General features: G+C 40.4%; 2 protein-coding genes and 2 long non-coding RNA genes across 5 annotated transcripts; 1 reads left to right on the forward strand and 3 right to left on the reverse strand.

Annotated features, from left to right (window-relative positions):
* Positions 1-14,843: 14,843 nt before the first annotated feature.
* On the reverse strand, positions 14,844-36,692 carry nlrc3 (NLR family, CARD domain containing 3). The gene is made up of 19 exons (XM_085415274.1): positions 36,443-36,692; positions 34,089-34,244; positions 26,702-26,965; positions 24,320-26,066; positions 24,162-24,248; positions 23,837-23,920; positions 22,901-22,984; positions 22,718-22,801; positions 22,562-22,645; positions 22,205-22,288; positions 21,971-22,054; positions 20,973-21,056; positions 20,503-20,586; positions 19,874-19,957; positions 19,557-19,640; positions 19,388-19,471; positions 15,985-16,068; positions 15,551-15,634; positions 14,844-15,475 (listed from the first exon to the last, which is right to left on the reverse strand). Exons 2-19 carry the CDS (start codon positions 34,198-34,200, stop codon positions 15,385-15,387), a joined length of 3,393 nt encoding a protein of 1,130 aa, XP_085271400.1. The 5' UTR covers positions 34,201-34,244; positions 36,443-36,692; the 3' UTR covers positions 14,844-15,384.
* LOC146663390 (uncharacterized) lies at positions 28,515-30,298 on the forward strand. Its single transcript, XR_014913023.1, has 2 exons — positions 28,515-28,899; positions 29,696-30,298. It is a non-coding gene; the product is annotated as an uncharacterized LOC146663390 (long non-coding RNA).
* Positions 29,986-32,794, reverse strand: LOC146663391 (uncharacterized). Of its 2 annotated transcripts, none has more exons than XR_014913021.1 (4): positions 31,997-32,794; positions 31,433-31,611; positions 31,130-31,211; positions 29,986-30,604 (listed from the first exon to the last, which is right to left on the reverse strand). It is a non-coding gene; the product is annotated as an uncharacterized LOC146663391 (long non-coding RNA). The 2 variants fall into 2 exon arrangements; XR_014913022.1 differs by having other exon boundaries at positions 31,130-31,256.
* A 1,539-nt stretch (positions 36,693-38,231) lies between the features above and the next one.
* Positions 38,232-57,243, reverse strand: LOC146663392 (uncharacterized). Its single transcript, XM_085416140.1, has 12 exons — positions 56,793-57,243; positions 55,244-56,100; positions 54,928-55,108; positions 54,159-54,298; positions 46,412-46,977; positions 46,014-46,287; positions 45,707-45,902; positions 44,300-44,484; positions 43,806-43,901; positions 43,313-43,477; positions 41,183-41,276; positions 38,232-39,527 (listed from the first exon to the last, which is right to left on the reverse strand). The coding sequence occupies exons 2-12, from the start codon at positions 56,064-56,066 to the stop codon at positions 39,464-39,466; spliced, it is 2,784 nt and encodes a 927-aa protein (XP_085272266.1). The 5' UTR covers positions 56,067-56,100; positions 56,793-57,243; the 3' UTR covers positions 38,232-39,463.
* Positions 57,244-72,089: the final 14,846 nt, after the last annotated feature.

Genomic DNA, 72,089 nt, shown 5'->3' on the forward strand with positions numbered 1-72,089 from the left:
TGTCAGGTTGAGTGTCAGCGCTTATTAATCTTGAAATCTGCATGACACACTGGCAGACAGAAAAGACCATTCGGTGAAAATATCAATTCTGGGGATCTGGAACATGGAAAGTAGAATATCTAAACAACATTATTGGTGTGTTTTGCCTCAGTGTTATTGATATTTATATGCTTATATTTTCACAATTGCAAAATCTCACTGTGGATGTAAGAGCCAAATTGTGGATATTTTGCATCCACTTTATTGTGTAATATTTTAATTGATTGTATTTGATGGCTTAGGCCCCAGGAAGACTAGCAACCACTGTTGTGGAAGCTAATGGAGTTCCTTATAAATAAGCAGACAAATAAACACTATTCTAATCTTATATTACATTCTTAGCAAATTTACAGCAAATGAAACAAAGCACAAAGTCACAGTTGTTTTTTTTAATTTAATTTTTTTATTTTAATTTGTGGTTTGACGCTGTTTCTTAACTCAAAATGTCCTGTTGTAATTGGACATTTTGAGATAAGAAACAGCGCCAAGCCCCAACAACACTTCCCTCATGGTGCTTTATATTGTCAGGTGAAGACCCTACAATAATGCACAAAAACTAACCCCCTAGAGCAAGCACATTGGCGACAGTGGGAAGGAAAAACTCACTTTTAAAAGAGAGAAACCTCCGGCAGAACCAGGCTCTGAGATGGGGGTGGCCATCTGCCTCGGCCAGTTAGTGATGAGGGAAGGAAGTTGGGGTTTTAAAATGTAATTTAGGTTGCTGAATTAAAAGAACATTTGATGCCAGTTTAAGAGTTTTGTAACAGAATCACGTGCACGTTTCAGTTCGATTTTAGCGTGCACATGAGAAAACCCTCAAGATGACATTTTGGCTCCTCAGCTTGGCATGTTTTTTGAATATGCTGACGACCGCTTCGTCAACCACTGGGTTGCTTGACCTCATTAACAGTATTGGAGAAGGCCACTTTTCACGGAGATCATTGGCTACTTTCAGGCCGAGTTGTTCAATGTTTTCCATGGACATTTTGTAGCTTTTGGACAAAATTTTGTTCCAGATCTTGTGGGAAAGCCTCTGTACAATAAACTCTGATGTTCCTGCATTCCATGTAGCTGCCTCATTTTCTCCCTTCATAGCGTGCATTACCAGATCTTTGGTGACATTTTTCACAGCCTCCTGGTACTCTTCCCTGTGTTTAGAGACACTAAGTACTCTTGTTGGTAATGCCAACAGGTGTTTGGTGAAGGTTGGGACAGTAATACTATCAAGCTGTTCCCTCAGATTGAAAATCAGATATTTTCCCTTGCAGTTGTGTCTTTTGCAAAGATCCTTGAGAATGGCCTTGTCTATGTTTTTCAGCCATTTGGGGGATAGATCCAAATGTTTCAGCTCAATTTCAGGCCAAATTTTTTCAATCAGGCGATCGCTAATGCAGTCAGCAGTGAGGCGCTCTGTGAAGAGCTTGTATTTAGTGGAGACTTGTTCTATGGCCTGTGAAACCACCAACTCAATCACTTTGTTGACACACAACTTTTCCCCACTCAGACAATCAGATGAGGACGACTCTGGGGTTGCCGTCTCCTGTGTTTCAGTCTGAGACTCTACTAATTCTTTTCTCTGCGTGTCCAGTTCTGTCTGCATTTCTGGTATGTTTGTCTCTGCCTGACTTTCTTTAATCTCGCTGGAGTCCTCACTCTGTGGCTGCAGAGCTTTCTTGTCCTCCTCCAGTTCTTTCTCTTCTTTCTCTGCATCCTGACATTTTGTGATGGCCTCTTTGACTTCTTCTTTTGTGTCCTTCACCACTTTCTGTTCTTCCAGGAGTTTCTTATTTTGTTCCTCCAGGACTTTTTTCTCCTGCTCCAGATTCTCTCTCAGTGTTTGTTCTTTCCACAGAGCATTCCACATAGTTTCTTTCAGATCTCTTTCATGTTTCTGGAGCTGCGTGAACTTGGCAGACAGAGTGTCCTTCTCCTGTTTCAGCATCAGGATTTCGTTGTCCCTCTGCTGAAGCTGCTCTTTCAGACAGTTCATCTCAAGGTCAAGGTTGCTGACCTTTTCCTGATCTGAACACGTCTGTTGCTCTTTTTCTTTGGTGGCGCTGCTCACCTGCGGTTTGCGCGACACTGATTCGTCAGTGACTCCTGCAGCTTGGTTCTCATACAGCTCCAGCTTGGTGCGCATGTTTGAAATTTGAGTCATCATCTGTTTGATTTGCTGTCTGGCTCTACTTTCACCCTCTTTTAAAAGTTTGTTTTCAGTCAGAGAGTTTTGCAAGGCTTTCCTAACCAGCATGAGGTTGTCGAGTGCACTCTTTGGCAGAGTGAAGACAAATTCTGGTTTTCCTTCCTGATTGCTCATTTTTGATATTTAACTTTGAAACAAATTTAGCGTGTTACACTAAATAAGATATTCAGATGTGAATTCGATAATCAAATGTGAATCAGGGTTTGAAGTTGGCTGTAGCAGAACAAAAGTTCGTCTAGTGAATCGCTCGTGACTGTAAGTAAGAAACGTGCTTGACCAGTGTGCTGTTTCACCCCTATTTATAGAATTTTGGTGACTGTGATGTCATGGCCTCATTCTCTTTGCTTTGATGTTTGAAAATAGGTCCCGCCCATTGAAAATAGGTCCCGCCCACAGGCTCTCAGAATTTGTCAGTTAAATTCATACATTAATTTGAAATATGTTTTTGTTTTTTTTTTAATTTTAATTCATCCCTCTTCTAAATTTAACCTAAGCCCATTTTCAGAGCGCTGCGTGTTCATCACAGCCATAAATATGTTAGAAATGAAGAGATTTCACTGTGTTCAAGTACCAGATTTAGTGCTAATTTTATTCAGTCATCCAGTGTTTGTTTAGCTTGTTCAAATGTTTCAGGTGCTGTAGAACATCTGATTAGTATTGTTCATTAATGCTTGTTTCCTATTCCTGTTCAAAGTAATACTCTGCGCACGCAGCCAGTGAGAAAACGTCTAACGCTAGACCCGCCCCCGGGAGTCAAGCTGCTTGCATCTAATGTCTCTCAGTTACATAGTAAACAAAGCTTGCAAGGAATCAGGAATCCAGCATCATTACTAAACATCTAACAGGTGCCAAAAAAAAGAGCAACATTGAGCTGTTAACACTTCACAGCCTGCTCGTTAAACAGACAGTAGGGATCCAGTAGGACTGGACACAACATCAAGCCTCTTGGCTTCTGGTTTGATAACTTCACTCATTTAAAAAAGAAAAATGCTGTAACACATCAGTGTGACATGTTTGCTTTCATCCTGCATCAAATTAAAACACAGAGAATATGTGTACTAGGTTTTTTTAAGGTGATCTTTTTATTTTTCAACAGCTTATTACTAATTACGGATTTTGGGGAATACTAAAAATCATGACACATCAGGAAAAAAAAAATCTTATAAAGGATGTGAAGCGATGTCACTGATGTTGTCACTGCTGATGTGACGCTATACCTTGTTTATGGTAGTACCTGAACTGCCATAAAGTTATGTTAACGCTGTGCTTTAGATTACAGCCAGGAGTGTGGCAGAGGAGGAATTTTGCACTTTCATATAAAATCCACTTTTGGACTAAGTAGATCAGTTAATGGCTGGACTATGGAGGAGAAGTTTTTGCAGAAGTTCCTGTAATAACCTACCATTCCCAGGAATCTGCACAGTTCAAGTCCTTTATTTAGGTGTGGGATATTCATTAATCGCCACCACTTTGGCGCTAAGGGGCCGCACCTGACCACGTCCCACTTCCCTGCTCAAGTATGTTACAGTGGCCTTGGCAAATTCACACTTTGTCAGGTTGAGTGTCAGCGCTTATTAATCTTGAAATCTGCATGACACACTGGCAGACAGAAAAGACCATTCGGTGAAAATATCAATTCTGGGGATCTGGAACATGGAAAGTAGAATATCTAAACAACATTATTGGTGTGTTTTGCCTCAGTGTTATTGATATTTACAGTGGGGCAAAAAAGTATTTAGTCAGCCACCGATTGTGCAAGTTCCCCCACTTAAAATGATGACAGAGGTCAGTGATTTGCACCAGAGGTACACTTCAACTGTGAGAGACAGAATGTGAAAAAAAAAATCCATGAATCCACATGGTAGGATTTGTAAAGAATTTATTCGTAAATTAGGGTGGAAAATAAGTATTTGGTCACCTCAAACAAGGAAAATCTCTGGCTCTCACAGACCTGTAACGTCTTCTGTAAGAAGCTTTTCTGTCCCCCACTCGTTACCTGTATGAATGGCACCTGTTTGAACTCATCATCTGTATAAAAGACACCTGTCCACAGCCTCAAACAGTCAGACTCCAAACTCCGCCATGGCCAAGACCAAAGAGCTTTCGAAGGACACCAGGAAAAGTATTGTAGACCTGCACCAGACTGGGAAGAGTGAATCTACAATAGGCAAGCAGCTTGGTGTGAAAAAATCAACTGTGGGAGCAATCATCAGAAAATGGAAGACATACAAGACCACTGATAATCTCCCTCGATCTGGGGCTCCACGCAAGATCTCATCCCGTGGGGTCAAAATGATCATGAGAACGGTGAGCAAAGATCCCAGAACCACACGGGGGGACCTGGTGAATGACCTGCAGAGAGCTGGGACCAAAGTAACAAAGGTCACCATCAGTAACACACTACAACGGCAGGGAATCAAATCCCGCAGTGCCAGACGTGTTCCGCTGCTGAAGCCAGTGCATGTCCAGGCCCGTCTGAAGTTTGCCAGAGAGCACATGGATGATACAGCAGAGGATTGGGAGAATGTCATGTGGTCAGATGAAACCAAAGTAGAACTTTTTGGTATAAACTCAACTCGTCGTGTTTGGAGGAAGAAGAATACTGAGTTGCATCCCAAGAACACCATACCTACTGTGAAGCATGGGGGTGGAAACATCATGCTATGGGGCTGTTTTTCTGCCAAGGGGACAGGACGACTGATCCGTGTTAAGGACAGAATGAATGGGGCCATGTATCGTGAGATTTTGAGCCAAAACCTCCTTCCATCAGTGAGAACTTTGAAGATGAAACGAGGCTGGGTCTTCCAACATGACAATGATCCAAAACACACCGCCCGGGCAACAAAGGAGTGGCTCCGTAAGAAGCATTTGAAAGTCCTGGAGTGGCCTAGCCAGTCTCCAGACCTCAACCCCATAGAAAATCTGCGGCGGGAGTTGAAAGTCCGTGTTGCTCGGCGACAGCCCCAAAACATCACTGCTCTCGAGAAGATCTGCATGGAGGAATGGGCCAAAATACCAGCTACTGTGTGTGCAAACCTGGTAAAGACCTATAGTAAACGTTTGACCTCTGTTATTGCCAACAAAGGTTATGTTACAAAGTATTGAGTTGTATTTTTGTTATTGACCAAATACTTATTTTCCACCCTGATTTACGAATAAATTCTTTACAAATCCTACCATGTGGATTCATGGATTTTTTTTTCCACATTCTGTCTCTCACAGTTGAAGTGTACCTCTGGTGCAAATTACTGACCTCTGTCATCATTTTAAGTGGGGGAACTTGCACAATCGGTGGCTGACTAAATACTTTTTTGCCCCACTGTATATGCTTATATTTTCACAATTGCAAAATCTCACTGTGGATGTAAGAGCCAAATTGTGGATATTTTGCATCCACTTTATTGTGTAATATTTTAATTGATTGTATTTGATGGCTTAGGCCCCAGGAAGACTAGCAACCACTGTTGTGGAAGCTAATGGAGTTCCTTATAAATAAGCAGACAAATAAACACTATTCTAATCTTATATTACATTCTTAGCAAATTTACAGCAAATGAAACAAAGCACAAAGTCACAGTTGTTTTTTTTAATTTAATTTTTTTATTTTAATTTGTGGTTTGACGCTGTTTCTTAACTCAAAATGTCCTGTTGTAATTGGACATTTTGAGATAAGAAACAGCGCCAAGCCCCAACAACACTTCCCTCATGGTGCTTTATATTGTCAGGTGAAGACCCTACAATAATGCACAAAAACTAACCCCCTAGAGCAAGCACATTGGCGACAGTGGGAAGGAAAAACTCACTTTTAAAAGAGAGAAACCTCCGGCAGAACCAGGCTCTGAGATGGGGGTGGCCATCTGCCTCGGCCAGTTAGTGATGAGGGAAGGAAGTTGGGGTTTTAAAATGTAATTTAGGTTGCTGAATTAAAAGAACATTTGACGCCAGTTTAAGAGTTTTGTAACAGAATCACGTGCACGTTTCAGTTCGATTTTAGCGTGCACATGAGAAAACCCTCAAGATGACATTTTGGCTCCTCAGCTTGGCATGTTTTTTGAATATGCTGACGACCGCTTCGTCAACCACTGGGTTGCTTGACCTCATTAACAGTATTGGAGAAGGCCACTTTTCACGGAGATCATTGGCTACTTTCAGGCCGAGTTGTTCAATGTTTTCCATGGACATTTTGTAGCTTTTGGACAAAATTTTGTTCCAGATCTTGTGGGAAAGCCTCTGTACAATAAACTCTGATGTTCCTGCATTCCATGTAGCTGCCTCATTTTCTCCCTTCATAGCGTGCATTACCAGATCTTTGGTGACATTTTTCACAGCCTCCTGGTACTCTTCCCTGTGTTTAGAGACACTAAGTACTCTTGTTGGTAATGCCAACAGGTGTTTGGTGAAGGTTGGGACAGTAATACTATCAAGCTGTTCCCTCAGATTGAAAATCAGATATTTTCCCTTGCAGTTGTGTCTTTTGCAAAGATCCTTGAGAATGGCCTTGTCTATGTTTTTCAGCCATTTGGGGGATAGATCCAAATGTTTCAGCTCAATTTCAGGCCAAATTTTTTCCATCAGGCGATCGCTAATGCAGTCAGCAGTGAGGCGCTCTGTGAAGAGCTTGTATTTAGTGGAGACTTGTTCTATGGCCTGTGAAACCACCAACTCAATCACTTTGTTGACACACAACTTTTCCCCACTCAGACAATCAGATGAGGACGACTCTGGGGTTGCCGTCTCCTGTGTTTCAGTCTGAGACTCTACTAATTCTTTTCTCTGCGTGTCCAGTTCTGTCTGCATTTCTGGTATGTTTGTCTCTGCCTGACTTTCTTTAATCTCGCTGGAGTCCTCACTCTGTGGCTGCAGAGCTTTCTTGTCCTCCTCCAGTTCTTTCTCTTCTTTCTCTGCATCCTGACATTTTGTGATGGCCTCTTTGACTTCTTCTTTTGTGTCATTCACCACTTTCTGTTCTTCCAGGAGTTTCTTGTTTTGTTCCTCCAGGACTTTTTTCTCCTGCTCCAGATTCTCTCTCAGTGTTTGTTCTTTCCACAGAGCATTCCACATAGTTTCTTTCAGATCTCTTTCATGTTTCTGGAGCTGCGTGAACTTGGCAGACAGAGTGTCCTTCTCCTGTTTCAGCATCAGGATTTCGTTGTCCCTCTGCTGAAGCTGCTCTTTCAGACAGTTCATCTCAAGGTCAAGGTTGCTGACCTTTTCCTGATCTGAACACGTCTGTTGCTCTTTTTCTTTGGTGGCGCTGCTCACCTGCGGTTTGCGCGACACTGATTCGTCAGTGACTCCTGCAGCTTGGTTCTCATACAGCTCCAGCTTGGTGCGCATGTTTGAAATTTGAGTCATCATCTGTTTGATTTGCTGTCTGGCTCTACTTTCACCCTCTTTTAAAAGTTTGTTTTCAGTCAGAGTGTTTTGCAAGGCTTTCCTAACCAGCATGAGGTTGTCGAGTGCACTCTTTGGCAGAGTGAAGACAAATTCTGGTTTTCCTTCCTGATTGCTCATTTTTGATATTTAACTTTGAAACAAATTTAGCGTGTTACGCTAAATAAGATATTCAGATGTGAGTTCGATAATCAGATGTGAATCAGGGTTTGAAGTTGGCTGTAGCAGAACAAAAGTTCGTCTAGTGAATCGCTCGTGACTGTAAGTAAGAAACGTGCTTGACCAGTGTGCTGTTTCACCCCTATTTATAGAATTTTGGTGACTGTGATGTCATGGCCTCATTCTCTTTGCTTTGATGTTTGAAAATAGGTCCCGCCCATTGAAAATAGGTCCCGCCCACAGGCTCTCAGAATTTGTCAGTTAAATTCATACATTAATTTGAAATATGTTTTTTTTTTTTTTTTAATTTTAATTCATCCCTCTTCTAAATTTAACCTAAGCCCATTTTCAGAGCGCTGCGTGTTCATCACAGCCATAAATATGTTAGAAATGAAGAGATTTCACTGTGTTCAAGTACCAGATTTAGTGCTAATTTTATTCAGTCATCCAGTGTTTGTTTAGCTTGTTCAAATGTTTCAGGTGCTGTAGAACATCTGATTAGTATTGTTCATTAATGCTTGTTTCCTATTCCTGTTCAAAGTAATACTCTGCGCACGCAGCCAGTGAGAAAACGTCTAACGCTAGACCCGCCCCCGGGAGTCAAGCTGCTTGCATCTAATGTCTCTCAGTTACATAGTAAACAAAGCTTGCAAGGAATCAGGAATCCAGCATCATTACTAAACATCTAACAGGTGCCAAAAAAAAGAGCAACATTGAGCTGTTAACACTTCACAGCCTGCTCGTTAAACAGACAGTAGGGATCCAGTAGGACTGGACACAACATCAAGCCTCTTGGCTTCTGGTTTGATAACTTCACTCATTTAAAAAAGAAAAATGCTGTAACACATCAGTGTGACATGTTTGCTTTCATCCTGCATCAAATTAAAACACAGAGAATATGTGTACTAGGTTTTTTTAAGGTGATCTTTTTATTTTTCAACAGCTTATTACTAATTACGGATTTTGGGGAATACTAAAAATCATGACACATCAGGAAAAAAAAATCTTATAAAGGACGTGAAGCGATGTCACTGATGTTGTCACTGCTGATGTGACGCTATACCTTGTTTATGGTAGTACCTGAACTGCCATAAAGTTATGTTAACGCTGTGCTTTAGATTACAGCCAGGAGTGTGGCAGAGGAGGAATTTTGCACTTTCATATAAAATCCACTTTTGGACTAAGTAGATCAGTTAATGGCTGGACTATGGAGGAGAAGTTTTTGCAGAAGTTCCTGTAATAACCTACCATTCCCAGGAATCTGCACAGTTCAAGTCCTTTATTTAGGTGTGGGATATTCATTAATCGCCACCACTTTGGCGCTAAGGGGCCGCACCTGACCACGTCCCACTTCCCTGCTCAAGTATGTTACAGTGGCCTTGGCAAATTCACACTTTGTCAGGTTGAGTGTCAGCGCTTATTAATCTTGAAATCTGCATGACACACTGGCAGACAGAAAAGACCATTCGGTGAAAATATCAATTCTGGGGATCTGGAACATGGAAAGTAGAATATCTAAACAACATTATTGGTGTGTTTTGCCTCAGTGTTATTGATATTTATATGCTTATATTTTCACAATTGCAAAATCTCACTGTGGATGTAAGAGCCAAATTGTGGATATTTTGCATCCACTTTATTGTGTATTGTATTTGATGGCTTAGGCCCCAGGAAGACTAGCAACCACTGTTGTGGAAGCTAATGGAGTTCCTTATAAATAAGCAGACAAATAAACACTATTCTAATCTTATATTACATTCTTAGCAAATTTACAGCAAATGAAACAAAGCACAAAGTCACAGTTGTTTTTTTTAATTTAATTTTTTTATTTTAATTTGTGGTTTGACGCTGTTTCTTAACTCAAAATGTCCTGTTGTAATTGGACATTTTGAGATAAGAAACAGCGCCAAGCCCCAACAACACTTCCCTCATGGTGCTTTATATTGTCAGGTGAAGACCCTACAATAATGCACAAAAACGAACCCCCTAGAGCAAGCACATTGGCGACAGTGGGAAGGAAAAACTCACTTTTAAAAGAGAGAAACCTCCGGCAGAACCAGGCTCTGAGATGGGGGTGGCCATCTGCCTCGGCCAGTTAGTGATGAGGGAAGGAAGTTGGGGTTTTAAAATGTAATTTAGGTTGCTGAATTAAAAGAACATTTGACGCCAGTTTAAGAGTTTTGTAACAGAATCACGTGCACGTTTCAGTTCGATTTTAGCGTGCACATGAGAAAACCCTCAAGATGACATTTTGGCTCCTCAGCTTGGCATGTTTTTTGAATATGCTGACGACCGCTTCGTCAACCACTGGGTTGCTTGACCTCATTAACAGTATTGGAGAAGGCCACTTTTCACGGAGATCATTGGCTACTTTCAGGCCGAGTTGTTCAATGTTTTCCATGGACATTTTGTAGCTTTTGGACAAAATTTTGTTCCAGATCTTGTGGGAAAGCCTCTGTACAATAAACTCTGATGTTCCTGCATTCCATGTAGCTGCCTCATTTTCTCCCTTCATAGCGTGCATTACCAGATCTTTGGTGACATTTTTCACAGCCTCCTGGTACTCTTCCCTGTGTTTAGAGACACTAAGTACTCTTGTTGGTAATGCCAACAGGTGTTTGGTGAAGGTTGGGACAGTAATACTATCAAGCTGTTCCCTCAGATTGAAAATCAGATATTTTCCCTTGCAGTTGTGTCTTTTGCAAAGATCCTTGAGAATGGCCTTGTCTATGTTTTTCAGCCATTTGGGGGATAGATCCAAATGTTTCAGCTCAATTTCAGGCCAAATTTTTTCAATCAGGCGATCGCTAATGCAGTCAGCAGTGAGGCGCTCTGTGAAGAGCTTGTATTTAGTGGAGACTTGTTCTATGGCCTGTGAAACCACCAACTCAATCACTTTGTTGACACACAACTTTTCCCCACTCAGACAATCAGATGAGGACGACTCTGGGGTTGCCGTCTCCTGTGTTTCAGTCTGAGACTCTACTAATTCTTTTCTCTGCGTGTCCAGTTCTGTCTGCATTTCTGGTATGTTTGTCTCTGCCTGACTTTCTTTAATCTCGCTGGAGTCCTCACTCTGTGGCTGCAGAGCTTTCTTGTCCTCCTCCAGTTCTTTCTCTTCTTTCTCTGCATCCTGACATTTTGTGATGGCCTCTTTGACTTCTTCTTTTGTGTCCTTCACCACTTTCTGTTCTTCCAGGAGTTTCTTATTTTGTTCCTCCAGGACTTTTTTCTCCTGCTCCAGATTCTCTCTCAGTGTTTGTTCTTTCCACAGAGCATTCCACATAGTTTCTTCCAGATATCTTTCATGTTTCTGGAGCTGCGTGAACTTGGCAGACAGAGTGTCCTTCTCCTGTTTCAGCATCAGGATTTCGTTGTCCCTCTGCTGAAGCTGCTCTTTCAGACAGTTCATCTCAAGGTCAAGGTTGCTGACCTTTTCCTGATCTGAACACGTCTGTTGCTCTTTTTCTTTGGTGGCGCTGCTCACCTGCGGTTTGCGCGACACTGATTCGTCAGTGACTCCTGCAGCTTGGTTCTCATACAGCTCCAGCTTGGTGCGCATGTTTGAAATTTGAGTCATCATCTGTTTGATTTGCTGTCTGGCTCTACTTTCACCCTCTTTTAAAAGTTTGTTTTCAGTCAGAGAGTTTTGCAAGGCTTTCCTAACCAGCATGAGGTTGTCGAGTGCACTCTTTGGCAGAGTGAAGACAAATTCTGGTTTTCCTTCCTGATTGCTCATTTTTGATATTTAACTTTGAAACAAATTTAGCGTGTTACACTAAATAAGATATTCAGATGTGAATTCGATAATCAGATGTGAATTCGATAATCAAATGTGAATCAGGGTTTGAAGTTGGCTGTAGCAGAACAAAAGTTCGTCTAGTGAATCGCTCGTGACTGTAAGTAAGAAACGTGCTTGACCAGTGTGCTGTTTCACCCCTATTTATAGAATTTTGGTGACTGTGATGTCATGGCCTCATTCTCTTTGCTTTGATGTTTGAAAATAGGTCCCGCCCATTGAAAATAGGTCCCGCCCACAGGCTCTCAGAATTTGTCAGTTAAATTCATACATTAATTTGAAATATGTTTTTGTTTTGTTTTAAAATTTTAATTCATCCCTCTTCTAAATTTAACCTAAGCCCATTTTCAGAGCGCTGCGTGTTCATCACAGCCATAAATATGTTAGAAATGAAGAGATTTCACTGTGTTCAAGTACCAGATTTAGTGCTAATTTTATTCAGTCATCCAGTGTTTGTTTAGCTTGTTCAAATGTTTCAGGTGCTGTAGAACATCTGATTAGTATTGTTCATTAATGCTTGTTTCCTATTCCTGTTCAAAGTAATACTCTGCGCACGCAGCCAGTGAGAAAACGTCTAACGCTAGACCCGCCCCCGGGAGTCAAGCTGCTTGCATCTAATGTCTCTCAGTTACATAGTAAACAAAGCTTGCAAGGAATCAGGAATCCAGCATCATTACTAAACATCTAACAGGTGCCAAAAAAAAGAGCAACATTGAGCTGTTAACACTTCACAGCCTGCTCGTTAAACAGACAGTAGGGATCCAGTAGGACTGGACACAACATCAAGCCTCTTGGCTTCTGGTTTGATAACTTCACTCATTTAAAAAAGAAAAATGCTGTAACACATCAGTGTGACATGTTTGCTTTCATCCTGCATCAAATTAAAACACAGAGAATATGTGTACTAGGTTTTTTTAAGGTGATCTTTTTATTTTTCAACAGCTTATTACTAATTACGGATTTTGGGGAATACTAAAAATCATGACACATCAGGAAAAAAAAATCTTATAAAGGACGTGAAGCGATGTCACTGATGTTGTCACTGCTGATGTGACGCTATACCTTGTTTATGGTAGTACCTGAACTGCCATAAAGTTATGTTAACGCTGTGCTTTAGATTACAGCCAGGAGTGTGGCAGAGGAGGAATTTTGCACTTTCATATAAAATCCACTTTTGGACTAAGTAGATCAGTTAATGGCTGGACTATGGAGGAGAAGTTTTTGCAGAAGTTCCTGTAATAACCTACCATTCCCAGGAATCTGCACAGTTCAAGTCCTTTATTTAGGTGTGGGATATTCATTAATCGCCACCACTTTGGCGCTAAGGGGCCGCACCTGACCACGTCCCACTTCCCTGCTCAAGTATGTTACAGTGGCCTTGGCAAATTCACACTTTGTCAGGTTGAGTGTCAGCGCTTATTAATCTTGAAATCTGCATGACACACTGGCAGACAGAAAAGACCATTCGGTGAAAATATCAATTCTGGGGATCTGGAACATGGAAAGTAGAATATCTAAACAACATTATTGGTGTGTTTTGCCTCAGTGTTATTGATATTTATATGCTTATATTTTCACAATTGCAAAATCTCACTGTGGATGTAAGAGCCAAATTGTGGATATTTTGCATCCACTTTATTGTGTAATATTTTAATTGATTGTATTTGATGGCTTAGGCCCCAGGAAGACTAGCAACCACTGTTGTGGAAGCTAATGGAGTTCCTTATAAATAAGCAGACAAATAAACACTATTCTAATCTTATATTACATTCTTAGCAAATTTACAGCAAATGAAACAAAGCACAAAGTCACAGTTGTTTTTTTTAATTTAATTTTTTTATTTTAATTTGTGGTTTGACGCTGTTTCTTAACTCAAAATGTCCTGTTGTAATTGGACATTTTGAGATAAGAAACAGCGCCAAGCCCCAACAACACTTCCCTCATGGTGCTTTATATTGTCAGGTGAAGACCCTACAATAATGCACAAAAACGAACCCCCTAGAGCAAGCACATTGGCGACAGTGGGAAGGAAAAACTCACTTTTAAAAGAGAGAAACCTCCGGCAGAACCAGGCTCTGAGATGGGGGTGGCCATCTGCCTCGGCCAGTTAGTGATGAGGGAAGGAAGTTGGGGTTTTAAAATGTAATTTAGGTTGCTGAATTAAAAGAACATTTGACGCCAGTTTAATATAAAGACTTCGGACTTCACGTTTCCCAATTTTTGCTATAAGTTATTTTGTTATTTACATAATAATGTAAATAACCTAATAATGATCCTTATTGCTGTTTTAGAGAGGAGCGGTGCTTCAAAGGATAGTTGCAGATTTCTGTCAGAATCTGCAGATTACAGTACAAATAAAATGTTTACGTTGTCTTCCCAACATTTTCACTGACATCTACACTGGATGGCCAGGAAGCGTTCGCGATGTCTTCTCTGGCGCTGATAATTGGCTTCAGTCTTGTGTCGGTGACGTAAAAGGCGGATTTAATGCGACTTGACCGTTCACACAGCAGTCGCTTTCTAAAACATCGGATATGTATCGGATTCAGTACCACATACGAAAGTGACCCAGATCGGATTTGAAAATATCGGATTTGCGCCGTTCACACTGTCATACCATGATCGGATATGGGTCGCATAGGGTCAAAAAAATCGGATTTGATGCGCTTTCGCCTGCAGTGTGAACGTAGCCTAAGATTGTAGATGGGACCTGTTGTGGGGCACTCCTGTGATGTGGAAGGCACGTTCTCCATAACGTTAGCTGGATAACCAGGGGTTATCTGACCGGAGAGGTTCACTGCATTTGGTCTTCCACGATGAAAAAGTGAATACATTTCTTCATCAGTAGTACGATGCGGTACACTAGTACAAATATTAGGTTGGCCAGAACATGCATTTGCCAGGGTGTTAATTAGCTCCTCATTCCTTAGAATTTGAGCCACAAAATTCCGTGCGGACTGGCTCATAGTGCCATTCCTCGCAGGTGTGTATATATATATATATATATATATATATATATATATATGCTGTTATTGGCACACTGAGGTGCTAGCTAAACAAGCCAAGACAAATAATGAACTGGATGGTCCACAAAGCACTATTAAATATGGGTCAAAGGACACAGATCATTTTCTTCTTACAATTTTAAATACATGTTCTCCTTCTCAGTTCATTGTCTTCAGAGGCTCCAAACATCATAATAACTGCATCTATAACATGCAGGCTTAAAATAGCCAAAAGCCTCATTTCCAATAAGGTCGACTGCAACAAGAAACATTGGAATAAATAAAAGGTTTTACTCAGTTCTGCTCAGTTGGAGTGTATTTGTGTCATGTCAGTATTTCTGGTATTTAACACTTGTAAGACAGGCATAATAAACCAAATAGAACAACAAAGGTTATAAAACCAGTTTGGTCCTCCTGAAGTAACTTACTTTTTTTTTTTTGCCACATTTAATTGTGCAAACAGAGCAAATGTACAAAATGGCACCTTAATGGAGGAATTCTGCTCTACTTTAACTTCCTGAGCTTAATGTGTGTTTATTACATTACATATTGTGCTTCTCAAGTGTTTGTCTAAAGCTGAACTGCAGCTTCAAAACAGCTGTTTAGTCATCTAATAAATATTACAGAATCTATATAAAAATGCAATGCACCAAATAACTTGTCAGAACTATTATACAGAATGAGTTAAATTACATAGTTTACATCTGCTTTGTATAACAACAGCAGCTGTTATCCCCGTGCTGGTAGCATGACCCTCCTCAGTGACGGCTGCTCTCTCTGGTGGGCTAGATGTCCACCACGCAGCCAGAGGCACTGGCTCTTATAGCATCAGATATGACTTTAGCTCCAGATTCTCCAATGCCATTTCCCTGCAAACTGAAGGAACAGTTTTAATACGACAAATCGATAAACAGGTAAATAACAATAAATAAACGGTAAAAGAAAACTTACTTGATGTATGTCAGTTGGTGGTTTCCCTTCAAAGCTGTTGCAATGAATATGGCTCCGTCCATGCCCAGAGAGTTCTCCTGCAGACTGATGAATCACACACAGAAGATTTATTTTTTGATCAAATGTAGCGATATCTGTGAGTAACTCTCTAAATTTCAAATGTAAAGGTCTGGATATTGATGACTGTTGGATTCCAGAAGAAAACAAAAACAAAATCAGGGAGTTCAGCACACATGCATCTCTGTAGCTGGGGTTATTTGCAGCTAACCAAATAATGGATGAACAGCGGAGGAGAGTGTGGGAGAATAAACTTCAGCCCTGATTGAACAGATAAATCAGGCAGCATGAAATCAGCAGCTGCATTTACTTTTCTACCACAGGTTTAATATACGAATGTAGTTTATGTCATGAAATGAAGTTCCAGTTGTGCTTACTTCAGCGCCTTGAGGCTTCTGTTGGATTTCAAGGCGTTGGCCAGGGCCTTGGCTCCCTCCATTCCTACAGTGTTCCCACGCAGACTGAAAAACATAGTGGAAAATGAGCTGCCGAGCTCCACCCAGGTGAGCGTCTCATCAAACTAGAGCCTTCTATCATTTTTCTCACTTTTCTCTTGTGTCGTCCAATGACAGGTGAAATTGGTTGTTTACCAGGACTAAAAACGACAATTTGCAATGAGCTGCTGGAGGCAATTGTATTTTAATTGTCTCTTTTGTTGCTTCAAAAAAAAAAAAATTAATTATCCTTTTAGTGAAGTTCCTGAAAGGTTATGACAAACCCATCAAGAAAATCTTGAGATAAAAAGTCACTAATGAAGAAAGTTTGTATTGGTTACTTCAGCAAATAAGAAGCAGTCCAACTCATTCTAAAATCCGCTGACCAATCTTTGTTCACTGCTGCAAAAAAAGCCATTTGAATAAACAAAGAGATTTTACATTTTAAATTTACAATAAGATCAATAAAAATGCCAAATTACTGATGAAAAACGAACTACATTGCATGTTTCAGTAGCTTGTAGAGTCACCTCTAGCAGGAATAATCATTTCAGCATGTTTTTATCAGTGTCTCACATCACTGTGGAAGCATTTTGGTCCCCATATTTGATTCCAAAATTATTCCAGGTACAGAGGAGGTCATGGTTGACCTAAGGACTGCAAGGTGTCCAGATCCTGTGGCTGCAAAACAAGGCCAAATCACCATCCCTCCAACACAGTGATTGACAGTTGTTATGAAGTGTTTGTGCTGTGTTCAAATTTCCCCAAATGTTACTCTGTGCATTGTGGCCAAACATCTCCACTTTGGTCTTTTCTGTTTAAAGGACAATGGGCTTCATTTAATGTGCGTGGAGTTCTTACTCTATTCAAACAAACAAGTGGCTATGCAAAATTACTCTTAGATTTAAGAAACACGTGCACCAGCTTGTTTTTATTCTTACCACAGTTTATATGTTGATAAATCAGACTCTTTATGAACAAAGAGCCCTTTGTAATCGCCATAAAATCTGGATATTGTCACGTCTCCATGTCATTCAGGCGTACGTGCTTGACTTGTAGTCAAGACCGCCTAAACCAAGACAATACCAAGATCAGAGGGTATCGAGACCAAGACAAGACCAAGACCAAGTCAAGACCAAGACAAAGTTGAGACGAGACAAAGACCGAGACGAAAAAGTCTTTAAACTGCAGCCAGATGCTGATTCGTTTACGGGTGTCGGGCATATTTATGTGTTTTTGTGATGCACTCGCACAGCCCTCCTCACCACTGTCTACTGTCTCACTCACTTACTGGGAAGACAGACTCCACTTGACTGCCGCGTCTCTCACCCTCTCTGTTTTTCACATAATGATATTATCCTATATCCTCGCATGTGATTGGCCACAATATGGAGGGATTGGAGCATAGCTGAGCCACTGTGTGAGAGCTGAGCAGTGAAAGGAAATTAAGTGAGGAGCCGGCTCTCGCTTACTGGGAGTCGACTCTTGTGATTCACTACAAAGCACTCTCTAAGCACGGCTCTTAGAGCTGATGCTTTTGCGCATGACACATTAGACAGCAAGATCAAGACAGTGAGACCAAGACAAGACCAAAGTCCGTCGAGACCGAGACAAGATCAAGACCACGTAAAAGTGGTCTTGAGACCAGTCAAGACATCCAACTCTAGTACTTCCAGGTAAAGCAGAGAAAGCAGTTACTATCTTGCAAGAGAGAACCGTGCACCACTAAAAGAGGAAAACAGGAGAAAATCCAACTGAAGAAACTTAAACAATTGTCCAAAGAGGAAAAGGCACAGCTTTCCAGAGTGTTTTCAACAGTTTAAAAGAAAAATGAAAAGTGGGGCTCCTACTGACAAAATAGTAGCTCTGTATATCACATCCCCTGAGACTTGCTTGGAACTCAAAGTTGATATAAAAAAGTCTAACTGAATGAGAGAAAAAGAACAAAGAGGACCATATCTGTCAATCTGTGATAATAAACTCACTGAATTCTATTTTTCAGCATCCATTAGAGAGGGCCAAGAAATTAGACTGAAAGACATCCAGCACTAATATCAAGGCTTTTTTTTTAAATAAAAAATAACTGTAATTCTAAACATCCTGTAGAAATTTCCTACGACAGCCAGATTTTAATTTGTCTGTATTTTTGATTGCACATTGTTAGTAAATGAGGTCCAAAGTCCCAGAAATCTTGTGGTTTGTTCAAATACAACTTTACTATCCTAACCTGTGCAACTTCTTAAAGAGAAGAGGTGTCGTCCTGGCAACCCTTTCGAACAAGCCACACTGGTTCAATCTTGTTATCATTGCGCCATCATGAAATTTAATGCTTAGGCCTGTAGAGTCTGTGATGTAGCTCTTGGTTTGTTTTGCAGTTTCCTTGAGCACTGCATGGTCTGACCTCAGGGAAAACTGGTGGGCTGTTCACTCTTGGGAAGACTGTGACATTGTGTTAACACACCTGAATTCTCCAAACCAGCAAAATGCCAAAACCTTTGCTTTCACAGAGGTGCTCGCACTTGCTGATGATCAGTTAATCAAGTGTATTTGATTAGCAGCACCTGCCTTCTTAAGTCTTATAGAAGCAGTTTGGTGTTTTTCACATTACTGGGATTGTTGCATTTCTTTTTCACATGGCTGTATGTATTGTAATATTGTTATGGTATGTTTAAATTTAACTCTATAAAATCAGAGTGAATGTAAATCAACAATAATATAGACAAGTCATTACATGTGAAAAAAAATAAAGAAAAGTAAAGTTGCCATTAAAACACACTGAGTCATTTAATCATCAAGCAGCACGAGAGCTTAAATAGTCTCAATCTGGTTGAGGATTAGTTGGTGAATTTTCTCACATTATTCACAAAGAGAAGGTCTGGAGGTATTCTGATGAATCATCACTTTTATTGTTTAACATTTGGAAATAACGAACATTTCCAGGGAGGCGCACTCATTTGATCTAGTGATCGCAATCGTGACTTGTCAGTGATCTGTTAGAGACAACTAACTGCCTTCTTAAAATAATATCTACCTCAAGCAGACACAACATTGCCAGACTGCAATCAGTAAATTCAAATTGCATGCTGGGATTCTCAAATGAAGATAAACAAAGTTCATAACAGGAACCAATCAAAAGCTATTAATCTTTAGAAGCAGACAGATAAGAGACTAGCAGTTAGTTTAGATAGACAGTTAGTTTCAGATAGAAGTTAACGAGTGCTGCTTGGTTTCACTCTGCTGTTGATTAGGCCAACTTTAACTGACAAAGCTGAACTGCCGAAGAGCGTGTCAATGATATGCAGCTAAAACAAAGGAAAGGTTGACACAAGGTAAAATTTGTACTCACTCTAATGTTTGCAGGGTCTGGTTGGTCATCAGAGCTTCTGCCATTTTAATGGCGCCACTCATCCCTGCTGAGACTCCCTGAAGACTGAAGAGACGTCACACAAAAGGGTCACAACCACCACAACCACAAAAATGATTGATCTGTCGATGGACATGATCGTTATGCCAACCATAAAGTGCGCAGTGACGTGTTGGTTTTCAGAGCCTCAGCAAGATAAGTGACTCCTTCATTCCCGATAGCATTTTCTTGAAGACTGTAGAATGGAGATAGAAGCACACACAGAAACTGCTATGAATAACAATAAAGCCTTGCGAATAAAGTTTTACATAATTGCATGGTTGCTGATGAAATATGTTCACTCAAAGCCTGGAGCGAGTCATTTTCTCAAAGTAATATCAGCGCAGGCTTTGAGGAAAGAGTTTTGAAATTTTGGTTGAGATCGATATATTTACAAACAAAGGAGTGAAAAAGGTTTATTGGTCTTACTCCAGGAGTTGCATTGTGGAATTGGAGAGGAGTGCATGGGCCAGAGCTTTAGTGGCCGTGGACTTGATGAAATTCCACTGCAGACTGTGAAAAGAGAGGAAAAGAAGAGACCCAGTATGAAGCAAATACACTTGAATTCATTAAAGATCTATTAAACAGGTTGCTGGTTCAATCCCTGGATGCTCTACTCTGCATGCCGAAGTATACTTGAACCTTAAAGTTGCTCTCCATGTGTCCATCAACGTGTGAATCTTAGAAAGCATTTAGGTGTCGAAAAAATATGGTTGAATGAGGGGTGTTGAATGAGGCGCTTTAAAAGCTCAAGTAGAAAAGTGCTACATAAGAACCAAATCGTTTACTTTACTATTTTGATTTAGCTCAAATTTCTGCTCAACCACATTTCAGAATCAAAGACTCTAACCATTCATTCTCTTCCACTTGTCCTTATCAGGGTTATGGGTAGAGTGTGTGCTTAAAGATGTAGGTATAAATATCCTGCTTTGTTCACTAGAACTTTATTACATCACTGAGAATGCATCGGTTGCTGTGCAGTGCAGACTCCCACTTCTACTCTCAGACTTGTGTGTATCTGTTTGGATGTGTTTATTTCTGATTCAAGCTCCACTTACTGCAAGGAGGTCAGGCCTCGATTAAACTTGATTGCACCAGCGATAGCTTGAACTCCGTCATCATGCAAAAGGTTGGCTGTGAGACTGGAAAACACACAAATATGCAAACAAAAACACAAATATGAGCACTGTTGTATGTAATGCAAAGACTGTCAGAGCGTTTTCAACATGTCTGCTTTCACAGAAGCTTCAAGTTTTGAAAATAACACTGGAAAAAGGTGTTTACAGGAAGTATTATAACACTAGAATATGGCTGCTGCTCTCAGTGTTGCAGTAGGTTGGAAATGTCCCCACATTACCTCAAAGAGCTACACAATACAAACAGTTATCTCACAGTTTTTGTGCTTTTCATCATGCAGCAGTATTGTATGACAGGGCATGATCTGGGGGAATGACATTTACTGAACAGTTGGGTATTCCTGCAGTTCTGTGAGGGATGATACTGTACTACTATTAACGAGCTGACTCACTCGAGGTCCTGCAGAGTGTTGTTCTCGTGGAGGGCATGGGCCATGTTCTTTGCTCCCTCTACCCCAATGGAGTTCTCCCTCAGACTAAATAGACAGAAAAACACATGAAAAGTGACATAAGACACAAGCATGACAACTTTACAGCCACTAAAATGCCAAGATACTGCCAATTTGGCAAACCTTTTCCAAAGAGAGGCTTTTTTTACTCCCTTTTTTGAGACACAAAATATGAATACTGATCACATGTGTCTAACAGATAAGATATACTGCACATATGATACAATTAGTTTTATAGGTTTTTGAACAGCGAGACAATATTTGTCATTTTGCCTCCGCACACCACATCAGTGGATTTTATATCAAATAATCAAGTGTGAATGATGTGCAGACTTTCAGTTTTCTTTTAAGGTGTTTAACAAAAGTTGTGCCTTAAATAATCAGGAATTACAGCCATCTTTACGCAAAGCCCCCCTGCTCCACAACAAAAAAAACCAGAAAAACCACAGAAGACAACTAAAGTGGATGATGACAGAATTATTTCCATGGTTAAAGGAAAAAAAAACCAAACACCTTTAAAACATCTAACCAAGTCAAAACTGTTTTTCAAGGAGGTAGGCGTATAAATATCAGTCTGCAGTAAACACATGCCTTGATGAATGGAAATAGAGAGGGTTTAAAATGAAGGTGCAAATAACCACATTCAAGAATAACAACGCTAACGTAGCCTTCGCCAGGAAACTTCTAAAAGAAACTGGACTTCAAGATGCCTACTGAAGCTAAGTAAGACAAATAACTGACCCTGATCACTGATTGGTCTCCTAAAGCTCAAAATAACATCAGCGTTTTAAATAATTTCTTAGCTAAAGTAACTCTCTTCTGAGTTTAACTGACAGCTGCTTGTTGGAAAATCACGTTCTCCCAAAAAAGACAAAATATTCTTGGGTTAATGCACAAATACAAACAGGGAAACAGAGTGAAACTTTAAGCTTGGTCCTTACTTCAAGGAGACAAGGCCATGGTTCAGCCTCAGTGCTTTGGTTAAGGCTGTCATGCCCTTGTTGCTGATCGAGTTACTCTGAAGTCTATGAAAAGAGATGAAAAGTTAAATGCAGCTGTAATGAATAGCATTCAAAGCAAACACCATTTCCCCTTCTGTGGTGCATGAATTGAAATGTCACTTCCCACACTATTAAAATGCATTTGCATTGCACTCATGGGCAGAAGATACTAACTGGAGTGAGAGAAGAGTGTGGTTGACCGCCAAAGCCTCGGCCAGAGCTACCGTCCCTTTATCCCCAAGCTGATTACCACAAAGGCTGCAGACAAGAACACAAATACACCCGACACATTAGGAGAAAGAAAACCTGAGTTATCAGTATGTGAACCAGGTTCAGGTGTGGTGGTAAACAAGATCAAATGAAGCCTAGTAACAAACAAGTGTGTCAATGAGCTATCATAACTGTACACCTCATCATCAATCTGCAAAAATGTGAAGAAGTAATGATTAACTTTTAGTCTTTAAATGTTCTGGCCTAGAAGTTCAGTACATTATCTCCAAGATCACTGAATTAATATTAATTCTGCATTACATCAACTTTGTGAGAGTCCGGTTGGTCTTCAGTGCTTCTGCAATCCTTTTGGCTCCACCTGCTGCGATTGTATTCTTCCGTATACTAAAAAAAAAGATGCACATTAATCTACAGAACATTCATTAAAACAACATCTGTAAACAAGACCAAACTCACTTCAGAGACACCAGTTTGCGGTTGCACTGCAGCACTTCTGCAAGCGACTGAGCACCCTCCTCCTCGATGGCGTTGTTCTGAAAGCTGATGAGAAGTCGGGGAAATTGAGCAAATACACCAACTAGAGTAAATAAACTGGAATTCTGGGTGTGTCAGTTAAGCTGTAGAGCAATTATACTCAACTTGATTGATGTCAGGACTTGGTTCATTTTCAGAGCCTCTGCTAGGAACTTTGCACCTTTGGAGCCGATGTTGTTATTCCGAAGACTAAAACAACATAAACAGGTCATTAGATGATTTACTAAAACTCTACTTAGCAATAATAAGATGTAAATTATAAGATGCAGGTTTAGCATTATTATTATGTAGTATTATGATCAACTCTTGAATGACTATACTACATCAAAACTAAAAGCCTTTTCCCCATTTCAGATTACTCATTTTTATTACAAGGTTCTGTTTTTGGAAAACATTATATACTGTATATAAAAGATGGAAGTAGCCCCCATGTTGTCATGGTTACTCATCTTTTAAAGCTTTAGTGTGAGCAATTTATCCACTGCCATCTTAGTTTTTGAATCTAGACACAAGAGAAACTGAGACCCTGCACACTAACAGCTAGCCAAGCTCTAGAGCAGTGATTCCCAAGAAATTGAGTTTGAAATGACTCATAATAATGTACAGTTACTTATTTATATTAATTGATTTAAATAAAAAGTGAATTAAAACTGGTACTTGGAGGTGGTTATTAGTGATATTACTCTGACCTAAATTCACTGCTCTTTTATTGACGCTTGTGTCCCAGTGGCAGGTGGATCACCTATTGGCCTTAATACTCCCACTCCTGTATTTTGATTAGAGTGAAGATTTAAGATTGGGGGGGGGCTCCATGGGATTTCCTGTTTTATTAAATGGGTCACAGCACTCTTGACTGGGAATAGCTCCTCTAGAGCATACTTGGCTTTGAGTGTCTGTAATAAATGAATTAAAACTAGCTACTGACACCATAAAATATACTTTCCAGACCTGGGGGCAGCAGCTTTATATACAGATAATTGGAAATACTGAACTCAAAAGGTTTTATTTGTTCATTCAGACATCAAACACTGCAGATCTCACTTGAGAGAAGTCAGCGTGCGGTTCACCAAGAGGGCTCGACTCAGGGCTTTGGCTCCTTTGTTGCTGATGGCATTGTCCGCCAGACTGATGGAGGGATAAAAGAAATTGTATTTATGTTGTTCGAGTATTAATAATAATTACAACCACAATTATACTTTCACCAATCATACAATCACACAACCACTGAGAGTAATCAGCAAGGTCAATCATAACTTCATTTAAAAGCTCCGCTGTTTGTCTGAGTTTATAAAGCAGCTTGATGTGATACAGTTGTTCAGAACAACAATTGTTCCTCGTATGATGCTTTACCACAAAAAAGGCTCACCTTATTTTTTGGATATGGCAGTCTTTGGCACTCAGGAGACTTCCCAGCAACTCCATGACATCATCTTTAAAGTGATTATTCTCCAACCTGATGAGCAGATAAAACCACTGAATCTGGAGTTTTCCTTTTATTGGATGTATTTGGGTTGAGAAGCTCACCTTAGATGCCTACAGTACAGCAGCTGCGGGAGCAAACATTTCACTGTCGAGGCGTTCAGAGAGGCTGTCAGGTTGGTTTGTTCGTTGCACTCCGGAGACACGTGGAGCAGGTAACCCAGCACCACACAGTGAGGCCGCGTTAACTTTCCCGCTAGACTGCTGAGCCGTAAATCCTCCTCTACGCTCCGCAGCATCTCTGTGTGCTGCAGCTCCTGTAAACAGTAAGCTAGGTTGACTGCACGCAGGGAGACCACAGCACCCCCGCTGACCAACAGACCCTGCAAAAACCCTGCTGCCCATGCCTTGTTGTTGCCATCGTCTTTCCCGAGGGCCAGAAGTCCAGCAAGAGGTTTGATTGCAGCTGAGCACAGCAGGCCTGTTAGGAAGCGTACGAACACATCCAGGTGACCATCCTCAGCTTGTTGTGAGTGCTGAAAGGCACTTCTGAAGTGGTTCTGGAAACCAATCTTGGGCCAGGACATGGAGCTCTCAGAGAACAAGTCAAAGATTGCCCGCTTTGAGGAAACATGGTAGAAGGTAGCTGCAAGAAACTCCTGCAGAGTCAAATGTGTGAAGCGGAACGTCGTGTTGATGGTTGACTCCTCTCGAACAAGAACTCCAGAACCGAGACTGCTTTGAGTCAGCAGTAGCTCAATCCCATAGTTCTTGAGGTCTTGTTCACTGAAGACATACTTGTGTTTAAGAAGCCCATAGAAAGCCAGTCGTCCGAGATTCCCCAGCAGTTTCCGATTGCTCCCGTGAAGTTGCTCCGTTTTTACAGGCTCTCTGCCTCTTGGTTCGCCCAATTCTGCTTTCATTGAACAGAAATTGGCATACAGCTCAGTGCAAGTCCTCGGAAGACTCTCCTGTGCTTCATTCTGCATGATGTATAACAAAGTATCAGCTACTATCCAGCAAATGCAGGGTATGTAGCACATCACCATCAAGATCTTATTGGATTCCAAGTGTGACCATATTTTCCTGGCAAAATCCTTCTCAGAGAAATGGTGATTCAGAAAGATCTCTATATCCTTAGGACTAAATCCTGGGATCTCAGTCACCCTGTCAACCAGACCTCCGGGGATAAGGGAAGCTACTCTTGGCCTGGAAGTCACCCAGACTGCTATATCGGGAAGCAGATTCCCTCGAATGATGTTGGTAACTAAGTCGTCAATAGGCACTTCTTTTTTTGGGTCGCTGCAAGAAGCTGCGTCGGAAAAATTTAATTTGCAGCGGAATTCGTCCAAACCATCAAGTATGAGCAGAGTCCGACAGGAGCTGTTCAGGACCAGACTGGGATCAGATATATGAGGAAAAGCCATTTTCACCAGCCTCTCAGCAGAAAGCTTGTCCAGCAAGTTCAGCTCGGCAAATGTGAACGGTAGCACAAAGTTTATGTCTGTACAGATGATCCCTTGGCACCACTGCCGGACAAAGTGTCTCACCCAGGTTGTTTTGCCGATACCAGCTACCCCAACTGTGAGGGAGACCCTAGGGGGCATACTGACTCGGGTAAGGGGCTCAAACAATTTTGCTAACCCCAGCTGCCTAAGATGATTTCTTTTCTCTCCTCGAGTCACTCCCACCTGCATAAGGTCATGCTCCTTTTGTTGGAGGTCAGAAAGTCCATCGACAAGTAGTAAGGTTCTTGATGAGATGTTAAGTCTGGGGCAGCTGATTGAGTCTCTGTCTCTGTACTGTTCATATCGGCGTAAGAGGACCTCCTTGTGCTCTTTTACCATGGCATCTACAGACAAAAACAAAAGAAATTCACATCGGTTATTCTCTGGAAAAAGGACACTAATATGGAAGAGTAACTTTGTACTAAGCTTTGATCCCAGTGAGTGAAAAGTGCTTTGCATTTAAACTTACACAATCATACACTAAACACTATAGAAACACTTGTAAAAGCCGCACGTCTATGGAGGAACCAAACTGGCAGAAAAAGTATTAATATCTACATTTCATATACATATTTCCATATGCAAGCAAGTAAACAAATAAACATTTTAAAAATTATTAATTAGTAAACAAAAATGGGAAATAATTCAATTCCATTCAAATTTATTTATACAGCGCTAAATCACAACAGCAGTAACCTCTAGGCGCTTTATATTGTAAGGTAGACCCTACAATAAAACATACAGAGAAAAACCCAACAATCATATGGCGCCCTGTGAGCAAGCACTTTGGCGACAGTGGGAAGGAAAAACTCCCTTTTAACAGGAAGAAACATCCGGCAGAGCCAGACAGAACTTACAGAATATTATTTTATTGATTTATTTTCTTTGCAGTTTCGTTCCTCCAGACTCGTTGCCTGAGCTACTACCCCCCATGACCATTTTAAAGAATTACACAGGACAGAGAGTAGCAGCCTCTTACCATGGTTAATGATGAGCTGGGCAACCTGAGAATCTGAGCTCTCTATAAAACCCTGAAGGATGTCAGAGCCTTGACTGTCCTTGGCAGTGACAATAGTGGTGAGCATGTTAACCTGATCCTGCAGTCGGCCTGCTTCCTTGACCTTGGTCTCCTCAGCTGAACTGAGCACATCCAGGTTTCTCATGTGGTTTAAGATCTCCCCCAGGAAGGAGGGCGTAATAAAGCTCTGCAGCTGGTCTTGATGCTTTTGGATCCAACCGAGATCTAAAGAATAACAGAACACTTTTAGGACTTTTATGATTGATGAGATTATTGTGGTGTTAACTCATGAGCAAAGATACTTCCTTAAGCTGGGACAATGCAGGATTATTTGTGTTTTTGTCGGATATTTATTCTCATTAAAAAGTCTGATGATGGTAAATGACTTTGCACACAAGAGGACACCATATTTTTAAAGAAATAACATGCCTTTGCCTCATTTATTTTTCCCCCCCAATCTTTATATGTGTGTGTGTGTACACACACTCAAAATTACCGACACGTCAGCTTCTTCTTTGTTGTGTAATACACAAAGAGACAGATAAATATTTTCACATTCCTCTTGGAAAGTAGAAATCACCACATCACAATCGGAGCCTGTGGTGTCCTTAAAACCACTTCAATAATACATCAAAACCAACAAGCTGTCATTTAGAAACGGTGTAAATGTTTCCTAACAAAGAGGGGGAAAATAACAGGAAAGAATAAAGAGCATCAGCGAGTTTACAGGAGAGCTTGAAATACAAACCTGAAAACTGAGGATCTGCGATGATCGCACATTTTTTTTGATCTTGCTTAAAAATCCTAAGTCAGAAAATCTTCTGCTTAAAAATTGGCGAATGTCCAAGCAAGTGTTTACCTAATGAACTCCCAGGATTGACAGGTTTGTTTAATCTTTCAAAGTCAATCAAAGTCTCTGCTCAGACTGCTGCTCGGAGCCGACATACGGCTGGATGGTTGGATGGAGATCAAAGTGATTTTTTAAAAACCTGCAAACTTACTGAGAAGTATTAGGGTTTGCCCCTACAGGAAATTTTCGAGCGGACGTGGTGAGCACTGTTTCAAAGTTTTGTTAATGGTTACTAGGTGACAGGCTAAACACACTAACCATAAACAGCACCTGTGACTGCACACAGTATGAACATCGCCACACTTTAACGCTTTTTCAGGTATAAAGCTGCCAGACTGAGGTAAACCTAGAACATTTTTGCATATTTGTAAAAGAACAATTCTGTTTTCTGTAATGCAATTCTACTTATTCTCTTCTCCAACAGCAGAAGTCTATGGAACTCCAAAGTGTTCAAAATTAAATAAATAAATAGGTCAAGATGAAATAAATAACTATGTGAATAAATAAGACACAGATATGTAATGTGAGAATGATATTGTGAAATCATGGAACACATTTTGAAAACAATGCTCATTATTGTGAAATATATTGCATTCTGCTATATAAATTTACTTATTATTGTGAAATATTATTTCATGGCCATTATTTTTCACAATAACAGAGATTATTCCTGAGGCATTTTATTTATTTCCAGCCGTTTTTAGTCCAAAATGACCTTTTTTCAAAGTCAGTCTTTATTTCAAAATCCCGTTTTTCCCGATGGTCTATTTATTTCATAATGCGACTTTTCAGCAGAATGACTTTGTCTGTCAATCAATGTAAGTGGGCTGGACCTTTGCACCTATTGGCTTATCGTTTACCATCGACTAGTTTTCCTGGATACCGGCTCCGCGGACGGTTGCTACAGCTAGCAACAGCGTGCTAGGTCAAAAGTCACGGAGGATGGCGGACTGGTGTGAACTTCAGCCAGTTCTGCTCATTTAAGCAAATCAGAGAGGGATCATTTACCTGTAGATACTGTTTTGAGTCGTTTAGATGATGTTTCTGAAATGTCTGGATGATAATTGCTCTTCAAAATCTTAGCATCGATGACAGCATTGTCGAAGGTTTAAGAGCAATTCAGCACCGTGTTCGTTTGGAATACGCCGAGGAAGAACAGTCTTCAAATGTTGGCCGTCCACGTCTAGAAATCCCGGTGCAGCACTCAGGACATTTTAGTGCTGTCCGGGATAACCATCGGGGTAATTGCCGATACGTTTTCTGTGTCTCCGAGCACAATTAGGAGGAAAATGACGGAGGAAGGTCTAAGGTAAGTTTATGCTGTAATTGAGCACCTGTGTGATTCTGTACACAGCATTGTTTAGATGTTGACCTTAATTATGACGTTTGACAATGAATTATTATCGCTTACTTTTTTTTGTTACTGTCTAAACTAAGTGGGGCAGCTACGGCTAAAGCTATCGGCGCCATCTCGGCGTTGAGACACGTTTAGCAGTGTTAGCTGTTAGTGTGTTAACTCGGAGACTGGGGTCAGTGAAGCCTGTAGGAACCTTTTACACAGAGAGTAGACCTACCAGCTTTCCACAGTCTACTTACTTATCACATCTTGTTAGACAACAGGGTCATTAGTGCTTTAAATAGTACATAGTTGAATGTTTCATTGCTGTTTGCAGTTGATTGTTCTCTGATAACGCATAACAAGGTTGATGTTAAATAGCGAGTTTATTGAAATGGTTTTGTCTATTTCAGCAGCATTATAGATATCATACTTTCTCTGGTGTCTTCGGCAAAGCTAAAACAAGAATACATTTACATCCTTGGTTCTTTCAGCATTAATTGGAAAACTTTGAGATTTGCTGTGCGCCTCCCAAGCCATTCTCTTTTATCCCACCTGTCAGGTATAGATGGCAATACTTTAAACAAAGTTAAATTTGTTATACCTGAAGAGAACCAATCCTGACCTAGAATGGGTGAATGAATAATTAGTTGGTAGCCAATGCCTAAGCAACTCACATAGGCCCTGGCAGACTCAATAAGTCCATCTAGGAACAGCTGCAGGAAACACCTCTTCAGTTTAGATTTAAAACATGTGCATGCTCTTTCAGGTTGATGAGGATTATGGTGTGGACTGGACAGGACAACATAATCGCCGCCCATCAAATGAGATCACCATTCCTGAGATTCAGCTCCCAGATGCACTGAATGAACAAGACCCTGCTGTGCTACCAATACTTCAGAATCACTTGTAGAAAGACATTATTACATTTAATCAGTTTCTATGTCAGGAGGATTTTTTTTTTTTTTTTTAATTTTTACAACTTTGTAGCTAATACTGACTCAAAACAGCATAACCAATTTCATTTTCAACAAAACAGTGAGTGGCTATAAAACAGGATTTGTTTTATACAGCTGTCACTTTAATGATATTCATTTCTTGGTTGGATATACAGTACATGTCAACTCTGAGCAGATTTAATACAATGAACACAGTACAGTAGTGTAACATCTTAATTCAAATAATTTTTTCTAGAAATTTTTTTTGTATCAGTAGCGAGTATAAACAAAACATATTGTGTAATTTATAATGTACAGTGAACAACTGATTTTGATATCTGAACTCTTCATCAGTTTATATTAAAAAAGCCATAAATGCACACCTGTACTCTGTATTTTTCACTGTCAAGTGTATTAAAAAGAACTAGAACTCACTAGATTGTCCGTTTCTTTGAACACCGAGTACAGTAATGTGATGCAAGAAATAAGAAATGGTCTAATTTTACCATGTGGTTATGGAATCAATCGTAAACCAGACCAAAACCTGAGTCAGTAGAGTTGAGACACACCTGAATGTCCATTAGAAATGACTCATAGGTACAGTAGTGTGCAGGAAGACGTAGTACTTCAAAACCGGTGGAAGACTTTGGAAGATTGCTGTTGACCACTTCCACAGTCATTTCTCGGCAAGACTTCCCATCCTGTCCAAAACTTGAGGGCTTTTTGTTGTGCACAAGATGCTGCAACAGAAGATTGTTTTAAACTATAATGACATCCTATATTCATTATTTTGAATCTTTTATAGAGAAATACCATAAAAGATGACCACTTACATACAGGGCACCAGACATTTTTGCCCCACTCAAATTGCTGTTGTAGCTTTTATAGATATTTTTATGTTAACAAAGCTAAAAGTAGTCTACATACAATTCTAGTGCAACTGATAATGCCACCACTTATGTATTGCATGGAGCAAATAACAAAACAAAATTATACTATAGTGTAGAACTGGGCGATAGAACGATAACGATATGTATTGCGAAATAACTTTTTCTCAATAGAAAAATTAAACTATTGTGCTAGACCTCACCGCTCTTGTCCTTTTATAAAAAAATATATATATATCGTGATATGAAAAAATCTCATATCGCCCAGCTCTACTATAGTGTACTTTGTTAATGACCCAAGATCACTGGACTGTATGTAATTTACCAAAGTATAATCAGAGAAAACCAATGGCAAAATACCTATCGCAGCAGACTTACCATTTTCAATGAAGGACCGAAGGTAACCTGCCACTCTGCATTTATCCTCGAGAGCATTCCTCTTCTTCCTCATCTTCATCTTCTGTGGCAGGCCACAGTCATTTTATAGCTTTACTTATCTTGTAGTCTTAAGAGCATCAGCAACATTAGGTGTATTTTTATTAAATGTAACCCAACTGTTCAACTAACCCAAGCATACAAAACAGTATATTGGTGTTTTGTGTCAACAATTAATGTTCATCCTTCATAAATTAACCAAATACCTTTACTATTCAGATGTTAAAAGATGTGACCTGACCTTACCTCACAACAGGGAGCAGTCTCTGATTCCCTTGGTAAGAAAAGAGGAATGATGTCTGATCTTTCTGTCAGAAGCGGCCATACCATGGTTTCCTTAAGCCCTTTCCTCAGCTGCTTGACTTGACGACTTGTTTGTGTTATGACCTACAACGGTGAGACCAAACCAAAACTGAAGTTGGAGTCTGTAAAGTGACACACACTTTAAATGTTAAATATTTAAAGAACATCCACTATACTAGTAAAAGCATTTTCAAATTATACCCACTTACAAAATCACTACGTTGAACTAAAATTGCTTTCTTTTCTTTCACATAGATTACTTGTCTTCCATATTAGCACAGAAGATAAGCCACTTTAAAACAGTCATGAATAACTATTACCTACAACAATGTAAATAGTAATACAGACATTAACCCAGAAGACAATTATTTTCTCTTACCTAATTTATAGAATTCTTTGCTATGATAAAAAACAGTATTAAAAAAAATCTGTGACTAAACTGATTAAAAAGCTCATTTTTGGCAGACAGACAGACTAACCAAGCAATAATAACATATCGTTACTTACCCTGAACAGCGTTTCGTGGAGTGGAGCTAGCTGTGATAGCGTTAGCATTTGCTAACGTTAACACTGTGCGGTTGTGATGAGAACTTGGACCAGGGACCACTTCATCTCCAGTACACTGCTGCAATACTCAGACTGAGGTGAAGACGTTCAATCTAAGCGGTTAGCAAGTTCTTTGAGTAACTCAGAAACGGACTTGTTTCCTGCAGCCATGCCCTTCACAAGAATTGATACACCTGTAACGTTATTCGCGCCCAGTGTTTTGCATTTGTCGGTGCCTTAAGTTTATTTTGAGCTGCATACTGCCGCCAGCTGCATAGGAGACGCATTGCACCATTAAACCTAAATCGACAATTCATGTGCTATTACTTATGTCTGAGTAAAGGAGCAACCAATCACACAACTGGCTCCGCCCTGTCTCTCTTGATTGACAGACAAAGTCATTCTGCTGAAAAGTCGCATTATGAAATAAATAGACCATCGGGAAAAACGGGATTTTGAAATAAAGACTGACTTTGAAAAAAGGTCATTTTGGAATAAAAACGGCTGGAAATAAATAAAATGCCTCAGGAATAATCTCTGTTATTGTGAAAAATAATGACCATGAAATAATATTTCACAATAATAAGTAAATTTATATAGCAGAATGTAATATATTTCACAATAATGAGCATTGTTTTCAAAATGTGTTCCATGATTTCACAATATCATTCTCACATTACATATCTGTGTCTTATTTATTCACATAGTTATTTATTTCATCTTGACCTATTTATTTATTTAATTTTGAACACTTTGGAGTTCCATAGAAGTCGGCATCTTGAATCGTGATAACATTGTTGTCTTGTTTGCGAACCATATGGTGAAACAAAGACTTGAAAGCTAAACCACAGAGATCAGATTGTCCTACAGATGACACCTCTGCAGCTCAACACTGCTGATAATAGTAGAATACGATGTGCACCGCTAATGTTAAAATAACTACTTCATTTAAAGTCAATTTTATGATCCTGCCATTATCACTGACACACTACGTCCTTTTTGGTCAATTCATAAATTGTATTTTTAACAAAAGAACAGCAGCGCAGGACGAGGACAGACAACAAGAAAAACACGGCAAGCTGAAACAGATAGACAGGGAGAGATCGAGGGTACTGAGATATAAATGGAATCAAATAAAAATGAAGCAATATCAGTGCTGATAACCTTGATATATGTGTTCATACCACAAAGATGTATATGTGCACATATATCACATATATATATATATATATATATATATATATATATATATACACACATATATCACATATATCACATATATATATATATATATATATATATATATATATGTGATATATGTGCACATATATCACATATATATATATATATATATACACACATATATCACACATATATATATATATACACACATATATCACATATATATATATATATATATATATACACATATATATATATATATATATATATATATATATATATATACACACATATATCACATATATATATATATATATATATATATATATATACACACATATATCACATATATATATATATATATATATATATATATATATATCACATATATATATATATATATATATATATACACACACACATATATCACATATATATATATATATATATATATATATATATATATATATATATATATATATATATATCACATATATATATACATATACATATATATATATATATCACATATATATATACATATACATATATATATATATATCACATATATATATACATATACATAGAAGAACAGGGACAGGATTATAGAGGTCGCACAGAGATGAATGAAGAGCCACTGAGGACTGGAGACCTCAGTCTGACCCTGAAAGATCTCCATTATTCATATATATATATATATATAAATAAACCTGTATGTATGTAGATGCCAGTATTTGTACACTTTAGTTCCACTGATGATGACTTATTGAACTAAATGCTGCTGTCTGAATGATCACTATTAAATTTTTGCAAAAAAAATATTTTGAAAGGCTAAATAAACCGTTACAGACACAGTGGCTTCGACTCTTACCCTCCGTTTCTGCTTGCGATGAGGTCGTAGACTGAAGATCCACATAGCAGTCGTCCTGCCACGTAATGCGTTTGCTTCGGTCCAGGATAGAATCGTAATGTGTCTTCTCCATGAGAAACTCTGATATATGTCTACCGCTGATGCTCCTGCTTTTATCTATGTGACACACACACAAACACACACACACACACACACATTACTTACTGCATGCAACCGAACATTATGGGCTGTGATCAATGGGGGTTAAGCCAATCAAACAAGTTTCGCCTTCAGTCATCCTGCTGAAGCTCTGAAGAAGAGTTTGCTGTATAACACTGCTACTATTAACCCTAATACATATTTATAATAAAAGTGAGAAATTAAACTGCTAATTAGAGTTTAATAAAAACTTTTTGCACATTGTTAACGATGAATTTTCGCCTTTAACTCAAAGTCTAAAGCATCATCATTATCATTTTGACCAGTTCCTTTAGAAATATGTGTGCAGAGCATCATTATTATTTACTTAATCACCTCCAATTAATCAGTGTGTTTATTAAAAAGGTACACCTGCATTCACCTCAGTAACACATGCTTATGAGAGCTTATGAGAACACAAGCACAAGTTGAACACTGTGTTTGTTGTTGTTTGTGTTGATATTGTATGAAGACTTCACCACATGCAGATTTTGTGACTCTGAACACAGCAGGAGACAAACACCACCTGCACCCCCTTAAGGCCTTTCTCAGGGCAGAAGGATGTGCTAACTGGCTTGGGATACACAAGTCTGCAGGGCCCTGTAGGAGGGTTATGAGCAATGGATCTACATGAGAGATGAGGAATAGGTAGAGAACCAGAAGAATCAGACTTTTTGATCTTTTTCTTTTGCCAGGATAGACCACGGAGTGGAACTTACTGATTAAGTTATCTTGAAAGACCCTTCTCAATAAATTCAGGTTGCCCGCCCCCCAAGGACCCAAGTCGCTGGTGCTGCTCGATTATATTAAAGTCTGTTTATCCCCCGGGGGTGCTCATTGTCGGTTTTGTCTATATCTTATTGAAACTGTATTTCAGTAAGCCATTTTTCCAGTGGTCTTTGTGCCTATTTTTGACACGACAACATGGACTAAGAATCTATTATCCCTTTACTAGACATTGCCGGTGATCCTGTGCAGTGTTTGCCTCTTTTAAGCTGATGCAGCTTTGCTGGGGAGTTACATATTATCCCCAAACTTCAACAACCAAGAAGATTTTATAAATTAATGACAAATGAAATGAGCACAATGTGCCCAGGTCTTTCAAGTTTAGTCCTCTGGAAACACCCACTGGTTTAACCATGAGTGTGCACAGCCTTTCAAATAACCAGATTTACGGTCATGTTGTGCTTGGTGCACATCCTGCACTTTGCAGAAGACAAACATACTATTAAACAGGCAAATATGTAAACTATACACATGAAAAAGTATCTGCCCCCTTCCTGTATTCTTAGTTTTTTTGCATGTTACACTTAAATGGCCTCAGATCAGGAAAGAAATCTAAATAATAGACAACGATAACCCAAGTAAATACAAAATGCTTTTAAACAGCCGTTTCTTTTGTTAAAGGAAAGAAGTACCCATATCTACCTTGCCTTGTGTGATAAAAGTAAATATCTTCTCCCTGCACTGTGCGCAGTTTATTAAACATTATTAAGCTGACAGTTTGTTGCATGAACATGAAAAGTGTGAAAGGAGCTTCTTCTTGTTTCCGCTGCGATTTTACTAAAGCGGAGTGAAAGTAGTGCAAACAAAAATTCAAGTTTTGTTTGAGGTTGTGCCGAGAAAACGGGAAACTGCAAATGTTTTCCTGTGTGGTTTGTTGCTCATTGCATCATGTCTCTAAAAGGAAGACACAGTTTTAGTAGCCAGAGTAAAATTTATATCCTTAGCAGCCTCATAAGAAGGTCCTACATGTGATATTTCGGAACTATGTCGTATACAAAATAAAGTACACGTCACTGTTAAAAGGCCATCCAGCACAGATAAGTCAGTAAAGATCATTAGGAGACTCACAGCATGAAATCTTCCAAACTACAGTATTTGGTAGCAGCAGCAAAAACACACATTACAGTAGCACAATGTGCTGATTCAAGAATGCCAGCATTACACAGCAAGAATTAAAACCCAGGAATATGAGTTTGCTGGAAATGTATCATATTTTATAGTAAAAGTAAGTGAAAGCCTGTTAAGATTATGCATACTTTATTTTCACTAGCAGGAGCTGATGCTGACTCAAAGCCATGATGGAAAAGTAACGTTTACGACTCTTTAAGCTGCTGAAGGCATGAAGTCAGACGCTCTGTAGCAAAAAAAGTAGGAAAACTCGAGTGACTCACCATGGGTTAGAGGAGGTTGTCTGAACGTTTCAAAGGATGAAAGATGCTTCCTTTACCGCGGTCTCATAAAGTAGCCACATGATTATCACAGAAAACACATATCTGAAGAGTAGAAGTGCAAATTTGACGGATCTTTAAAGATTATAATACAACTTTGAGTTGGCAGGCGAGTGAAGTGAGCCTCAAACACACAGCAGCTGAAGTAGGTCTAAAGTCTGCTGCTGGAGATTCGCTTCGTGCTGCACCTCCTTTCCGGTGTCGTGCCTCATCTGCATTTTTGCACTGTGGTTGGCAGGTTGAACAGTGACAATAAGAGAGAGAGAAAAAGTAACTGCTTCCTGTGTGTGCAGACGAAGTCACGCTCTCCAAAACCTGAAAACCGCACTGTAGGCCTCGTCTCTTCATCGACTGTGCAGATGCTGTCAAACCACAGGCAGAGGGCTGACACGACATATCAAGGGTCAATAGGAGGAAGTACAAAGAGCTTCAGGTCGCTAACATGTCAGGCAGTAATAGAGCAAGGTGATAAACAGTAAACATGCTGTAAATATGAGTAATTAACAGCACCTGCTGTGTTCATACATAAGTGTAGGAACATCTGCAATCAAGATTATATTAATTCATGTTATTTCAGGCTGTCACATTGTACTTAAAAAAAGACTGCCGAAACACAACTGCACATATTTCAAATTTATTGACTTCTTTTTTCAAATAAATGTGCAAAACATTTGAGGAAAAACATGAAAAATAAACCATTAAAAAAAATGGAAAAAAAAGAGAAACATATTGTAATTCATGACTTGTGCATGCAGATGATACAAAGTTGTTTTTTTAACTTTTCCAGTGTTTTTTTGTGACATGTTGTTTGTTGTGTAAAGTTCTGAGAGTACTTGCTGCATGTACACACCGTTTTAGTGCTCAGTCACATTCGCACGCTTCTGTTTTCACTCCTAGTTTTGTTAGACTTTGAATACTGCAAAAACCCGACTCTGTGAATGAGTCAGCTCAGATTTGTAAAGCAAGAAGCCGACACGCAGTAGTGTTGCATGAGCCATTTTCTCACAATAGTTTATTTTAGGTTAGAGACATCAAAGTTGCACTCGGCGGCGAGCTCATTTGCATGTCCGTGTATAATCTGTAATCTTGAAGAGCAGCTTCTTCATCCTGTCTTTTCATTTTCTAACCTATCAACATGCACTGCGTTTCACAAAAACCTAAAATATACCAGAAAAGACATTTAACGGGCATTAAAAGGTGGAAAGCCACACCACTAAATCACTGCGAACGCTTAAAAAAAACAAAAACAAACAAAAAACCTTAAATTGCCTTGACTTGGCTAAATTGATGTAAAAGAAAAGAAGTTGCACGAAAGCAGCAGCGCATCTCTAAAATAAATCAAGCACAGTAGCCCACGAAGTCTAGCTCGGCCTCACATCTGATCTCAGTGCGAGCCCACGTCACATCAGCTGATGGCACAGCTGATACCGTTCTGTGCATCCAGCCTCACTTAGGCCACGCTACTCAAGCTGCTTTAGCCTTCATACACTTGCCGTTGCATGTGCAAACCTCCACCCACAGCTCCTCCTTCTTCATGCTGTTTCTGACGCAGATCTTGCTGCTGCTCTCCCCAGCTCTGGCTTTCCACTTATTTACAAGCTTATCTAGAGCTACGTAAAAAAAAAAAAAAAAGGTTTTCTTTTAACTATAGTGGCCCTGACTGAAATCCTATTTGACAGGACTGATGTAGCTTTACATGGTTGTATTAAGAAATGTTACTGTGAGATTAGAGTTGACGAGAAAGGTACAGGGAGGTGGGGGTGGGGTCATTTCATTGATGAGAAAAGCAACACAAAGAGGCAAACAGCACTTCAACGCTATCAAAAACAGCATACACATGCTCATTCAGGGCACATTATCTTGGCAATTTTGACTATTTTAGGTCTGATATTTATAATCTATTAAAAGTGAACTCAAACTAACTCAACTGATAAAATTCTCTCTGCATCCCTGCAATAACTTATCATTTCAGACTGCTAAGAATGTCTTCCCCCCCTGAGAATATCAACGTCATATTTGTAGTACTGACACTTATCTCTAACTTGTGCTGTCCCCTCTATTAAGTGGAGAAACAACTGATCAAACGAAACACCGGGCAAAGGCACAAGAGCGGTTTCCGAGCCACTAAGAACACAAGCGAAACACAGAATAAGCAATATTTCATCTCTTATAAACAAATTCTCGCCATTTAAGGAATTACTTCATACGTCTCGCACAATCCCTTCTTCTAATTTTCAAAAACGAGACACTGTAAACAGTTTTCTTTGACCAAGAGTACAAAAGTGGTTACAGACACTCATTACAGGTTAGAGACATTCACATTTAAAGGGCAATCAGGCCCTTTGACTACAGTTCAAAGTCATCTATCAAAATATAGAGCAGAAAAACAAGGCAGGAAGTCAAAAACATAAGACATGAACAGAATGTAATCTTGTTACACAGCCTGGTGTTAAAAACACTTTAGTGCCAGCAGGCATTCCTGCAGAAATCAGAAGCATTGTTGTTTTAAATGTCTTAATTTAAAAGCTTCATTCATAGCAAAAGAAAAACAATTTAGGACTCAAGTACTTAAAAATAAATCCCTTTCTTATATCTTCCTTTCTTTTAAAAGTAGAAACCAGCACTGTTCACAGGCAAAGGTTGCACATCGATTCTTAGGAAAAAGAAGAAGAAGAAGAATGTTATGACTTTTAAAACGCAGCACACTGGTTGCCTAATTTCATGTCACTGAAGCTATAAAATGTCACGTCATGCACACACTGGATGCAACCACATAGTTAACAATTACAAGTCATTTTGACAGAAGGACACTTTGTGGCGTTTGTTTCACAACAGCCGCACATTTAGTTACCCACAGGTCAAATTAACCCTTTGATTACCCACAGTAGCTCTCTCTCTCTGCTGAAGTCCTCCCCTGCACGTGGCCACTACCACATGCAAAAAGCCGCTGGCCCAAAGCCTGGATTATAGATCAGACAGTCCCTCCCCGTGCTCACTCAGCTCCATGGTGTAATAGTCCAGAGGACGCCTGGGAAAGCACACAGCAGCGTTACAAAATGTAAAACTTTTATTTTTTAAACAGCTGACAAAAAGTGTCTTTTAGATGTAGCTGAGACATACTGAAGGGTTTTCACCTAAATTCTGCAATCCATAAACCTGAAAATGTGGATGTTTGAACCTTAAATCTGCTCTTGTGTTGTTTCACTCTTTGATACACTTAATATACCTCTAATAATGCATAAAAATGTGTGATCAGAAAGTTCTAGGACTCCAGCACTCCTGCTAGTCCCAACGGTGACCCCTTAGCTCGTGAATTTCATTTAGAGGAGAAAGTCGCAGAGTAATGGATTTCTGTGAAGTCATTTCCTGACATTTTTTTTTTTTTAAATCACTGGTCTTTATATAGTCCTGTGAGTTTTACTTCCTCCCTGTGGTAGTTATTCATCCTGAATAATCAGTTCATCTTCCTCCATGCGGGAACCCAGTTCTGGTAAGCAGGGTGGGAAGTGACTGAATGAAGGTTTCACAAAAAAGATGAGGATATGTCAGGTACCATAACTCAAAGGAACTGTATCCTGATCGATATTATTACAGAGACACACACACACACACACCAAAAAACAAAAAACAAAGCATGCTCCTGGCTTAGACACTGCTATCTGGTGTCTGACTTGTAGCTCTCGTTACGAACTGTAATCCTCAAAATGAAACTCAGGTCAGCTCATCAGGCAACGTTGTGCAAACTCTGTGCAAGTTTGAGGTCTGCAACTAAATTGAAACACATGCATGCAAGTGGCTAAAAAGAGTTCAATGTAATCTAATCAGTAGGAGTCCTACAGCAGTCATGGAACTTCACAAGTAGTGCTGACAGGAAGAAGGTCAGTTTTTATAAATAGTTACAGAAGACGTTTACAGACACTCAGATGAGCAGGAACTTCATGGTAATTTGGGGCTTTAATGATTTCTTTAAATTGCTCTTTCTCCATGGTGCAGTGGTTGTGTTTAATTACTTTAATAAACAAGAAGTGGAAGCACAAGTTTGAATTTATTTTGGATTTTCTCTAATCCGCCTCTAATACATAGAGGCTCAAAGATAAACACAGACACCAACTAATATTTTGTTAAATGTCTCTTAGCACTTCGGCCAGATGCCTCTCTTATAATTCTGGCTGGATATTTACCAATTCTGCCAAGAAGTGTGGTCAAAGTTCATTTAAATTGGTTGGTTGGTTTCCTGGCACAGACCCGGCTTGTAAGAGTAGTCCACAGACTTTCAACAGGTTTGAGGTCAGGACTTTGGGAAGGCCGTTCCAGCAGCTTAATGTTAGCCTGCTTTATCTGTTCCAAAACCAGTCAGTACATGTAAACTTCTGACTACAACTGTTATTTACTCAATCTTTCACAGCTGGAAGCGTACACCCAAAAGTCAGAGCTCAAGGCTGGATTATAACTTGGACACGTGGTCTTGGCTAAATGAGCAGTGCCCATTGTGGTGTAGTGAACTCTGACACACATATTTTAAATCACAGGAATCACTACAAATCAAACGATTACACAAATTTCTGAAAAGATTTATATAGCAAATACATCCATAAAAGGCTTTTGCCATATTGTGATAAGATATTTAAAAATGTCTACATTCATATGTAGTATGAAAGGGGGAGATGATGCAGGAGATCTTACCTCCTCCTGTAGAAATACGTGACCAGAGCAGCTCCTAGTCCCAGCACCAGGATCACAGCTACTATCAGCCCTATCTGTAACCCCAGGGCAGATGCTAAAAAGAAGAGCAAAGGTAAGTTACACTGTCCTGGACGTGATTGGTGTTGTAACATTCAACCTCCTACACGCAGCAAAAAGCCAACGCAGCCATCGCCCTGGACAGGTGGTTCATTCGCCTTTCCCACGTTCCAACCAGCCACACCTGTGTCCACCTGCAGCTCTTGCCAGTCTGAAGGTGTTTGAGGGGGTGAGCTGCTATTTGCTATGACAAGGTTTTCTCATGCTTATGTTAGATAAGGAGGCAATTTGTTCGATTTGTTTGGTGCTCTTTGGTTAGCTGATAATACTTTACAGATTCATTTGTTTTGCCCACTGCTAGCCCCGATTCTCATTCCAACTCCTACACTTCTATAAATCTCTAAAGCAAACAAAATATTTGAACATTTCTAACAAGTTGTTTCTGTGGCTGTTTGGAACCTTGGGAAGGTGGATGTTATGGTCCTGCTGTGTTTCGGCCAGACCTAAAAGGCTATAACATACAATTTCTGAAAACGTAAGCGAAGAATAACAGCAATTTAAACATTAGGAAGGAAATTTAAAAGTGCAACAGAATTTGTTTTATTTAGATATTTTGATGCATAGAAACCTCATCTCTTTTTGCAAAACACAGCTTTCTGGGTCACAGAACACAATACAAAGCAGAAGGAGTCCAAGCAACACTGAGCCGAGAAATACTTCATACGGCAGCGAAACAGAAACTCCAACTGTCTCTTGTGGAGAGTTTTTAATTAACAGCAAATTATTTTCTCCTCAGTCTATTTTCACTTTGTACTATTAGTCATGTATTTGTATTTGTATGTGGGATCAGTTCTTTATAAATCGTTCCTTACCCTGCCAAAATTCACAGGCACAAGACCCTTTACTTGATTGATAATTACATTTTTGGGCTTAAATGTTGCTGTGTTGAATCTAAACCAGGGTCTTTCACTTCTTATGTTGAACTTTTTAAAATACTCTTGTTTAAACCACTGTAAAGTGTGCACCTACTATAAAAAAAATATGCATAATGTTCCAACATTTAAACTAACAGAAGAACTTATTATTAATATAAACATAACATAATAAGAAGTTACTTTCTCGTTTCCTTTATGTTACTAAGGGTAAGAGCAGGTCAGATTTCATTCTAATTAGGGAGGTCCTTCACCTTTCACCTTTATAAATCATGCATGAAACACAATGATCTAATTATATGATCTAATAATTTCCCGCAGAGAGCAAGACATAGTAAAGATAAAGGTAATCAGCCTGCTGCAGCATTTCTAATCTAAAAATGACCATTTCCACTTTTTTTTAGATAACTTTCTGATGAGCAATCACCAGCTGTCACATTTCCTGCGACTGGTTCACAATAAAAGCCAGGATGTAAAGTGTGGCAGCACAGTACTTTAAAAATGAACTGTATGTAATTAAACATAGTATCATGATGGCAGTTAACACTTAGGATCATAATGATTACTTCAAGTACTTTCAGACTTCGTGGCAGGCTGGTTGCTCTCCAGATTTTACATTTTCCACTATTTTACATTTGACAGATTTACACTTGCTTTATTTTTGTTTTCAAAGAGGCAAATTCTGTCTTACATGAGCCTTTTGAACCAGAGGTCAAAAGGCTACAACAAATTCCTGTGTGCCAAAATCAGACAGGCCACGATTACCTTTTAAAACAAGTGGAGACACAAGAAATTTCTTTGATTTCATGCAGTGAAATTTGGGATCCAAAGAACCAAATTTAGAAGTTTAGACTTATGCCTGATTAAGGCTTCGTATTTCTTACATAGCCTACTAGAGTAGTCAATGACGTTTATGCTTATGTGTGCTGCATTACATGCTAATTACCATGTGGTATGTGCCAGCCAGCCAGTTCCATTTCTCGGGAGGCGGACGTCAGGCAACTAGGTGGGTTATGATGCAGATTTCCTGCTGATTTCCTGCTAAATTGGGCACTTCACTGCAGACTACAGGGTCCTGACTGATTGCTGTAGCTAATCTTTTTGAAACAATGATGCTGAACTGCTACAAGGTCATTCTTACATGTGCTTGTGTAACGACCGGTAGTGGGGGAGGAGCAGACATCTCCCTGGGTGGACGACAGGTTCATATGCGATGTCTGGATGATCAGGGCCCTCTGATGGGCCGACAGAGCCTGAATGCTCCCCCAAACTCGCAGCCAGCCAGACACACAAGAAAAGTTTGCCCCTTAAACAAGAACAGACAGACAAATTTTTCACCTTCTACAAAAAATTGCTCAGGTTGTGCATTTTTTTGTATACATATAGACTCTGTAAACCTGGGAGGTTGGAGCTTATATTGAACAGCAGCATTTGTGGCAGTTTTTCAGTGTTTATGAGGGACATAGGGCATGATGATGAAAGGAAACAAGCCACACCTGAGCCCGCCTATCTCCTAATGATTTCATTCTCCAACTATAAGTTTCTAGAGCTGTTTCAAAGACCAGGGATGAGCTACTGTAGTCTTTCATTGAATATGAGCCTAATGTGGTTGGTTTTGTGGAAAAGTGGCTCACCTTGGAGATACAGAGCAGAAATGCCACAATGACATCGCTGCTCTAAGTAGTCTGCCACCTCAGAGACCCCCTTCCCCTGGATAAGACCACTGCAGTCTGTGAAAAACAGAGTGTGAGCTCTTAGTTACTGCGTTATAATGAGACCATCTTGATTTTATTAATTTATTTATTTATTTTTAAGCCGGACGCCACGAGCAAGGGATGAATCTGACAAACAAAATAAAATGGGCATTAAATTGTGTTCAATGAAGCTAAAAATGAGCACAAACTAACATAAAATTTACTACGAAAATAATGTCTGATTATGTCAAAAATGAGAAATCAGACTGTTTTTCCATTTCTTCATAAATTTTGACTTCTTTTTGCAAACACAGGAGTTGCCTTCTGCTGGCAGTCAGAAAGAATGCAGGTATAAGGCACTTCATGTAAGCTTCCATATCCCGTAACATTTTTTTTTTTTTACTTTTATAAACGTTCATTTTAAGATGCCTTACCTCCCACCTGCTCTTGCCAGTCAGTGGACAGCGGTCCGAGGCAAAGATCAATCTGACTTGAGAAGGTGGAGCTAGGACAGAGGTTGGTGCTGTGAGGTGTGGCAGACGAGGTGGTCCAGGATGAGGGGCTCCTCACCTCACAGCATGAACACCGGCTAAGTGTGACGGGACCATCTTCCACTGACCTGCACGTACAGCGCATGTTTGAGTACAGTCATTTTGAATGGTACACATACTGACAGTAATTTGAACAAACATTCCTCAAAATGCCAAAGGTGCAATTAGGTACATTTTTAAATGCTTGTCTGACTCAGTCAGTGTTAAACAGCTAAACAAAAAACAGTTTCTTAGAAAATAGTCAGTTTTATTGACTTGGCTGAAAGTGAGTGAAAAAGCAGCCAAGCAAAGAAAAACTTTGGAAAACATTCGGAAAGCCTGGAGAGCCACTGCTCAAGTGCACTTGGAAAAAAATTATATTTAGATATGTGGGGTGGCTCAAGACTTGCACTGTGTGCATTACTTCAGACGCTTATCAATCTTTTCATCAATCTTCTTGTCTCAGAGACACTCTGCTAGGCCTCTTGGACCCTGACCTCTGTTGATCTCTGCACTTGTCCATCAGGCCAATCTTTTCCAGAAAGTGTAAAAAAAAAAAATCTTAATAAAAACAACTATTACTTTGCTGTATGGTCGAATGGTGTAGCCTTTAAACACAGACAGTATAGTCTCAAATGTCTGATTGCATTTGGCAGTCATTCCTCTTGTTCTCCAAATTTGTGCTGATAGAATATGAGCCGAACTTCACAGTTCAGCACAAACACACACACACACGCACGCACGCACACACACACACACACACACACACACACACACACACACACACACACACACACACACACACACACACACACACACACACACACACACGCACGCCTCCAGCTGTTTGTTCCTGATTGAACCTTTTACCACCACCTGGAGAAAATTGGGTTTCTACTTTCACTTTCTATTTTCACAGCTCCAATTACCTGAAGTGACGCATGTTTGAAATGTGTTTTTCTGATCAAATCATAGACAAGTCTGACAGACTTTGATTAATCAAATATGGCATTTGCTGTGATTAGGAAACATTTTTGCTACAGGTTTCTATGGTTATATTTCACTGAGTTATATTTGTATAGTAAGTAATGGAGGCAGCTATGCCTACTTAAAACGTATGAAAAGGCTAAATAAATGGTTACTTTCTGTGTTTAAATGTGTTGTTTTATGTTCTTTGGATCTTTTTTTCCTGTGAATAAGGACATCTTTTGTCTTAATGACAAAGTCTTGAAATATCTCTACAAAGCTGTGGTTTTGAGCGCCATCATTAATTATAAAGTGTGTGATTCATGTGTTGAGTCATGTGTGTACCTGAGAGCTGGGATTACTTGTCTCCCCCTGGTGGTGGACAGAGAGGACAGCAGTTGCCGGTTCTCACTGAACACAAGCACATCTCTGAGGCTGGAGTTGGTCAGAGCAGTTCCAGCTCTGCAGATGCTGAATAGGTCGTAGCACAGGACTACAGCTCCTCGCCCGGGAATCGTGGAGCCCTCTGGGAAGGTCTGATCTATGCAGAGAGAGAAGGTGAACCGGTTACAGACAAAAAAAAAGTGAGGCGAGTCAAAGAGGCAAATAGATTTGGTTGGTTTTAAGAAAGAAAATCTTCAATTGCTCTCACCTGCACCGGTGACATTTCCAATGATGTAAAATCCGTCCCGGTTAATAGATCTGGTCAAGGGAAGGGCAATGACGGTCCCACTACGCTCCTGGTCAAACACAGAGAGCACCAGGCCCTGCAGGTCTGTCATAGGTGGCCCGTGAAGCTCCACAAAGGCCCGCTGCTGGCTGTGATTGGTCCAGTGGTTGCTAGCCACCTCACTGATAACCACACCGTCAGGGGCAGGAGGAGGGCGAGGGCAGCTGTTTTCCCTCAGAGGGGTTGGTGGAGCCACCTACACGGGATGACACAAGACGCAGACCTATATTAACTTCAAAAATGTCTGTGACAAAACAGAAAAGATAATAAACCACCCAATCCTGACTTAGTGCTTTATTGTCTGAAATGTTAATACTCACTGAAAAAGCAGACAGGTCATAGGGGTAAAGGCCTCTACAACGGCTAAGGGCCTCATCACCAGGCAGAACCTCCGGGTCCTCCAGCAGTGGCAGCTGTCCTGGAGTCAGAGCTTTACTCAGCTCCTGTGCCTCCCTGTCTGACCCTCTCTGTCGATAAACCACAGCATCCAGCAGGCCTTTAGTAGGAATTCCCCTCTGCGCGGCCGACGGTGGGCCGAAGGGGCTGCGATAGAGCGCCACAGCATCTGGTCCGTTCTGGATGGTGTTGGGAGGCAGGCGCAGCGATGGGGCTGGCACCAACCTGTCGCTGCCCAGCAGAAAATACCCTTTGGAGGTGGTGAAGTGTCCGCTCAGGCTGATCTCCCTGTACGGTTTGTTATTGTGCGCACTGAAGAGCAGTATCCAGATGTCCTGCAAGGAGACTCGGCGGCCTGATGGGTGCCACAGCTCGATGTACTCCCCGTCCTCAGCTGCGCCGGGTGTATCAGTGTTCAGCTCGTTGATCAGGAAGTCAGTGTTGCCCCAGGGTGGGAGGTGAGGCGGCGAGTCTGTGCCTCCTGGAACCACTGGAGCATAAAAGGAGGAATTTATTAGGGATTTATTAGGCCACTGCAGCTCAGCAACAAGGTGATGTTTTCCTACAGCTGACGACGTCCCCTCTTAAACTCCCACATACAGCGCAATCATGAAACATAACACCGTGATAAAAGTATGATGTCACCTCTACTACTAGTGATCTCATGATCACGTTTGTCATCATATTCAAGATGGTTTGATTTGTCATAGGGCTGAACAACCTTAATGGAAACATAAACTGATCACATAGCTGCTTCAGAAGGAAAATACTATGGAGCAATGTTAAAAATATTCCAGATAAAACATATGAAACTTCTTAAATAGATGATTGCACATCAGAGCACAATGGAAACACATGTAAGGACGTCCTTAACATATTTATTATGCATTTAATAATTGATGTGTTCATCAGCTTCAGACACACTGCACAGCTTCATAGTTCACTCATCCACAAATGAAGAGGAATTCCCTCAACAGCAGACCTGGACAGGTAACTGTTGGCATCACATTCAGAGCATATCTCACAAAGTCTTCAAAATCTTGTACATGCTTATACAGTGGGGCAAAAAAGTATTTAGTCAGCCACCGATCATGCAAGTTCCCCCACCTAAAATGATGACAGAGGTCAGTAATTTGCACCAGAGGTACACTTCAACTGTGAGAGACAGAATGTGGAAAAAAAAAAAATCCATGAATCCACATGGTAGGATTTGTAAAGAATTTATTCGTAAATCAGGGTGGAAAATAAGTATTTGGTCAATAACAAAAATACAACTCAATACTTTGTAACATAACCTTTGTTGGCAATAACAGAGGTCAAACGTTTACTATAGGTCTTTACCAGGTTTGCACACACAGTAGCTGGTATTTTGGCCCATTCCTCCATGCAGATCTTCTCGAGAGCAGTGATGTTTTGGGGCTGTCGCCGAGCAACACGGACTTTCAACTCCCGCCACAGATTTTCTATGGGGTTGAGGTCTGGAGACTGGCTAGGCCACTCCAGGACTTTCAAATGCTTCTTACGGAGCCACTCCTTTGTTGCCCGGGCGGTGTGTTTTGGATCATTGTCATGTTGGAAGACCCAGCCTCGTTTCATCTTCAAAGTTCTCACTGATGGAAGGAGGTTTTGGCTCAAAATCTCACGATACATGGCCCCATTCATTCTGTCCTTAACACGGATCAGTCGTCCTGTCCCCTTGGCAGAAAAACAGCCCCATAGCATGATGTTTCCACCCCCATGCTTCACAGTAGGTATGGTGTTCTTGGGATGCAACTCAGTATTCTTCTTCCTCCAAACACGACGAGTTGAGTTTATACCAAAAAGTTCTACTTTGGTTTCATCTGACCACATGACATTCTCCCAATCCTCTGCTGTATCATCCATGTGCTCTCTGGCAAACTTCAGACGGGCCTGGACATGCACTGGCTTCAGCAGCGGAACACGTCTGGCACTGCGGGATTTGATTCCCTGCCGTTGTAGTGTGTTACTGATGGTGACCTTTGTTACTTTGGTCCCAGCTCTCTGCAGGTCATTCACCAGGTCCCCCCGTGTGGTTCTGGGATCTGTGCTCACCGTTCTCATGATCATTTTGACCCCACGGGATGAGATCTTGCGTGGAGCCCCAGATCGAGGGAGATTATCAGTGGTCTTGTATGTCTTCCATTTTCTGATGATTGCTCCCACAGTTGATTTTTTCACACCAAGCTGCTTGCCTATTGTAGATTCACTCTTCCCAGTCTGGTGCAGGTCTACAATACTTTTCCTGGTGTCCTTCGAAAGCTCTTTGGTCTTGGCCATGGCGGAGTTTGGAGTCTGACTGTTTGAGGCTGTGGACAGGTGTCTTTTATACAGATGATGAGTTCAAACAGGTGCCATTCATACAGGTAACGAGTGGGGGACAGAAAAGCTTCTTACAGAAGACGTTACAGGTCTGTGAGAGCCAGAGATTTTCCTTGTTTGAGGTGACCAAATACTTATTTTCCACCCTAATTTACGAATAAATTCTTTACAAATCCTACCATGTGAATTCATGGATTTTTTTTCACATTCTGTCTCTCACAGTTGAAGTGTACCTCTGGTGCAAATTACTGACCTCTGTCATCATTTTAAGTGGGGGAACTTGCACAATCGGTGGCTGACTAAATACTTTTTTGCCCCACTGTATTAGGATACTGAATTATAAAAATTCTATTCAAAACACAAACATTTCTTTTTTAATGACTATTATATATCAGTCGCAAGATTCATAGTCACTATTTTCTACACCTACAATCTATTAATACCTAAATGACAGCCAGTGTTACATAATACACACAAATGGTTTCCAACATGATAAAATAGGTTGTGCAGTCTGAAAATATTTGATTGTTTTGAGATGAGAGATTCTATTGATATTTTTTACATGAGCAGCGAAAGATGATTCTGATGTGATGTAGAGGAGAGACAAGCTTTGGGTTTAACACGTTTGTATGTAAACTTAAAAACAAGTATATTAGCTGATCGTGTGTGTGTGTGTGTTTGTGTGTCGCATGCAATATTTATGCAGTGGGTTATCATTTAGGGACGCAGCAGAACACTGAAAGTGAAAATATCTGCATTTGTCCCAAACTGTGACTTCTGCAATGAAGTACCAAAACATGAATTTTTGTAGCACTACATGCTTAATAAGACTGACAGAGTATCATTTATTAATGAGGACCATATTTCCCCAAACACCGGGATAGCTGCCTGTTTTAGGAAAGCTCTACTTTAGCCCGGAGATGCACATGGATAGGCTCAAGAGAAGCTTCTTCCCAATGGCCATCTGGGTGCTCAATGAGAACACTGCTCGGGGCTACAAAACCCTCCATCCATCAGCTCCACCACTATAGAATAAACAGCCATATCCCATAAAACCAACTCATATCTTCATTGCCTTATTAATCATGATATGTAAACACCTAATTTACCCTAAAACCAACTTAAAGACATTCACTGAGAAGGTTGGAAGTTCACAATGCAGAAATACAAACACCACACTGAACTCTGACCAATGACAGCCAACAATGGAAAAAGCACAAGGTTGCTGATCATTATAACCGTCATGACTTTCCTGCAAAGTCTGATTACGTGTGTACATCTAATTAAACTTCTTGGATGTGTCACTTTCTGATTTGTTGTGGTTTACAGTTTAGTGATATGTTATTGTGGAAAAATATTCATGCACTACATTTACAGCTCATGGACCCAGTCTTCATGACATTACCTACTAGTTTCTGAAATTTGGATTTTTAAGCCTCAATGTTTTGTTGCCACAATGACAGGGCTTTTTGTTGTTTGTTTTTAAGCCAGAATTGACCATATTTGGATGAGGACACGCACTGCTAAGTTATTAGCTAATGCTAGCACGTTCCATGTGGATGTACCGCACAGCGAGCCATAATATTTGACAGGCAAGTACATAAAAACGCTATAAAAGGCAGCAACAGCACAATAGAGATGATCAGTTCAGTGACTCATGAGGTGAGGTCACATGGCCACATGGCCATGATTGCATGCCTGTCAATCAAACTGGCTACAGTTCTAACTTTAACTCTTAACAGGAAACAAATTGACCACTTATCCCCCCCCCCCCCCCCCAAAAAAAAGAAAAAAAAAATCATCCACCATACATAGTGTGACTGCTTTCATATTCACTTGGTAATTTGAGTACTTCAGCAACTTTTCTGTCTTTTTTTTTAGCAGCGATTAACTGAAATTATTTTGGGGCCTTAAAGAAATGGATTTGATTTTTTATCATTATTGCGACCTCACTAATTACAAACTCCTTGAAAGCTCTTTCTTATTTGTCTGATCCTAACGGTTGTGAAGGCATGCCTAGACAATGCATTTGTTAGGCAGCCACCACCACACAGAGCATGTGCAAAGTGGCGGGCGTTGTACGGTTCCCACACACTGTCACAGAGGATAAACAACCCAAATCTCTGCCTGAGGAAGAATCACCATGGTCATAATTAAGTAAATACATAACAGCTGCACAGACAAAACTCTTGCATTGTTTTCTTTGTGAGCAGTAACCTTTTTTTATTAAAGGATTCTCTCCTATAAATAGTGGGACATTTAGTTTTTTTGGTTTTATGTATAACCTGTGAAGCAGACATTCAATTTTCCATTTTCTTATAACCTTTATTTAACAAAAATATTTAATAATAAAAAATAACTGAAAATACAAATAAAGCTAAACTAAAATAACAATAAAATATTAAAATAAAACAAAATAATAATTAAAAAATAATTAAAACATTTAAATAAATGACAGACAGACCGATAGATTTTTTTTTTTTTTTTTTTTTTAAATCAACCCTGCTGCAAAAACATGCATAACGGCTAATCAAAGGCACATGTTGGCATGACAAAACATGAGAATCAGAAATGATTGAGCCACATATGCTCAACAATCCCACTTCGAGCTTTAGGTTATTGTCTTGGGACATAAGACAAGATAATAAACCTCCAGCTTCTCCTGAGCTTTCCCTCTAATCACATCTACATAAAATCTTTCATTTCCAGTTTTATCTAAACAACATAATATTTCAACGTTTGCATCAACGTCTGGTCACAACTCTAACGGCACGCAAATTCTGAATAACCAAATTCATCGTCTCCTTGGGAAAATTCCTGCGACGAGATGAAAAAGAAAAAAATAATCAATTTGAAAGCATCCCTGATTGCATGCCTATGCATGTAGTGCCTTATGTTACACGTGCCAAAGAATTCAACAATCAAAAACTGTCTTTCCCTGCAAACAGCTCACACAGATTTTCCCACGGACACTCATTGGATGTTTTTTTATTATGGCAATACGTCTTCTTGCTGCACTCCCATCTGTTGGAGTCAAAGCTGCTAACCGATATCCTTCCTGCCAGTTGTGTTGGGATGGTGCATGTGACGACTCGTCGCGTGAAGAGACTGGCAAATCCTCACGATACCACACACCAAGGCACCACAAAAACTTGGTGGGTGAGCAGCAGGATGAAGCATTTTTAGCCAGCTGCATTATTTACTACACAGAAAAGTCTTCTCTCATAAATACATTCACATGTCTGTTCTACTATTTATGACTCGTGGATTTTCATACACCATGAATCCAACCTTGTTTCTTTTGTCATGTTATAGTTTCACGACGCACTAAGGTCTGGACTCCAACCAGCGCAGTTTAGCAACTGGAGTCATGTTGTTGGAATATGTGCAAAATGTGGTTTGGTGGCATCAGGCCTTTACCTGAAAATAAGTCTTTTTAGTTTGGCAGTTTAAAACCTGCAGGCTATAAACGATGGGGAAAATAATTATTCCATGTTATGATGAATTTGTAAGTTTGCTCATTCAAAGAAATGAACTAAAATTTTTATGGCCTGTTTAATCATAATGGACAGAAAGAGAATATCAACCAAATATAAAGAAAAAAATTTGATTTCCATGTCACTGAGTGAAATAAATACTTGATCCACAAGCAAAGCATGACTAAGTACTTGGTGGAGAAATCCTTGTTGGCAGCACAGCGCTAAGACATTTCCTGTAGTTCGTCACTCCTCTTCAGAGAAACTCTAAATCCTTTAGGTTTTTTTGGTTGCCACTCGGAAACTCAAAGTTTCAGCTCCCTCCACAGATTTTCTAAAGGACTGAGGCTTGAAGACTGGCCAAGTCAATAACCTTAATGTGCTTCTTCTTTAGCCAATCCTTTGGTGCTGCAGTGGTATATTTTGGGTCTGGAAGGCCCATCCATGACCCATCTTCCACGTTCTGATTGAGGGAAGGAGCTTATTGTCTAAGATTTTATTGCACATGGTCCATTGTGAAAAACAGCCCCAACCATAACTGTGGGGCGTTGACTGTGGTGCTCTTTGGGTCATATTTAGCATTTATCTTCCTCCAATCACGGCGGATGGAGTTGATGCTTGATTTTGGCTTCATCTGACCACAGCACTTTCTGCCAAGACTTCAGTGAACCATATAGATGTTAACTGGTAAACTTAACACGGGCCTGTACATCTGCCTACTTGAGCAGGGGAACCTCGCAGGTGCTGAAAGATTTCAATTCATTTCAGCGTAATGGATTGCATTTGTGTTCTTGGTGGCTGTGGTCCCAGCTGCCTTCAAGATCTCTAACTAAGCTCCTCCCTTGTTGTTTTAGGATGATCCACCAACTTTCTAACAGTCATCATCACCCAATGAGGCAAAATCTTGCATTGAGCTCCAGACTGAGGGCGACTGATGGACATTTCATCCATTTCTGAATAATCGCACCAACAGTTCTTCTTACAAAGCTTCTTCCTGATGGTCTTGTAGCTCATTCCAGCCTTGTGCAAGTTGACAGTATTGTCCCTGACATCCTTTGGTTCTTACCCACGGTGGAAGAAATTGATTCTGTGGACAGGTGTCCTTTATACACATAAGGAGCTTAGATCGGGAGTATCTGTAATTGATTGACTGATTGTAATAAATCTGTACGAGCCAGAATTCTGGCTGGGTTTTAGGGGATTAAATACTTATGTCACTCAACAACATGCAAATCTATTTATAAGTTTTATCTAATGTGTTTTTTCTGGATTTTTGGTTGATATTCTGTTTCTCTCCATTAAAATGAAACAACCATAAAAAATGAAACTGGTCATTTCTTGGAAAGCGAGGAAACTTGCAAATTCAGCAGGGGATCAAATGCTTATTTACCCTATTGTATCACTCAGCATTAATGGTGCCATGTGCTCTGATGCACCCAGATACCATCACACAGGCTGGCCTTTGAACTGTGTACTGACAACAACCAGGATACTCCTCTTCCTTTTCTTTAACTAAGAGGATGCGGTATGTGTGATTTCCAAAACCAGTCTCAGGACAGTTTTCAATTTTTCCTTAGTCCAGCTTAAATGGGAGCTGTGTTTTCTAGATTTTGTTCACCTTCTTTTACATAGTTTTATTTTGAATTAGTAGACCCAGCAACAATACACCAAATATGCACACGCCACAGGTGGCAGACCTAAAGTGGACTTTGAAGAAGTATAACAGGAACTGCTACATCGCCATCGGGACTCCAGCTATGTGTGTCTGCAATGGAGTATAATCGACACTTAAGATTTTCCATTAGAATAATCCAAAAACATGCATGCATGCCTGGAAAGCATTCAAAACACTTACCATTGCTGTGAGGGCAGATTTTTGGCCAGGGGCACTGGTTGGGCAGCCCAGGAGTTTGTGGAGCCTCCCAGAAGATGCCAGGGTCTCTGGCCCAGGTAGCCACACCACAGCGACTGAGATAGAAGCCGCCCTCCCTCAAACTGACAAAATAAAGAAATCATATGAAGAGCAATCATAGTTAACTATGGGCAAACACATTTAACTCTTGATGCTACCCAATAATAAAACCTTAAATTTTAAATGCACTTTTTCCATCAGGCTAAGACATTTTTGGCTTTAGAAAAATGTCATTTGGAATTTGGAACTAATTAATCCCATAAAGTTTGATAACTGTGATTGTAGGTCAGAATTCCCACGTAAACCATACATTCATCCGCTCAGAGCACTTAAGTACATCCACACAGAGCTAAAACAGCTCTAAAACACGGTCATATTTTTATCAGGGACGTGTTAATGAAATGCAGTGTTCAAATTCAAGTGCAAATATCAGCACAAGTCAAAGGCTACTTTTCACTACAGCTCTGCTGTGACCACACAGTGGAGAAAAGAGGAACACTGGTCACAAGCTGACCCTCTTCCCTCCATTGAGTGACTCAGCCTCATGTTGCACAACAAAACTACTGGCTCAAAAATAACCACAGAATATTGCTGACAGTCAAAATATCCACACACACACACACGCAAATATATTTATATTTTTTCTTTTTTTAAGAGTTTTACTTTTGAGCTTAAAATCGAGAAAAAACACTAAACTGTCAACAAGTCTTGCCTGTTGCTGAGCTGGTACGGCTGCCTGCCCGGTATGAGAGTCTCTGTGAGGTTGGCACTAGGCTTGTTTCCGGGTCCGGCATACACAAATGCATCTAGAGGCTGTATCTGGCTCAGTGGACTGCCTACAGGAAAGTCTGTAGCTTTTCCATTGTAAATGGCCACTGCCCCAGACTCATCTCCTGAGAAGCCATAAGAAAAGACGAATGAAAAATGACCAACGCACATGACAAACCTACAAAAGCAGAAGAAACCTAGACCCACAAACAATAAGCTTAAACTACAATAAAAAAGCCACTGGATCAGTACACACTGACCTTTCATGTAGCTCTTCTCTATGGTTACAGAGATCAACCCGTTCCTGGAGGTGTCCACATCCACGTCCACGCTGACACTGACCCGGTCTGTTTTCCCATCCCACACTACCAGTACCAGAGAACCTGCAGACGGAGCCTCCGTCAGCTCCACCAGCCCTTCCACCTGCCCTCCGCCTAGCTTCAGCTCAGTAATTAAAGGGATGGTCAACGGAGCAGTAGGAGGGGTGCAGTTGTTTCGCTGACCAGGGGAGGGTGAGGACACCTGAAAGCCCCACCGATCTTCAGACAGCAGGCACCTTTCGATTGATTCGTCCCCCTCGAGCGCCATTTCATCCTCGACGAAAGCCGGCTCCCCGGGCGTGAGCATCTCCGCGAGGAACTCTGCACCTCCAGTACGGCGGGTCATGTAGACGACGGCATCCACTAACCCAACAGCCGTGACGTTCATCTTCTCATTATAGCGAGCGGCAGGTGTGCGGTAGAGGACAATGGCGTCCGGGCCGTTCTGGACTGTGTTTGGCGGCAGGAGGATGGCCGGTTTGGGGAGCATGTCCACCGAGCCCACCAAGAAGAAACCTCTGTCATCCGTGCTGTGGCCCTTGAGGTCCAGCACCTTGTAGGCTATATTTCCGTTTCCATTATAGAACACGAGGGTGTACCCATCCAGCGGGGCCCGCTGTCCGCTGGTGTGATACAACTCCACGAACTCAGTGGTGTCCAGTCTTGGGTTGTCAGCATTGATCTCGCTGATGATGAGGCAGGGGTCACCTCCAACCATCACCACCAGGCAGAGACAGGCAACGCAGGCTAGACCGACCGCCATGGTTCACAGCTTCACTGAAGCAGCTCGGAAGCTTCTGCAAAGACAAAAAAAAGAGGGGGGGAGACCACCAGTTGCATTCCTCAGTGAAATAAACTTAGTTAAGGAGTATTAATAAGCCTGAGTGACATTTCACAGTTGTTCACCACTTGAGGAGAAGCCTCATAACATCATGAATGAGTCCTCTATGAGTGTATTTTTTTTTTTTCGTTCATGGTGACAGTGGGAATGCACGTCTTCTGAATGAGTCATGAATTGTTGCGAAACGCAGAGGCAAGCAGAGGGAAACTTTGCGTGAAACGATGAAATGCCACACAAGTGAATAAATGGGATTAAGAAACTAAACAGCCACATATACTTTGAACTATACGAGAGAGGCATCAGCCTTCCCAGCCTTTCTTATTTACTTATCCCATTTCTGAGTCAATCTAAAGCTTAATCTTCACAGTATTTAACATTAGCTTTTAGTTATTTTTTTTTAAATGTGTGTTAGGGAGACTACATTAGATTGCACGGCAGTCACTCTTCTTGGTTGGAGAGAGGAGGGGAAAAACGCCTGTGGAGTTAAATTCTTTCACCAAATTATCTCGCATCTCACTGCAGTTATTCCGGTCACGGTTAGGCTGCTATGCATGCATCTTTCCGTCGAAAAGAAGAAGAAGAAAAAAAAGGCTGTCAATCTGATTTCTATCATTGCCACACAAGGTCCTAAAAAGCGTCGCGACTTACAGATTTTTCTCGGTCCTCTTCGTCCAGGTGTCGTTGGTTCGGCAGCTCAAACTTCTCGAGTGGATGTAAAATCACCTCCCCGTCGGAAATATTATTGCTAAAGTTTGTTTTCTGTGCTCTGCCGCTCCCGTCATTCACAAAGCAGCACTTTCTCCCCCCACCTCCGACACCACCGTGCTGTGGGCGGTCAGACTGACTGAGGGGGATGATGCCTGCCAGGGAGGCTCAGGCCAGTCGCAGCTGAGGACAAAACGCCAGTAAAAAAACAGAAATAAAGAAAGAAACAGAGAGACGCAGTGCTAGCAGGAAGGAAAAAACAAGAAACAAAATTAGTCCGCAGCTGTGTGTGAATGCTGTAAATATGTCTGTCTGACTGACTGTCTGCAGCCTAATAATCTTCCGCGAAAGACGCCTTCAAAGACCTGAAGGGGGCCCCTGACCCCGCTCTGTGAACTAGGGGAGAGTGGCTTCAGTAACACTTCAATGAAAGCACAAGTCCCTCCCAGCGCCAGGTTTACTGTTTACTGCTGGTTTGTCTTTTAAAGAGAAGTTCATTAAAAAGCACAACTTCACAAGCATTTCTGTGGACTAGAAAGCCGAGCAGGTATATCTAGTTATATACGCCTCATGCACAACAATAAAGCTCCTATTTGTTTTTGGGCATAGGCATAACAAAAACTCACGGGGAGATGAATACAAAGCTGGATCACCAACTGGGCCAAGCAGACCACTGACATGGGGCCCCTGACCCCCACAACAAAAGCCCCGGCTTAATAATGTGCCAGGTTGCTTCATTTTTCAAATAATATAAATCATTATATTCATATATAGCCAGTGCCCTCCAAATGTAAATAAACAACATAATTTGTATAAAATTAAACACCAACTTGGATCTATCTATCTATTGATTTTCTATTATATTTTATTGCAGTTATTCATAGTTTGTATTATTACTACATATCTGTGAAAAGTGCTTTATAAATAAACTTTACTTAACTTTCAAGAAAAGTAACAGAGAAGTTACTAAAATAAAATCGGTCTAAATGATAGTAATCTTAATGATTATTTCAGGATATTTCTTTAACTTTAAATTTCCTCTGTACAAGTTTTCTTCCCCTTTCTTTCAATGCTACTCAGGGTGTCTGAAGAGGGTTAACATTTGTGGAAATGAAAGTCCCCAAACACCAAAGTTACTGTGGTACTTTCACCCTCGCTACTCCCGCAGCCTTCTGCTGGGATTTGAGCTCCCAGAGGAATCATCTGATACAAAACTGACCACACCAACCGAGTCCAAGGACACTGTTTGTGTAATACAGAGAGTGAATGAGACAGTTTCATTTCTGCTCTCTAGAAATTGCACAATTACTGCAGTTGGGTGTTTTTGTTATGATGAAAGTGCGTATTCTTTTCCCCCCTTTTTTCCCCTTTCCTAATATATATTTTTATTAGGGCGACTGGTTTAGCAGTAAGTGTTAAGCAATAGGTTTCTTTTTATCTTTTACAAATTTCTCTTAATTTAAATTTAAAACTAAATATGGAAGTATGATTGAACTTTTTCTTTTTTTTAGTTTGAATCTCATGTTTATATGCCACCCTTAAATGACTAATTTTTTCCCAGCCACACCTACAATAGTTTCACTTTATGAACATCAGCATCTGTTGTAGCAAACGTTGTCCCAGTGTGACTGTAATAAATTTGAAATACAGTTGGATTTGGGGTTGTTGCACCTTGAGCTCAGGTGAATGAGATTACATCATTAAAGACACATTTATGAGTAAAAAGGGAGATTATTGTTGTGTATGTGGCGATGTTAGAGGCAGGAAAAAGAGAAAAAACTGAGAAAATTCTTTTCTAATGATATTTCCTATGCAGGTAGTCATATGACGGCATTATTTGGGAGGTGGGAGGATGGGGAAAGATGAAGGTGTCAGGAAGATCACGCAACCTAATCTAAAAATATGAGCTGCCAAAAGGGGAGTGGAGATGATGCATATCACACATTAGATATGTGGCAAGCTTGGATGTTCAACATGAAATGAAGACTTAACTTGGAGCAACTCCCGTGATTTTTGCTCATCATCATTAAAAGCGCACTCTTCGTCCTGTTTTTAAGACTTTAGAGGTGTTTTTGAAGTGCTTGGTGACTGGGTTTATTGCCTATGAGCACCACAAGATGGCCCTATAATCATTGGAGTGTGTCTGATGGGTTGCACCGAAGATGAAATGAGACTGTCAGCTGGGGGAAAATAAGCAAAAGTGTCTTTAATAACTGTGGCTCCCTGAAGTGAAGCCTTTTAAACGTGACTCTGATTCAAGGGTGGGTGGTATTTCCTGGTGTTTGTGTGCCTCTGTGTGTGTGTGATGCTATTTGACATCACCGGGTGTATTTTGACACAGAAAAAGGTCAGTTGAAATGTTAATGATGTACGCGTTTTGTTTGTGGTGTGCACACGGTGTGTTTTTTTAAAGTTTTTTTTTTACCACAGAGCAAGCATTTGAATTGCTGTCAAAAGGGGTGCTCTCTTTTCAGGAGTCAGCCCATTGACAAGGTACATCTAATTCATTTGGCTGGTTTGTTTTGATGACTCACGATTTAGATGTCATCGCCTCTGATTCATCACCGGGCCCCTGCCTGTGGTGGAAAATGCTCTTCCTCACAGATAATATGGAAAGACAGTATGCTATGCTGGGATGCATACCACTGGAGATGGATTTAATTAACATGAAGATTTAATGCCGGGCTCATTTGTCCAGAAGAGTCTTTAAGTGAGATAATTGGGTTTCAGTTAATTCTTAGAGGTAACCAATCTAGTAAACTATTAATTATGTATAGTTTTAAAATACCCGTTCAGTGTAATACGAAGTCTTCTTACTCATAGACCTTGACCCCTGTGTTTCCTTGAATCTGGTGTATTTACTCATCAGAGAAACAAAAACTAGTGGTGTAAAAGTGTACAGCAGGACAGCACATTTTTATTTCAGACGAGTGTGCTGTCGTGTCACTTTCCAATCACAGCAAAGACTGTGACATCGACTGGATGTGAGTGTTGGATCTGAGCACAGCCATCAGATGAATGTGAGGGCCAGCAAAAGCAAAAGCATGCTTGGTAGGATATTTTCATCCACTGGGAGTGTGGTGCAAATGCCAGAGCGAGCACGGTCTAATAAAACCACAGAGCATCCTAGCCCGGACTCAACACAGAGGGCCACCTGCAGCTCAAAGCAAGGCACGTTGCAGTATTGCATTATTAGAATTACTCCTCACACCGAAGCTCAAAGCCGTGCTCGGATGCAGAGTGATTAACCTGAGGGAACTTCAGAGCAGAATATAACCTGCTGAAGTCAATCTAAGAGCATTTCCTTCGTGGGGATTTCTTTAAACTTTCTAAACCACAATTCTTATGAAATCCTTTCACCAGATAAATGAATAGTGGTGGAGTAGTTAATTACTCTAACATTTAAGACAGCCCCAGGATTATATGTGACAGTCAAACCTCAAGGGTACTGTATATTTATTACAATTTTTGAGTCTTCAACTAACACCTGACGGCAGGAATTAAAGAATAAAGATTAATTTTATTGCAAATAAATACTACTGATGATTTCTGATGTCTGTCAGTTGTGCACTGTTAGTGTTTAAAGATGGCATTACTGTCACGGCTGGGGCAGCAGTCGTGTGGTGGAATGAACGAGGACCCAAGATGCAGATGGCAGTGGAGGTGCAGGTGGAGATTTATTTACAGTGAAAAACCCAAGGTGAGGGCAGAACTGAACAGAAACCTAAACTGGGAAAACTAACACAAACAGAGGACACGAGGCGAGGACCAGAGCGCCACGGCGATATACCAAAAGGATGCAGAGAAATGCAGACGACGCAACGAGGAGCACAGGCAGACACATACTATAAATACACACACCAGGTAATCAGGAAATAGCACACAGGAGGGGACACAGCTGGAACTAATGGGCATAACGAGACACAGACCTACAAAGTAAAACAGGAAACGCACAGACTGTTTTACAACACAAAACTCAGGCACCCGAACAGAGCACAGAGGGAAGACACAGGTAGGGATAATAAATGTGACAACCAAACCCAAAGAACTAATACAAAATCAGAATAAACTAGAAAATGATAATAAACTCCAGTTCCAAATAATTTGAGGTGCTGGGTAAAATGTAAATAAGAACAGAATGCAATGATTTGCTTATCTCATAAACCCCTCACAACAGAACACAGAAGGTTAACAAACAAACGAGTTTAAGAAAACTGTTAACTCAGCTTGAATTTGATGGAAGTAACATATCTCTAAAAAACAACAAGAAGAACAAAAAACTGGAGCACCTGCTCTTCTTTAACAATAGTCCATAAACCTCTGAGAACTAAGACCAGTAGCTTCACAACAGTCCTGGGACTTCTTAGTCATAGTTCTTGTTTCTTGATGGACAAATGTTTTCAGGTCCTGACTGCAGGCAGGGCAGTTCACCATCCAGACTCTATTACTGCAAAACCACGGTGTTGTTATACATGCAGTATGGAGTTTAGCATTGTTTTGGTGAAATTTACAAGACCTACCCTGAAAAAGTAATCATCTGAATGGGAACATATGTTGTTCTAAAACCTGTATATGATGTCAACTTTACAGACACAAGTGCCATCAGAAATGCAGGCTTTAAAAACGGAGCACTGACTATAAGCTGCAGGCTCTCTCTCCTTGTTACTCCAGAGGTCTGACCACAGTTTTTCATTTTGTCTCAGTCCTTTTTAAACGAGCTTTGGCTCAGAGAAGACGACGGGTCGACATATTGTTTCTTCTTTGCAACAATAAAGCTTTAAGCTGTATTTGTAGATGGCACGGTGAACAAACAGACAGTAATTTCTGGAAGTGTTCATGATTGATAGAGCCCAATTATAATGCAGTGTTGCCTGAGGGCCCACAGATCAGACATCAAGACTGATTTTCAACTTTGTCCTTGCACGTACAGAGATTTCACCAAATTTTTGTAATCGGTTGATGAGATTTAAGTCTTCACAATTTTGCTTCTCTAAGATCTGTAGCTGTAAAATGTTCCTCCAGCTTAGTACTCCTTATTTTTCAAGCTTTTGTCTTTTGTCCAAACAGTGTTTTAAGATGTATTGCCGCCACCAAATTCAAAATGATATAATATTTCTCATGAAACAATAAAACGTGTCAATTTTATCGCTTGATATACCCTCTGTGTTGGGTTTTTCCTGTGTTTTTTTTAATATTTTACACAGCATCCCAAATTTCACAGATTTGGATTTGTAGAAGTAAATACAAAAAATAGAAATTTTCAGGTCATTATGCAAGTTTAAACTGCAGTGTGTGGAATTTGTCTTCTTCCACTACCCTTGCCATGGACATCAGCTGCTTCAAAAACAGCTGGTGGCATTAATTGTTCAGTCACGTGGCATTAAGTCATGGCAGAAAACGAGGGCACCATAAAGTGATGCCATTAACAGTCTGGCAGTCCAACAATTTAGAAAACACGTTGGAAATATGGTATTTATGTTTGATTTTCTTGTCATTAATTTCACTAAATCTATGAGTATTGCACATTCCTTAGAAACAGATGCATGTAAAAGATTTAATGGTGTGCATTTTAATCATTTAAAGACGACGGTGGAGGAAAAATTGCTACTTCAGACCTTGACCTAAATAACCTGACCTGACACGGTGGTCTTATTGATGATTGGTTGTTAATCCTGTGTATTAACTCTCAATGTCCATATATGCAGCTGTCTCACACCAGAAAGTGCTTTGCATGCCGCTGACCCGAAAACCTTCCCTGGTGTGCCTCAAGCTAATTTTTCACCACATTAGCCTGGGCAGACATAAAAACTGGGCCACCGTGAGGACAAAGCCAGTTTGTGTATACATCCACAGCAGGAAGGCATGGGACAACGCAGCGGAGAAAGAGCTGGAGTGTTCTGAATACTTCACTTCTCAGAGGCATAAAGACAAAGAATTAGGTGATGAGAAAAAAATCCCCAAAACATCAGAGTGACACGTGAGTGCGAGAAAGCATTTCCTGCCTGTGTGTGTGGATATGTGGCGGTACACAGAGACACACACCAGTACAGGCTAACCGGGAGGTGAGAGCAGGGTTTGACATTGATGAATGCCACCCTCTCCTTTCCGTCCTCTCTGTCTTAGAGGCACAGAGGAAGCTTTCTACCGCTTTCCTTTTTTCAAGAAAGAACCTCATCAGCATTCAGCATGCATCACCAGCTCACTGCATTCAATCACGTGCTCTCACCATACAGAGCGAACATTTGTGACTGTGTGTGTGTGTAAAGTCTGTGTGTGATGATGGGAGACTGGCATAGACAGGCAGGGAGAAGGTCATGTATGAACACATCTGAGACGGGCACCAAGAGGAAATAATAACATTCCAGGTCAAAGTGTGTGATTTGTTTGTTTGCTTGCAGTTCGTTAGGGTTAGTGGAAGCAAAGGGAAGATAAAAGGGTGCTTCTCGTTGGCTAGATTTGCCTTAGATTATTAATCTAAAGTGATGCTTCATCTCCCTTCTCTCCAAGAAAACCCTCCAAAGCTCATACATTTAAATTTATATTCAATCATAATCTTAGGATAATCCAAAATGGTTAAGTGCTAAAAGGGGGATTAGAGGTGTGGGAGCGAGAGCTCGGCCACAAGTCGATTTCTCCGAGAGATTGCACTCATGTTTGATACCCAGTTCCCATGGCAACCAGTTACTGTGGCGTACCTGACCTATATATGTGCTGTATGTACACAAACATGTGCTAACCATCTGTTACTGTTGCTTCGTACAGTGGCTCATGGGGACTTTGAGGAGCTGCTTAATGAGTTTTGGTAATTACAAGAACAAACACAGGAGCCATAAGCTGCTTTTCACCATTTCTCATGAGCTGTGCAAACAGAAACCGCCACTCACACGGATGCATGTTATGTGTTTGTAATTAGCACTGTAAACGTAAGAGGACACGATTTTAGATATGGTGACACCTGACATGTTGTACCAGCAAAGCGCTCCAAAACGTACCACTAATAATAAACCGCCATAACTGCTGCAATGCTGGAAAGTAAAGTTACTCAAGAAACTTAATTACAGTTTTAAGGTAGATTTTACCTAATAACATTTCAGTTCAATTTTATCTATGTAGCACCAAATCATAACAACAGTCACCTCAATACTGTAAGTTACTTATTCTTCAATAATAAAGAGGAAAAACAATTAGATGACCGCCTATAACCAGGTCATCTAACTGTTGACCTGGCCTATGAGCAAGAACTTGGTGACACTGGGAAGGAAAAACTCCGTTTTGACAGGAAGAACCAGGCTCAGGGAGTGGCAGCCATCTGACTCAACAGGGGGGGACAGGACAAAGACCTGCTGTGGAAGAGAGCCAGAGATAATAACCAGAGCTGGCAAAAGTACAAACAATCTGTACTTATGTAGTACAAATCCTACTGTTAAAAAAATACTCCAGTAAAAGCTGAAGTACTGATTCAACTTCTCGACTCAAGTAAAAGTAAAAAAGTACAGACTCTGAAATGTATTCAAAGTAAGAAAGTAAAAAGTTTGGAGGATGTTTCCATTTTGTACGAAGCTAGCTGAACCTTGTGCTATATTAACATAATGATAAAATAATATCAGTAGAATAAAAACCTTAGTCTTTTTAAAAATTCGAATCATATTCAGCTTGAATCAGAGGGAAAAGAAGGAAAATAAAAAAATATATATCTATTTTCTGTTTCCTACATTGTAGAGGGCATCTTTGCCTCTAAACTGTGCACAGTCAGGGGGTTAAAGTGGATTCAGCAGGTGGAAGAACCCTAAAATTTGCTGTAATGGTTCAGTGTGGGGAAAAGAATCATAACTCATGGTAATTTCTATTCATAGTGTGCAGGCTGTGATCAGCTGACCTGCTGCGCTTTGTGGATGTACACAACTGAATTCAACAACATGTCAGCAGATGTTTCATGAGTTGTCCTGGCTGATTTCCATCCTCTACACTGACAGTACACTGTTTATGTTGTCTTTTTTCCTAGACGGTATAAAGTTGGAATTTAGTGAATGGATCTCAGCATCATCAGCTAAAATCATATGAATCTCTGTTGCACTTTATGTAACCTAACTCTGAAAGCACAGGATCTCTACTTTCACGTCATTGCAGCTACTAGAATAAGCAGCTACCCATTATTAAGATATTTCGCCTTTTAATCACGTGTAAATATAAAATAAGTAGCATTAAAATGAATAAAACAAACCTCAGAGCCTATTTTCATTTGTCTCCAGCACCAATCCACATAAACGTACACACTCCGCTTATCACCAGATGAACCTTTTGATGTATTTTTCCACTTCCTGGTTGTAAATTGCTTTTCTAACACCATCAATCACTCCAGTTCAGAACAGCACAAAGTGGAGCCTGCTGATAGATTATCAATAGCCAGTGAATGACAGGGTGGAGAGAACCAGACAGGTCGGTAATTTGCTTTAGCTGACATGATGAGAATAAATTACAATCTGTGGTTCATATATATTAATAAAAATGTAACTAATGTAAATTAATTATTTTGATTTTCTGTTTTATTATAACAGAAATGGCACGGCTAACATCAGCCCTATGAGTTGATAAATGAAAGTCGGCACACAAGTTTTTAATTTGCTCACAGACGAAACACACTGTGACACTGAGTTAATATGACTCACAGCTATCTGTTGCCATAGAAAGAAACCAAACTACCCCGACACTTATTTGGACACGTTTCCAGGTGTCTGATGAATTTGGGTCCAATATGCCCTCTGTATTTAGCTCTGTTTTGCTCTCCTCCTTGGCAACAAAATGCTTCACTGTGTTCACCAGCTAATTTTTGCTTCATAACTTTTGCACTGTCCACTTCCTGCTGTGGCAAAACAAATTTCCCACACGTGGGACTAATAAAGGTGATCTTATCTTATCTTATCTGATCACTAAAAGCATTTTCAGACATGTAACATTCCTAGAATTATCGTTTTATTCAGGCGACAGTGTTCTGTCATTTAGAACTAAAGTAAAATTCATGCTGTCATTGGAATCATGACTATAAGGTGACAATAGATAAAACATCAACAATGAGGACAAAACAAGGTATTGGTGCTTGTTTCTGCATCATAGACATTAAATTGTTCCTTTTTTTAGATTAGGTGTCCTTTATTATTTTTTTAGTTTGTTTCTTTTGTGTTCTTTTTTTCATATTTTTGTTTGCATGTACTATAAAATTAGAAAAAGTACAAAATAAAAAGTTTAAAAAAAATTGTTCCTTTTTAGACATTGAGTCTACGTTAAAGGCCAGTAACAACGCGTGAAATTGATTTGGTTGTCATTTTTGCTTTTTTCAGCTCTGACTTCCTGTAACTAGGTTCTGCAGTTATGAAGTTATGAGGAAATGATGAAAATACTTGCACGTTCTTTTAATACATTGATTCTGATGTGGCCGAGGGAGAATTTCTTAAATAGATTTTATGTGGAATAGCCCATAGCTAACTCTTACATTAAAGTTTTTACTTAATGAGAGTGTAAGGGATATCCATACAAAATGTTTTACAATTGTGGCAATAATCACTGTCAGCATCTTTATGCCATTAGGAATAGCTAGTTATCCTTAAACAAAGGCTCTGAGAGAAATTTAAAACAAATGATTTAACATGTGATGATATTTTCCTCCATGTATTTTATTGTGGTCAATAGGCAGGCTGGACTCAAATGCAGGACTCAGAAAGCAGGTTAAATTAATTTATTTACAGTGGTTGCTGCAAATGAAGTATTTACAAAATCGTCTAACAGGAAATAATCCACAGTCTCCATTTACAAAGCGGTCTTCAGGTAGTGCGTCCATTAGTAAATCCAAGTCTGCAGAGTTTCCTTTACAATTGTGTCTCTCACATGAACACCGTAGCAGGGAAACATCCAGGATCCTGCACAGAGGAAATGAGAGACTAGAAATCTTTAGATAAACAACTGAAAACAGACTTGCAGGCCAGCAGGCTCACTAACGCAGTGCGACACTCAGATAAGCAGTAAAGGGTTGCCTCCAGCTTAGGTACGCTGCCAGCAGATTAGCTGATGACAAACAGGGCGGAAATCCAGGAAGACCCCACCCCTTTAAGGTAAGGTGTGGTTATCCAGACACACACACACATCATGAGAGACAGAGAGGAAGAAAGACAAACAGCAGGCAGAGATGCCCATGAGAACTGGAGGACCATGACATATTTAGGTTGAGGTGGAGGCAGATGACCCAATGTGGCATCTCCTTAAGAGAAGCATCAGAAGAAGATAATGCAGAAGAAGTTGGATTGCTATGCCATGAGGATGCCCATCACTTAGTGTAACAGCATGCCATACAGACTTGTGCTGTGTTGGAAATTAGAACCCACAAGGACCCTTATATCTGCAGGGTCGATATACCAGACTAAGCTGTTGCATAGTCTGACCTAGAAAGACTGTTCTCACTATTGTTCAGAGAACAGTGACCATGCAGGGCGCTCACACCAACATGAAGCCAAAAAGGAGTGCATGTCAAATAAGGGGCTTAACTGTGTCTGTCTGCTGTTTGGTGAGAGTAGAAAATGTACAGCAGGAGTTCAAGAGATTTTTGCTGAAAACAGCTGCCAGCTGTGACCGTAAATGGTGCAGTCACAGTGGCGATTTGGGTCACCATGCAAACCTACAATGTTGCATTAGAGCCATTTGTCGGAAAAACTAAAATAACTGATTAAATAGTGTTTTTATTCACTCAACAAGCATTTTAGTTGAGAATCATATCACCACAACCATCTGGACTTGGAAGAGAAACTGCAGTGAATTCACTGATTCAGAAGCGAACAAGATATGCTGTAGAAATGAATCAGTTAATAAGTTTTGTTGATCAGAAACGCAGACAGATGGACGGCTGTCAGTGAGGATGGTTGCTGTTGCACGGAACGATTGATTGTAGCTGCTTTAAATCTGTTGGGGTTATGTGAGCTTCATTTTCATATTCTGAATTAAAAAGTTTTAAAAGCTGAGAACGACTGACATGTTTCCTCCTAAAAACAAGTAGAGCTTCTCTGCCCTTCATGTCTTATCTGTATAAAAGAACTCACCGATCATCTTGCTTCTGCACTATGTGCTCCTTTTTTCTTTTTCTGAATTTTAATTTCTTTTCAAGATGCTCTCGCTGTCTCTCTCTCCAAAATAGCTGTAACTTCATCTCTTTTTCTCTTTTCTATGTTTCATCGATTCTGTGTAGACAGGTCATGGGACAGTGTTCCCCTGTGGGGCACTCTGGGTAATAAATCTAATTCCTGTCTACATGTGGAGGCTCATGGGAAGGTTCTGGCCCACTTTTCATCCAGACAAATATATCCTCAAATTGGAAGAAAGTGGGCCAAAAAAAAGTAGCATAGAGTAACACCTAAATTTTTTGCTAAAATCCAGCAGAGTCACCAGCTGAACTAACTATGATAACTTTAACATTTCATATAATCCAGATTTCTTTAATGGATCATTAAAGATTTAATTTTCTTGCTTTCAGCACAGTTTCCTTAAATAGTGTTTTACATATCAACTATCAATGTCCTATCTTCTAGCTTACTAAAATTATTCACATTAATATATAGAACGTCATAAATAATGGAGCTTTTCATTAATGCCAGGATTCATAAAAGCAGTGGTCATTATTAACCTAAAGGTCATAGGGCTGGGGATGTGCCATGTATGACTCACGTTTCCTGAGACCTCAGTCCCCTCTCTGCCTCATTTCTATTCATAATTTAAAAAAGGTGGGAAAGAGTGAGCACCGTGCACGTCTCCTGGGACAAAATACATGAAAATATAGGACTGGAATCAATGTCTATTCGCAGCTGTTGTGCTGATAAACTAGGTCAGGAGAATCAAGCCATGTAATAAACGTGTCTAGTCACAGTTTTGTAAGAGAAAACTGCAGTGTTTGCATGATCCCATGCAGTGAGTCACTGTGATTTTGTACAGACAAAGTTTCATGTAAGAAAATCAGAGCAAAGATGGAAATGCTCTTTGGGAGAGTAAACTGAAATGAGCATGTCACTTTCAGTTATATGAAGCTGAGCATGCTATGAAGCCCCAACAGGAGAACTGTGAATCCTTTTAGCAAAAATGTATGACATCTTTTTTTTCTGCCATGCACAAAGACTGCACGTTTTTTACTAAGACTTTTTATTTAAAGACAAGAAATGACCAAAAAGGAAGAAAAAACCCAAACGAAATCTAAACACAGTATTTTTATGTCTTAAAATGATTTATTATTTAATACTTTTGTTTATTTTTTTTGCACTGTAAATTCACTCCAAAATACACTTCTTCTATTTTCATTGCTGGTTTAGACATTTGAATTATACATAAATAAAGAGCATAAATTTCTGCGTTTTCAAACACATAGTAGCACTTCTTCTGCCTTTATCCACAGGGCATCAGGGCTATCACGGACTACAAAAGAAGAACACCATCACCCTCAGCCGACAGTTCTACTCTGGCTGAGGATCTAAATCTCTTTTATGCCCGTTTTGACAGGGAGAACACCGACCCTGTCCTGTCCCCTCTCCCCTCAACCGACCCTGCTCCGGTCCTGAGCACTCATGAGCTGAGGCGTGTGTTCCGGAGCATTAACACCAGGAAGGCGGCCGGGCCGGATGGAGTGCTGGGCCGGGTGCTAAAAGACTGTGCTGCGGACCTGGCGGACGTCTTCACCTCTATATATAACACCTCGTTGTCCTGTTCACTGGTACCATCCTGTTTCAAAGCAGCAACCATCGTTCCCATCCCAAAACAGTCAAATGTCACATGTCTGAACGATTTCAGACCTGTGGCACTCACCCCCATTCCCGCCAAATGCCTGGAGAGACTGGTCATTAAACACATCAGAGCTGCTTTTCCACCATCCCTGGACTCGCACCAGTTTGCATACAGGGAGAACCGGTCAACCGAGGATGCGATCGCCACAGTGCTGCACACATTACTGAAGCACTTGGAACACAGGAACACCTATGCACGGCTCCTCTTTGTAGACTACAGCTCGGCTTTTAATACCATCCAGCCATACAAACTCCGTCCCAAACTCCACCAACTGGGACTTAACTCTTCTCTGTGCAACTGGATTGTGGACTTCCTCACTAACCGTAGACAGAGTGTCAGAGTGGGTAAGAACACCTCTTCCACCCTTGTGGTCAACACCAGTGCCCCTCAGGGGTGTGTTCTGAGCCCTCTGCTATACACTCTCTTCACCCATGACTGTATTTCCTCCTGCGCGTCCAATCTCATTGTTAAGTTTGCAGATGACACTACAGTGCTCGGACTTATTTCCAACAATGATGAGACAAACTATAGGACAGAGGTGCAACAACTAGAGTCATGGTGCCACGACAATAACTTGGTCTTAAACACCAAAAAGACCAAGGAGATCATTGTAGATTTCCGGAAGAGGGGTCATAACAACCATCTGCCTCTCTTCATTGGCAGTGAGGCGGTGGAGAGGGTGAGCAGTTTTAAATTCTTGGGGGTAACTGTGACCGAGGACCTGTCCTGGGGCAACCATATCACCTCAGTTGTACGGAAGGCCCAACAGCGCCTCTACTACCTGAGGAGACTGCGGAGCGCACACATTCCCAGATCTCTGATGTTGAACTTCTACAACTGTGCCATCAGCAGCGTTCTGACGTATGGATTTCTAGTGTGGTTCCCCAGCTGCACCAAGGCCGATCAGCAAGCACTCCAGCGGGTGGTGAAAGAAGCTGGCAGAATTATTGGAACAAGTCTGCCAGAGATCAGTAATATCTTCCCCACTCGCTGTCTGAGGAGGGTGCACAGTATCCTGCGGGACCAACATCACCCTGCGCGCCACCTTTTCCATCTGCTGCCCTCAGGGAGAAGGTACAGGTCTATACAGGCCAGAACATCCAGACTGGCCAACAGCCTGTATCCACAGGCTGTGAGGCTCCTGAACTCTCTGCCCCCCTCTCGCGGACAATAACCATATCCAACTTCTTAATAGCAATGAACTGGTCTGCATTGGTGCATCATATCTTTATTCTCTTCCCCCTCCTGCCCCCCCCCTCTTTCTTAAATAGATAACTATCATATCTGATATCATATCTCACAGTACAATAATATTGAATGGGTTGCATTGTTGTATTTTGTCATGTTTCTCAGGTCTTTGTCTGAATTTCTACGAACATTATTGCTAAGGATTGTCTTATTGCATTGGAGTCACACTGGGTTAAATATGTACACTTGGGTTTTAAGGGGTATTTATTATTTTCTTCTTTTTTTTGGGTTGTATGGAAGCCCCAAACGCAATTTCATTGTTCTTGACAATGACAATAAATAAATAAATACTAAATACTTTCACATCTTCACCTATAGCTGTCTCCTGATCCAGGAAAGGGTTTGACATCTTCAGTCGCTCAGCTGACTGCAGCCATGAGAAACTTTCTGCTTGAATGCATGATAATAATTAAAAATGGAATTTATAGTCTAGAGACCGACCATTTCCGTGGGTTCATTAAATTTTAATGGTTTTCCAGAATGGGAATAGGGGGGAAATTATGTAAGATAATACATCACACTTCAGACGTCACAAGCCACAAACAATGGCAGGTGACGCTGTAGCCACTTCAGACCACTTTAGTTATTTTAAATTTTTAAAAGCTTCCTGTGGAAGTGCATCAGATGCTTGTGAATAATTGCGTGTTGCCGCGTCTCGTTAAAAAGACACAAAAGTTGACTGCAGCATAACGGCTACATTTCTTACAGTTGTGTGATTACTCTGCACCTTAGCCTCAAGATGCAAAAACAACTTAGTTGCAGTTTCTGATCTTTCTTCCATGTTACTTCTGCAAGGAACACTGAGCACAGATGCTCCCATGCTTCCATTCTGAACACAGTTCATTTCCTCACAGCTTCCCACAGAGACTGTATCTGCTGGCACAAAGTCTACCGACACAGCACTGTGCCTGCTGACACACTATGTATGAGAAGGTACCACAATTAGCCTGCAAAACCTTCCTTCTCCCCAAAGTGCCTCCCCCTCCCCTTTCCTCTTTCATCTCCCCATTTGCAACATGAGCACGCTATTTTTTGACTGCCTCACACATGATGAATATTTCTGCAAAAAAACAAAAGAGGACAACCTTCTCTGTCGGGAGCCTTTTGTGTTTTCACGCTAAGCTGAAGGCGAGCTGGTTGACTTGGCACCCGGATTAATCACACTTGAATGTTCCTTCCATTTAG

Source organism: Rhamphochromis longiceps, linkage group LG8, assembly GCF_057381845.1.
Source record: "Rhamphochromis longiceps isolate RC_006_pf linkage group LG8, R_longiceps_female_GT1.1, whole genome shotgun sequence".
Classification (NCBI taxonomy): domain Eukaryota; kingdom Metazoa; phylum Chordata; class Actinopteri; order Cichliformes; family Cichlidae; genus Rhamphochromis; species Rhamphochromis longiceps.

Excerpts from the sequence above, each read along its gene's own strand:
- nlrc3 (XM_085415274.1), bottom strand. The coding sequence starts at position 34,200 with ATGGAGAAGACACATTACGATTCTATCCTGGACCGAAGCAAACGCATT. Across the intron at positions 26,966-34,088 it reads ATCGCAAGCAGAAACGGAGG|ATCTCGGTTGGATCCAAAAG; the intron begins GTAAGAGTCGAA and ends GTTATTCTTTAG. Across the intron at positions 22,646-22,717 it reads CGCAAACTGGTGTCTCTGAA|TATACGGAAGAATACAATCG; the intron begins GTGAGTTTGGTC and ends CTTTTTTTTTAG.
- LOC146663392 (XM_085416140.1), bottom strand. The coding sequence starts at position 56,066 with ATGGCGGTCGGTCTAGCCTGCGTTGCCTGTCTCTGCCTGGTGGTGATG. Across the intron at positions 46,978-54,158 it reads AATCTGCCCTCACAGCAATG|TGGTTCCAGGAGGCACAGAC; the intron begins GTAAGTGTTTTG and ends TTTATGCTCCAG. Across the intron at positions 43,902-44,299 it reads CTGGCAAGAGCAGGTGGGAG|ACTGCAGTGGTCTTATCCAG; the intron begins GTAAGGCATCTT and ends TGTTTTTCACAG.